This window comes from Arachis hypogaea, chromosome 7, assembly GCF_003086295.3.
Source record: "Arachis hypogaea cultivar Tifrunner chromosome 7, arahy.Tifrunner.gnm2.J5K5, whole genome shotgun sequence".
In the NCBI taxonomy this organism is placed as follows: domain Eukaryota; kingdom Viridiplantae; phylum Streptophyta; class Magnoliopsida; order Fabales; family Fabaceae; genus Arachis; species Arachis hypogaea.
This window is the reverse complement of record NC_092042.1, coordinates 73,050,959-73,123,047: the sequence shown is the minus strand read 5'-3', so window position 1 is coordinate 73,123,047 and position 72,089 is coordinate 73,050,959.

Below are 72,089 nucleotides of genomic sequence, written 5' to 3'. Positions count from 1 at the left end.
CCTTAACCTAATATGCCAAAATATTTTATCTTTTCTTCCCCAATCCTAATTTTTCCTCCCTCCTTTCTTACTTACTTCTTCTTCCCTTCTTTCCCTTCTCATTCTTCTTATCTTTCATTTTCTTTTACTTAATTGCATACTTTCATTCATTGCATTATTTTCATTAGTGTTGGAATTTTATTTGGGTCATTGTTTTTTCTATATTTTTGTGGATTATTTGACAATTATATATTACTTTTTAAAGGGTTGCTTGCATGTTCAATTTAATACTTTCAAATAGCGTATTTACCATGCATGCTGTGTGTTTGTGAAAATGCCTGTATGGCATTGTGCACTATTTTTAAGATTTCTTTTAATCTACTACTATAAATGCTTGCTTTTCACAAAACCCTTTTTATATTTTATTAATTAAATATAATTATTATTACAAACATGTTGTTAGTTTGAAAGACTTGGTAATCTAACTTGGACATTGAATGCTTGATCTATGCTACTCATGCCTTTGCCAGCATGCCAATAAACACCTTGCATTCACTTGTTATCATATGCACTAGCTATTTTCCATTGATGACTTTTCACATGTACTCATGAGCGTGTGTTAACGTCATTCTTCTTTATTGTGCATTGATTACCACCTTTCCCGCTCTCTTCCTTGCTCTAACCCTTAGCTCTAAAAGTTACTTTCTTTTTCCCTTTTCAGGATGGCCACCAAGAAGGGTAAAGAGAAAGCTACTCCCAAATCACCTACAAGGAAAGGAACAAAAAGAGCCCCAGTTGAAGCAACCCGTCCACTTGTATATCTTAGCATGCACCGAGGATGGTGCAATCTTTAAGTGTGGGGAGGTCGATACCGATCTCCATGGGTTAGCTATTTTCTTCTTTTCAACACCATTGTTTTATTTTCTTTGTTTGTTCATTATTGCATTTGCATGTTTAATTGCATGTTTGTTTAATTTTATGCATTTAGCTACTGTTTGGTTAAAATAATAAGTTTCTTTTTAAGATCCTATTTTTGAAAAATTTCACTAATTTAAATTGAAAATTTTTGTGTTAAATTTGTTTGAAGTTGTATTTGGAACATGGTTTTTGAGCCAAAGAACACACAACCTGTGAGATTTTGAGCTTATTTACATGGTTACATTATTTAACCATAAATTTTTATTCTTGTGTGTTTTCTTCTCTATAATTATAATCTTGCTTTGTTCCATTCTATATGTCCAATATTTAATATATTTACATGCTTGCATATGATTGAGGCCATTGTTTGATTCTAGCTCACTTATCCCAAAATTAGCCTACCTTTTACATCACCTTTGTTAGCCCCCTTGAGCCTTTAATTTCCTCTTATTCTATAAACTACAACACTAGCCTTAAGTAGAAAAACAAATTTAAAATTCCAAGTTGAATCCTTGGTTAGCTTAAGATAAAAATTGTGTAATTGTTTAAGTGTGGGAAACCTATTGGGAACATGGATGATAAAAACAAAGGGTGGGAAGTTGAAAAGAATGAAATAATTCAAAATAAAATTTTTGGAAAGCATGCTCATGTGAAATCAAAATAATTGAATTACCATGTGCATTAAAAAAATATAATTCAGTATTTGAATAAAGGGGATACAAAAGAATTCCCCAAATGCAAAATAAAGCAATGCACATGGGACAAAATTAAAACTAATGCATGAGCATGTAACATCAAAAGTGGGAAAAATATGGGAGAATAGGTAAAGAAGCTTTGGTTACAAAGTGTGTATGTTAGGTGAGATCTTAGACTAATCAAGGATTCACTTAATTAGCTCACTTAGCCTTATATATATCCCTACCTTTACCTCAGCCCCATTACAACCCTAAAAAGACCTCATGATGTTTGCATTAGTATACTAAATATTTGTTGATTGGTTAGATGAAGAACAAAGTTTTAGAAAGCATGATTAGAGAAGAGTAGAGAGATTGACCCTAGACACTTGAGAGATTTGAGCGCATATACACTACCAGTGAGGGTTCAATGCTTGATTCTATGTTCCCTGCTTTCATGAGCTATCTTCTTACAAGTTTACTTGTTTTCACTGTATGATTTGAATTAGTGAAATCTAATTTATGTTTGTCTTGGAGAACTTATTTATTTTTAACCAAGTAGGTAGAAACATTTTGCATTTAGTTGCATTCATAGGTTGCATCTCATACATTCTATCATTCTTCTTCATCTCTTTATAGTTTCTCTTGAGCTTAGCATGAGGACATGCTATTGTTTAAGTGTGGGGAGGTTGATAAACCACTATTTTATGGTTTATCTTATGCTCAATTGAGTGGTTTTTATCAACTCTTTACTCACTTATTCATACAATTCGCATGTTTTACATTTTCCTTCCTGATTTTGTGCTATGATTGAAAACATGCTTCTTTGATCTTATATTTGCTTATTATTAATCCTCTCTTATTACCATTAGATGCCTTGATATGTGTGTTAAGTGTTTTCAGATATTATAGGGCAGGAATGACTTGGAGGATGGAAAGGAAGCATGCAAAAGTGGAAGGAATACAAGAAGTTGAAGAAGTTGTTAAGCTGTCAAGCCTGACCTCTTCGCACTCAAACGGCTATAACTTGAGCTATAGAGGTTCAAATGAGATGGTTTTAGTTGCGTTGGAAAGCTAGCATCTGGGGCTTCACAACGATATATAATTTGCCATAGCTGCCCTGAAGTTAGGCAATGCGAATGCGTGAATGACGCGCCCGCGTCACATCTGCGAACTTCAATCCGCGCGGACACGTGGGCGACGCCTCCGCGTCACTTGCCCGCGACCTGAACGTACCAGAAAGCACTGGGGGTGATTTTTGAGCTATATTTGACCCAGTTTTTGGTGCGAAAAACACATATTAGAGGCTATAAAGTGTGGGAATGCATCCATTCATCATCAGGCTCTCATAATTCACAATTTTAGGTTTTAGATGTAGTTTTTAGAGAGAGAGGTTCTCTCCTCTCTCTTAGGATTAGGATTAGGATTTTTAGAACTTAGGAATATTTTTATCTCATATTTTTATCAGGTTCAATATCTTTTTATTTCGACTTCTCTTAATTGTTGATTATTGATGTTACTTATTTGGCTTATGACTCTTCATATTTGATTGATTTTATTTTATTAATGCAATTGAGGTATTTCATACTTATATGTTACTGATGCTTGGGCTCTATCCAAATTATTTTCATTCAAGTAGATTTTATTTCCTTTTGGCTTTGGTTGATTAATTGGTAACTCTTGAGTTATCAAACTCATTGTTGATTGAAAATTGGAATTCTTCAAGAATTAATTTGAGATCCAATAACTCTAACCTTTCCCAAGGAAAGACTGGGACTTGAGGATTCGAATTAATTCATTCACTTAACTTACCTTCATAGTTAGAGGTTAACAAAGTGGGAGAAAAATCCAATTCTCATCACAATTGATAAGGATAACTAGGATAGGACTTCTAGTTCTTATACCTTGCCAATAGTTTATTTTATTATTGCTATTTTATTCTTTTCTTATCATTCAACATATTTCTTCTCTACTTTCAAAACCCCCAATTTACAATACTCCTAACCAATAATAAGAACATACCTCCCTGCAATTCCTTGGAAAGACGACCCGAGGTTTAAATACTTCGGTTATCAATTTTTAAGGAGTTTGTTACTTGTGACAACCAAAACGTTTGTAAGAAAGGTTGATTGCTTGGTTTAGTAACTATACTTACAACGAGAGTTTACTATAACTTCTAAACCATCAATCTTCAGTTCTTCATAGTGTCCACTCGAAAAACAAATTTTGACGTTTTTGCTGACCATGAGGTAACTATTTTCATATACGGTTATTGTAGTTTCTATGTATGTAATTCAAAAGTTTGTTGCATAAATTGCGAGATTGTTATTGTTGCATATGTCCATAAATTGATAGGTATAACCCAACAGAGTAAGGATCAATTTGACCAGGGAGTCCTCCGATATTACTGTTACTGTCTTGTGTAACTCCAATTAGCAACTGTTCCGAGGGTTACCTGAAACTGGAGGTCGATCTCGGATGAGATCTTCTGTGCTGGTCGGTGCTAACGTGTCCGGCTGGTGGGAGACGGCCGGAGCTGTTGTGTCCGACTTGTTGGACTTGGTGGTGGTGCTGATTCCTTTGTCCCCGGAGGGTGAGGGTACCTGCAAAGGACTCCGATGCTTAAGTTAGCAAGGGTATTAAGCAGGTATTGAGTAGAATCAGAGTATGAGTTATAACTGGGTGCTCCAGTGTATTTATAGTGTTGAGACGTGACCTTTGTTGGATAAGATAAGTTAGTTATCTTATCTTATCTTTATCTTTAGGGTTGAGGTCAGCGTGTCTTCAGCGAAACCGCCCTTATCTCTATAGCCTTAGGCCGCCTTAGAATTTGGGTCGTGTTCCTCCATTTGGGCCCTTTACTGGGCTCTTTTGTCGATTTGGCCGAGCTCTCTGAGAAGAGGTCGGATAGTTTGACCTAAAGAGGTCGGTCGCTTTATCTTCAATCATCCTAGGTCGGATAGCTCGACCCTGGGTATGAACAGTGCCCCTGCTTGATCTCGGTCTTCTTTCCTGAGGTCGAGTCCTAGACTTCGGTCCTTCTTGAGGCCGTACTCAAGCATTTTTGTCGATTCCCCTTGTAGAAGTTTTTGAATGCAGAACATTTTTCTTCTAAAAGCGCACACTTTTATATCGGCGCTTTGGAAACGTGCGAGGGTTTAATGCCTTTATTTAACATTAATTGCCCCGTTTCTCCTAGACCCTTTTTGTTTTGATTTTGAAAACCCAGAAACGGTTTTTCTTCTTCACGCATTTCGTAACTTCTTCGCATTTCTCTCTTCTCCCGTTTTCTTTTTCTCTGTGTTTGCTCTGTTTTGCCTTACTCTTTCTCTGTGCCGTTTCATTTCGGTACTCCGTTGGTGCTTCCTTTGAGAGACGTTTTCCTGCCCCAGCTTTCCATCTTCTTTAGAACTTTCCAGGTTTGGTTTCTACTTTCCGTTTCCTTTACTTCTTTTACTTTTTGACCTGTGGTTTATGATAAAGTTTTGGTTTTGCTTGCATGCTTGTTTGGAAAACTTGAATCTTTTTGCATTTGTCGTGCCTGTTTATCGCCGTGTGTTCTGGAGCTTCTTCATTTTCTGCATGATCGCTTTTTGCTTAATGCCTTTAGGGCTTTCGCTTGTCATTGCCTTTCCTTTTTGTACTTTTGATGGTGTTTTTTGCCTAATTCTGGAAAAGGTTGTATCTTTGGTGTTGTTCTGTTTGGCATTGTTGACGTTGACAGTGCTTTTGCTGGTAGACTGCAGAAAGATAGTTGCTTTAATGACTTTTGCGTTTTTTATCTTGCTGGACGAAATGCTTGTTGCTTTAGGCCTTGTTTCCTTGTTTTCGAGAGACGTTGGGGTGTAGGTTTTTCCTAGGGACCTTGCTTTGTTGTTACTGCCTCCAAAGGATGCCCCAAGACTTTTGGTTTGAGTCTTGGGGTTTTCCTTTTCTGCATGCCTCGTCTGTATGATATTTAAGTTTGCTTTCTACTTTCTCCGAGATGTTTTTAGTAACCCCGTCTTCTTTTCTTCCTTGTAGAATTAGTTGGCCTTATGTCTTCTCGCAATAACATTATAGAGATATCTTCCAGAGTTCCCGAGGGGATGTCCGACTGGCTGGACTCCCTTGTCTTGTTGTGTGTTTCTGTTGTAGATGCCGAGTTCTGTGCTGAACTGAGGAAGCGCCATAGGATTTGTGGTAACCACGCACGTGAGGAGGATTATGAGCTTGTTGCCCCTGACTCTGACGAGAGAGTTTGCTTTCCGACTTCTGTCGAGGGAGAGCGTCCCTTCTTTTATGCTTACGAGTACTTTTTCAGTCAGTTGAACGTTTCTTTTTCTTTTTCCGCTTTTGAGACCGACCTTCTGTGGTCGTGTAATATTGCTCCTTCCCAGCTTCACCCCAATTCTTGGGGTTTTATTAAAATTTTTCAACTTCTCTGTCATGAACTAGATGTAACACCTTCCCAGAATTTGTTTCTTTACTTGTTTGTTTCTGCCAAGCCTGGCGGCTCTTCAAAAAAGAAAGCTTCTTGGGTTTCTTTCCGGTCCGCCCAGGGTCATAAAGTGTTTGCAATGTATGATGAATCCTTTAAGGACTTCAAAAACTACTTCTTTAAAGTTCGAGCTGTTGAGGGGGCCCGCCCCTTTTTTCTTGATGAAAATGACGAGCCTGCTTTTCCTCTAGAGTGGCAAAAGAATGTAAGAGTGCCACGTTACACATGGGAAATGCTTAGTGAGGTTGAGCGGGCTTTTGTAGTTGTTCTTGAAGATTTGTGGGGGAAGCCTCCCCATCTGGATACGAAGAGTTTTCTAAATGATCCGTCCTTGGTTCGGCCTGCTTTGGGTATTTGTTTGTCTGTTGGCCTGACTTGCCTCTATATTTATTTCCTTTTTGTTCCTCTTTTGTAACTTTTTATCGTGGTTGTTTTTGTGTTTGCAGAGATGTCTAAAAACAATGACTCCATGAAGGCCTTCAAGAAGGCGAAGAAGGCAACTGCTGCTCTGAACATCTCGGCCAAGGTGGCCAGTGAGGGATCTTCACAGGTCCCCCTGAAGCCCCTGTGCCGAGTTCCCTTGGGCCGAGGAAAGTAATTCCTACTCCCCAGTTTCATCAGGTCGATCCTCCTCAAACTTCTACTGCTGCTTCTGGTGCCCCCCTTTGAAAAAGCAAAAAACATCCGAACCCTTTAACTTGGATGCTCCGGACTTTGATGCCATTGAATTTGTTGACCAGCAAATTGCCCCCTATGGTGGGCTTTCCATGGACGATGTGTCTCTTTTAAAGCATTTGTACTTTATTACCCAAAATAGTGTGAAGATGGCCCACATGGGTGTGGCTATTTTTCGAACAATTCAGGGGATTCTGGTTCATGCTACCAAATCTTTTATGGAGGAGGCCAAGTCAGAGTTTGATCGAATCAAGGGTCTGAAGGAGGAGTTGGAGGTGAAGTTGACCAAGGTGGAGAAGGAACTGGAGGGTGAGAAGGCCAGCTCTATTGCTCTTGCCGCTTCTCTGAAGCTGGCCGAAGACATGGCTTTGAAACATAAGGACAGCTATGTCTCGGCTTATAGGGAATTGATGCGTCTTCAGGAGGAGGTGGAGACAGCTCGGGCTAATTATAGTGAGCTTCAGGGTCACCTTGTGGGTAGCGTAACTGCTGCCTCTGAGAACCTGATGGAGCAGTTCCGGGTTGTTGCTCATGATGCCGACTTGACTCTCATCAGCCTGGATAATGTTGTGAGAGATGGTAAGATTGTCCCTGATGACCAGGATGATGAAGAGATTGATCCTCCTCCAGTGCCTTCTCTTAAAGTGTCGATCTCCTCTGTTCCTCCCGTTACATCTGATCCGGATTGCCAAATTCTGAACCGAGATGATGGAACCGTAGATGCCGTGCCCCTTCAGACTCGTCCTCCTTCTCCTCATACTGATGCTGCCGGGAAAGCTCCCGATCTTTAGCTGATCTTTTTCTGGATTCTCATGTTTAGTTGGCCCGGCTTGTGGGCTCTTAAAACTTTTTATTTATTTGCTGACGTTTTCTGGTTGTTTTGTCTGGCAACCTTTTGAAAAACAAAAAGTAGCTCGTTATCCTTTTTTGATGGCCTCCGAGGCTTTAGCACTTTGTAGATTATATCAAGGTTTTTGATATTTTCTTCTGTTTTCTTGAGAATGTTGGTCCTTGCAATTTGATCTTTTTGGATTGCCTTTGTGCCTATCATTTGTAGCTTGGATCCTTTGTATTTGTGTGGATTTTTCTCGTTTTTGCAGGTATTTTTGATGTTTCTCCAACTGATTTCTTGCGTTGGTTCCCTTTATTTCTGTAATCCTCTTTCCTGGATCTTTATCAGATCTCTTTCAGGGGTTACTTTTTCAGTAGTAGGAGTCCGGTTTTGTTATGTCGGTCTCCTTTTAAGTTATTTCTGTAATCCTCTTTGTCAGGTCTCTTTCAGGGATTACTTTGATAACTTTTTAATGGTAGGAGTCCGACTTGGTTATATCGGTCTCCTTTAAGTTATTTTTCGTAGTCCTCTTTCTTGGATCTTTTGTCAGATCTCTTTCAGGGACTACTTGATAACTTTTTTGGTTTTTTAATGGTAGGAGTCCGACTTGGTTATATCGGTCTCCTTTAAGTTATTTTTCGTAGTCCTCTTTCTTGGATCTTTTGTCAGATCTCTTTCAGGGACTACTTGATAACTTTTTTGGTTTTTTTAATGGTAGGAGTCCGACTTGGTTATATCAATCTCCTTTAAGTTATTTTTTGTAGTCCTCTTTCTTGGATCTTTTGTCAGATCTCTTTCAGGGACTACTTGTATAACTTTTCGTTTTGGGCAGACTTTTACTATGTCGGGCCCTTCTAAGTTAAAGTAATCCTCTTTAATAGGGTTGGCCAGACCTCTTTCTAGGGTTTACTTATAACTTGGGTTGACTTGGTCCGACTTCCGCACGTCGGCCAATCTTTAAGTTATTTATTTTAGCTATCCGTAAGACCTCGTCAGGTTCTTTTTTTGGATTGCTTTCGATAACTTCTTACATTATTCTGTGTTTATCTTTTGCCGATTTGTAGAAAATGGTTGGCATCTTTAGATCGTCCTTTGGGTGAATCGCGTTTTCACCTTTATTGGGCGATTATATTTATCGTGGTCGGGCAGTGAATTTGTTTTTCACTTTCTGCCGACCTGTTGCTTTATAATCGGACGATGAAAACTTCAGATTAATGCGTCTTGGACTCTTGTAGAATATCTAAAACATATTTTATTTAAAGGAAAATGTGAATATATACATGTAGGATTTTTCTGGTCTAGGTCTCGACCTGGTGCCTCATTAAAAAACCTTTTCAGGAAAAAGAGTGCATCCATTTAGTGAGACCTTTATCTAAAACATATTTTATTTAAAGGAAAATGCGAATATATACATGTAGGATTTTTCTGGTCTAGGTCTCGACCTGGTGCCTCATTAAAAAACCTTTTCAGGAAAAAGAGTGCATCCATTTAGTGAGACCTTTTACCTTTTCTAACTGTAGTATCTTCATAGGTTGCAGGCGTACCATGATCGGTGAAGCTCTCGTCCATCCAGGTCGAACAGTCTGTAGTAGCCCTTCCCCAGTACTTCAATGACTCGGTAGGGTCCTTTCCAGTTTGCTGCCAGCTTTCCTTCTCCGGGTCGAGCTGTTCCAATGTTATTTCTGATTAGGATGAGATCATTCTCTGCGAAGCTTCTCGGCACTACCTTTAGATTATATCTGGAAGCCATTCGTCATTTTAGAGCTTCTTCCCTGATCCGAGCTCTTTCTTGGATTTCGGGTAACAAGTCGAGTTCTTCTCTCTGAAGTTGAGAGTTTGCTCGTTCATTGTAGTGGACTACTCGGGGAGATCCTTCTTCGATTTCTATTGGAATCATTGCCTCCGCTCCGTATGCCAGTCGGAATGGGGATTCGTTTGTAGTAGAATGGAGGGTTGTTCGATACGCCCATAGGACTTGTGGGAGTTCCTCGGCCCAGGCTCCTTTTGCTTCTTGTAGCCTTCGCTTTAGTCCGGCCAATATGACTTTGTTCGCCGCTTCGGCTTGTCCATTGGCTTGGGGATGTTCGACGGAGGTGAACTGGTGTTTTATGTTCAAGTCTGCCACCAGTTTTCTGAAGCCTGCCTCTGTAAATTGGGTACCGTTGTCCGTGGTGATGGAGTATGGTACCCCGAACCTCGTAATAATGTTCCTATATAGGAATTTTTGACTTCTTTGAGCGGTGGCTTTGGCTAAGGGTTCTGCCTCGATCCATTTTGTGAAATAGTCTACTCCTACTATGAGGAATTTTACTTGTCCCGATCCCTGTGGGAAGGGTCCGAGAAGGTCGAGTCCCCATTTTTCAAATGGCCAGGGCGAGGTCACGCTGATGAGTTTTTCTGGTGGGGCGATGTGAAAATTGGCATGCTTCTGGCATGGTGGGCATGTCCTCACAAATTCTGTAGCATCCTTTTGTAGAGTTGGCCAATAAAATCCCCCCCGGAGTATCTTTTTGGTGAGGGCTTGTGCTCCAAGATGATTACCACAAATGCCGCTGTGCACTTTCTCCAAGACTTCCTTTATGTTAGAAGTCGGTACGCATTTTAGTAAAGGTGTTGATATCCCTCTTTTGTATAGCGTGTTATTTATGATGGTGTAGTACTGCGCCTCCCTTTTTAGCCTTTTTGACTCCTTTTCATCTGTAGGGAGTGCTTCTGTTTTGAGGTAATTTATTATGGGGGTCATCCATCCTTGATCCTGACCTATTATGGCTAGAACTTCTTCTTCCGATATTGACGGGTTCTGTAGTATCTCCTGGATGAGACTTCTGTTGTTGCCCCCTGGTTTGGTGCTGGCTAATTTGAAAAGTGCATCAACTCGAGCATTTTGCTCTCGGGGAATGTGGTAGATCCTGTATTCTCCGAGTTGTCTGAGCTGTTCTTTGGTTCTATCCAAATAATTTTTCATGATCGGGTCTTTAGCTTGATAGCTTCCTGTTATTTGTGAGGTAATGACTTGTGAGTCACTGTAGATGTTGAGCTTCCGAGCTCCAACCTCCCTAGCCAGCTTCAAACCGGCTAGTAGTGCTTCGTATTCCGCTTGATTATTCGAGGCCGGGAATCCGAATTTAAGGGAGAGCTCAAGTTGAGTTCCTTGGTTGCTTTCGATTATCACACCCGCACCGCTTCTTGTTTTATTTGAGGATCCGTCGACGTATATGTTCCACTCTATGGGGATTTCTGGGATGTCTGTGAACTCTGCGATGAAATCGGCCAGGTGTTGTGATTTGATGGCTGTCCGTGCCTCATATTGGAGGTCGAACTCGGACAACTCGATTGCCCATTGTAGGATTCTTCCTGCCAGATCTGTTTTCTGTAATATCCCTTTTATGGGCTGGTTGGTCCGGACTTTGATGGTATGTGCTTGGAAGTATGGGCGAAGTCGCCGAGATGTGAGTATCAGAGCGTATGCAAATTTTTCTATTTTCTGGTAGTTTAGCTCTGACCCCTGTAGTGCTTTACTAATGAAGTAGACGGGTTGTTGTCCTCTTTCGTCTTCTCGAATCAGCGCTGAGGCTATTGCCTGACTTCCTTCTGCGAGGTATAGTATGAGCGATTCTCCCTCTTGTGGTCGAGATAGGATAGGTGGTTGCCCCAAGAATTCTTTGAAGTTTTTGAAGGCTTGTTCACATTCTGCTGTCCATTCGATGTTCTTTCCCTTCTTCAAGGTAGCGTAGAAAGGGAGGGATCTTATCGCTGATCCTACGAGGAATCTGGACAAGGCTGCCAACCTTCCATTGAGTTGTTGTACCTCTTTGACACAGGTTGGGCTCTTCATGTTGAATATGGCCTGGCATTTATCTGGATTTGCCTCGATTCCCCTTTGTGTGAGCATAAATCCTAAAAATTTACCTGCTTCAACTGCGAAGGTGCATTTAGCTGGGTTGAGGCGCATGCCGTGCTTCCTTATGGTATTGAATACTTGGACCAAATCGGTTAATAATGTCTCTTCGCTTTGTGTCTTTATCAACATGTCATCCACGTAGACCTCCATGATTTTTCCGATGTGATCTGAGAAGACTTTATTCATTAGCCTTTGATAAGTAGCTTCTGCGTTCTTGAGACCAAAAGGCATCACTATGTAACAGTAGTTTGCTTTCGGTGTTAGGAACGAGGTTTTTTCTTGATCTGGTGGATACATAGGGATTTGATTGTACCCTGAATATACGTCCATGAATGAGAGATACTTATATCCTGATGAAGCATCCACTAGAGCGTCGATGCTTGGGAGGGGGTAGGGGTCTTTTGGGCAGGCTTTGTTGAGGTCGGTGTAGTCGGTACACATTCGCCACTTCCCATTTGACTTTTTCACCAAGACGACATTTGCTAGCCATAGTGGATACTTGACTTCCCTTATGAACCCGGCCTCAAGTAGCGCTTGTACTTGCTCCTCTACGGCTTGAGCTCGTTCTGATCCAAGTTTTCTTCGTCTTTGTTGTACCGGCCGGTATCCCGGATAGACTGCCAACTTGTGGCTCATTAGTTCGGGATCAATACTTGGCATGTCGGCGGCTTTCCATGCAAAGAGATCAACATTATCTCGTAGGAACCGTATTAGTGATTCCTTTATGTCTCCTTTTAGGATCGTACCGATATTAGTTGTTTTATCCGAAAGGTGTCTCCGATCTGGACTCTTTCTACTTCTCCTTCGGGTTGTGGTCGGAGTTCTTCTCGCCTCTGAACTTCCACTGAGCTCGATTGTGTGGAACTCTCCTCCTTCACCTCGGAGGTTTAGGCTTTCGTTGTAACAGCGACGTGCCATCTTTTGATCTGCCTTTATTATAGCTATCCCTTCCGCAGTTAGGAATTTCATACATAGATGTGGAGTTTAAACTATTGCACCGAGTTGATTTAACGTTGTCCGACCTATTAAGGCATTGTAGGCTGAGCTTACGTCGACCACGATGTAGTCTATCTTGAGTGTTCTGGATTGGTTCCCCTTTCCGAAGGTTGTATGCAGCGATACGTATCCCAGTGGTTGAACTGGGATATCTCCCAGTCCGAACAGACTGTTTGGGTATGCTCTTAGCTCTTTTTCTTCTAGGCCGAGTTTGTCGAAGGCAGTTTTGAATAAGATGTCGGCCGAGCTTCCCTGGTCGATTAGTGTGCGGTGGAGGTTGGCGTTTGCCAATATGATCGTGATGACCATGGGGTCGTCATGTCCCGAGATGATTCCGGATGCATCTTCTTTAGTAAACGTGATTGCCGGGATGTCTGGCGTCTCCTTCTGTCCTTCGACATGGTATACCTCTTTGAGGTGTCATTTAGGGATGATTTATAGATTCCTCTCCCAGCAAATCCACCGTGTATCACGTGGACATGCCTCTCTGGTGTGCGAGGTGATCGTTCAGATCGTCCGACGTCCTGATCCCTCCTTCTTTTCCTTGGTTCTTCGTTCCGGTTGGCCAGAACCGATCTAACTTTCCTTCTCGAACTAATTTTTCTATGACGTTTTTCAAGTCGAAACATTCGTTGGTGGAATGCCCTCGAAGTCGATGATATTCACAGTACTCATTCCAATTTCCCCCTCCTCTTTTGCCTTTAAGTGGCCGAGCTGGGGGGATTTTTTCCGTTTGGCAGACTTCTTTGTAAACATCTACCAAGGATACCCTAAGAGGGGTGTAGTTGTGATATTTCTTGATTTTCTCTCCGGAGCGATCTTCCTTTTTCTTGGATTCTTTATCTCGGTAGCCAGAACCGGACCTTGAGGCTTCGCCAAGTCGAGAATTTTCCTCCATGTTAATGTACTTCTGCGCTTGTTCTTGTACTTCATCCAGGGATGTCGGGTATCTTTTTGATATAGATTGGCTGAATGGTCCTTCTCGCATGCCATTTATGAGGCCCATGATGGCAGCTTCTGTTGGCAGATTTTGTTTGTCCATGCATATTTTTTTGAATCTCTCCATGTAGTTGCGAAGACTTTCTCGATCTCCTTGCTTGATCCCTAGTAGGCTAGGTACGTGTTTGGCTTTATCCTTTTGTATGGAGAATCGGGCCAGGAACTTCTTGGCCAAGTCGTCGAAATTCGAGATGGATTTTGGAGGAAGGTTGTCGAACCATTTAATGGCTGTCTTGGTGAGAGTTGTTGGAAAGGCTTTGCAATGAACTGCATCTGAAGCATTGGTGAGGTACATTCTACTTCTGAAGTTGCTGAGATGATGGTTGGGGTCGGAGGTACCGTCATATGGAGTCATATCCGGAAGCTTGAAATCTTTTGGAATTTTGGTTTTCATGATTTCTCTGGTAAATGGATCTTGATCTTTCTGAGAACTATTCTCCGTGGATGATCGAGTGGTTTTAGTTTTGAGATCGGCTTCGAGTTTGATGAGCTTATCTTCTAATTCTCGGCGTCGCCTTATTTCCCGGTGTAGATCTTCTTCTTTTTCACGTTGATGTTGGGCTTCTTTCTCAAGTTGCTCCAATCGATTTTGAAGTGCTTCTATTACTCCTGGATTTGATGAATTTTTGTCTCCATTGGTTTCCGGAGTATTTTTGAGTATCGTGTCCGCGTTTTTATGCGGCGTTTTGTCTTCCAAACCTGAATCATGGTCGTTGTCATGGTCATCCGCCATGTTAATGGGATGACTTCCAGGTTCCCCGGCAATGGCGCCAATGTTCCGAGGGTTACCTGAAACTGGAAGTCGATCTCGGATGAGATCTTCTGTGCTGGTCGGTGCTAACGTGTCCGGCTGGTGGGAGACGGCCGGAGCTATTGTGTCCGACTTGTTGGACTTGGTGGTGGTGCTGATTCCTTTGTCCCCGGAGGGTGAGGGTACCTGCAAGAGACTCCGATGCTTAAGTTAGCAAGGGTATTAAGCAGGTATTGAGTAGAATCAGAGTATGAGTTATAACTGGGTGCTCCAGTATATTTATAGTGTTGAGATGTGACCTTTGTTGGATAAGATAAGTTAGTTATCTTATCTTATCTTTATCTTTAGGGTTGAGGTCAGCGTGTCTTCAGCGGAACCGCCCTTATCTCTATAGCCTTAGGCCGCCTTAGGATTTGGGTCGTGTTCCTCCATTTGGGCCCTTTACTGGGCTCTTTTGTCGATTTGGCCGAGCTCTCTGAGAAGAGGTCGGATAGTCTGACCTAAAGAGGTTGGTCGCTTTATCTTCAATCATCCCAGGTCGGATAGCTCGACCCTGGGTATGAACAGCAACACACCACCATATTTGCCATACAGATGCGTGCTATCGACGGAGACGAAGAGCTTGCAATGCTTGAAAGCCTCTACATAGGTAAAAAAAGCCCAGAATACCTTATCAAATTGGCTGTAACCGCATACCACTAAGTGCTCATCATAGTACAACACGGTCTTGAAATCACATATTATTCCGGGACAACAAATATGCAATGCTTTGAGCAACCTCAGCACCTTATTATATGACTTCTTATAATCACCATATTTTTGGGCAATTGCCTTTTGCTTTGCCATACAGACCTTTTTGTATGCGGGTTTGAAGTGATAGCTTTGCCTAACTGCACCTTGTAGAACAGGGACAGTGACTGATGGGCTAGACTGTATAAGGGGAAAGATGACACTACAAATAAGAATAAGGTTATTGTTCAATTGTCGATGGTCTTGGGATATGGTGGGGATAAACAGGTGTGCTGATGACGGGATTTCTTATACCCTTTTTTACAGTATCTTTAGCGTGATTTTAGTTATATTTTATTAAGTTTTATTAAGTTTTAATAGGTTTTAGTGCAAAAGTTCATTTGTGGATGCTACTTTGAGTTTTTGTATTTTTCTTATGGTTCAGGTGATTTTTGGGTGAAATTGGCATATTTTGGCAAAGTCTGATTCAGAGGCAAAGAAAGGATAGCAGATGCTGTCAGATCCTGACCTTCGTGAATTTCAACAAGCATATTTGGAGTTACAGAGGTCTAATTGATACGCTCTCAACAGCTTTGGAAAGCTAACTTCTAGAGCTTTCACGCAATATATAATAGTTTATACTTTTCTTTGGAAAGGACTGCCCAAAACAGTCGTTGAACGCCCAACTTACTCCCTTTTTGGCATTCAACGCCCAAGAAGGACCAACCTCCCAAGTTGAATGCCCAGAACTTGAGTTAGACGCCAGGCATCAGTCCAAACACTCACCAAGTGGGCCCCAAAGTAGATTTTAGCACTTCTTAGCTTATTTTATTTTCTTTTTGTAATTTTTAATTAAAAATAATATCTTTTAGGTTTAGTCTTAGAGTTTTTATTATAAATAAGAGACTTTCTTCCTCCTGAGAATGCCTCCCAATAGGGGAGAAGCACAGACACATTACATTACACCTTCTTAATCTGTCTTCTCTATAAAGCTTGAGCAACTAAACCTCCTAAGTTAAGGATAGGAGCTCTGCTCATTTCCATGGATTAATATTATTACTTTTCTAATTTAATATATGTTTGATTCCATTTTATGATGTATTATCATTCTTCATCTTTATGAATCTGGGGTGGAACGAGAGTATGATCCCTTATTCTACACAAGCTCTCGCGAAGCCTTAACCGGATAGTAATGAGCTACTGCTTGAGAATACATCACAGGTTCCAACAAGTTATTTGGGCTAATTGGGATGGTCTCTGTGGCGCTAAGGTTAGAATCATAAAGCTTCATTCTCCAATCTGGAAGATTCGACCTTGTCTATGACATTTTGAGTAGGATCATCAGAGATTGAATTGCGTGAGCTTCACCTTCGTCCAGATTGACTGACCAGTTCTGAGTTTGGTTTTGATCAGAGAAGATTAATGACCACTACCCCTGGCTTAATCACTTATAGCCTTGCCATTGGATGAATCACTCATCATTAAAGTAGTCAGTAAGAAGTATCAATCCGGAAGAACAAGCATATCCGAGGCCTTAACTAATTTCCTATCATTGTTTCTACGTCTTTTTGTTATTGTTTTGTTTATGCGCCTACAACAAATAACAACTATCTTTCTATTCGCCTGACTACGGTCTGCAGAATACCACTAATTGCTCAATCCAACAATCCTCGTAGAATCGACCCTCACTCACCTGAGGTATCACTTGGATGACCCGGTGCACTTGCTGGTTCAGTTGTGCGAGTTCTATTTTCGCGCACCATGTGCATACCTCCAAATTTACGCACCTCCCTAACGAAATAAAATATATACGGTAGGCATTTATAACCAAAATAGTCATGATAAATAAGAATATACACCACAAATAAATTTGACTAATATCCGAGATCCTGTCAGAGGACAACACGGAGACTCCAAGGACACCCTACTGCAAATTGCCTGTAATGTGTAACACCTTACCACACAGAGCTTTACGCTCAAGTCGTAAATCAAAGGTGGTGAGGTATTGATGCGTGAGCATCTTATCTATCTTTTCCTAGTGAATTTGCATCTAATTTGTTGAGTTTAGTTAAGAATTAATTATATTTAAGCCACTATGGATGCTATTTTGAGTTTTGTGCAATATTATTTATTTTAGGTAGCATTCGGAAGAATTTGATGAAGTTTCTGTAGAGAAGAAGAAGAAACCAAAGAGATGACCAGCGAAGATCGACGCGGATGCATGGCTCACGCGACCGCGTGGAATGGAGAAATCGCAATGACGCGATCGCATGCTTGACGCGATCGCGTGCTTGACACGAACGCGTGGACTGGAATATGCACAAATGACGCAAGCGTGTGGACGATGCGGACGCGTCACATGCGCGATCTGCAAAAATACAAATGACGCTGGGGGTGATTTCTGGGCTGTTTTGACCCACTTTCCAGTCCAGAAAACACAGATTAGAAGCTGCAGAATGGACAAAGCAAGTGGTCCCCACCCATCAACTGAAAATCTGTTAATTAATTCAAATTTAAATTCAAATCTTATCTTTTAGAAAAATATGTTATCTTAATTTAAAATATTAGATTTTAAATTAATTAGGATTAGTTATAAAAAGGGGAGACTTCTCTTCTATTAGGGAGATTACATTAGAGGGATTCCATTAGGGAATTCTATACAAATTTACATTCTACACTCCATGAGCAACTAAACCTCCACTGTTAAGGTTAAAAGCTCTGTCTATTTGTATGGATTGATTTTATTACTTTTTCTATTTTAAATTATGTTTTAGATTTATATTTAATAATTGTTTTTGTTCTTTATCTTATGAATTTGGGTGGAACGGAAGTTTGACACTCTTTCTATTTGAGTTATTGTATAACTTGGAAAAACTCTATACTTGAACAACAGCTTGAAAACATATTCTCCTAAATTCTAATTATCTGGATTTAACGGGAAACGTGACATATAATCCTTTTATTCTTTGGGTAATTAGAGTTTTTGTGGCATGCAAACTGGAATTTGATCATGTACCCTTCAATTAGAATTAATTGACCAAGGAATTGGCAGTTAATGAATTTTAGAGGAGACTAGGAAGGTCTAAGGAATTAGGGTCTAGTCACATATAGTTTGCCATAAATTAAATCCTACATAATTAAAATAGTTAATAAGAAAAGTTAATCCGGAAAAATAGATAACTCTGAAGCCTTAACTATTTATCCATATTTTCTTCCCAATTTATTTAATTGTCTATACTCTTGATATTTTGAATTCGAGCTTAAACCTTTTGAACATCTCAAAACCAATTTCTGCTTGCCTAATTAAGCTTATCACTCAATAACTGTTGCTTGATCCATCAATCCTCGTGGGATCGACCCTTACTCACGTAAGGTATTACTTGGTACGACCCGGTGCACTTACCGGTTAGTAAGTGTGGGTTATAAATTCCGCACCAAGTTTTGGCGCCGTTGCTGGGGATTGATAGTGATTAACAACTATTAGTTGTTTGATTGCTTAGATTAGGAATTTTATTTTTAATTTTATTAAAATCTATTTTTATAAAAAAATATTTCTGTTTTATCTTCTTTGCTTTCCTGTTTACCACATGGTGCGTTTAATCCTTTTTGGTGTTTTGTGCTAAGAAAAAATAATGGAGAGAGATCACATGGGTTACTACTCACATCTGAGTAGTGATTCATATTATGGTGGATGGAGGAACTATCAAAATTTTGGTTGGCAAAGCCAAAACCAAAGAAACTTCAGTGCTCCATGTTCCAACTACCAAGAACCATCATCTTTCTACCCATATCAAGAGCCACCATCAGATATTGAGACTTCTCAGAAGAAGAGTGTTATGGAAGTAGAAACTCTAAATGCTATTCTTGCCCAGAACAAGCTTATGACTCAGCAATTAAGTCTTCTTACTCAACAGATGAGTGGCATGCAAGTCCCAACTATCAACACCCAATACCAAACTTTTGAGTGGGAAGAGCAACCTCAGAGGCCACAAAATTTTAATCATGGTTCTCAGGGTGTTTTTCAACAGAATAATTCTAATAACCACCAGTTTCAGTCTTCTCAGTCCCAACAGAACAATGATTTAGAAGCAATCTTGAAAAGTTTTATGCAGGAAACCAGATCCTCAATAAGAAACTTAGAAGTGCAAATGAGCCAAATAAGCAAGGAATTAGAAGAAGAGGAAAATGCACAACCTCCAATGCCCTTGGCAAGTAATGAAGAAGAGATTGCATTAGAAGAAAGCTACCAAAAGGAAGAGGTTGAAATTGAGAAAGCTTGCAAAGAGGTAGAAGAATTCAAAGAAGAACACAAGGGAGTGGAGCTTGCAAAACCACCGTCACCATCCAATACAACATTCAAGTGGATAAATTTCTACCCTTAATCCTTACTTTCCCACTTGAATATGGGCTACTAGAGACGGATGGCCAACTTAGAGCTCTTTGTGGCATTAAGAGTAAGAGGAAGATGGTTAATGGTAAGAGTTATCAAGCAAGGTTCCATATGGTTGCATGCTCCAAATTGAAGTGCAAGAATTGGTGTAGAGCTAATTTGAATGGGTCTAGAAGGTTGTTTGGATGTCTCTGTGAGAATTCATATTGCTTACCACCAAGTGGAAATAATGGTGATCCACAAGAAGACGGACGTAAAAGCAAGATTTGGGACCCTGGAATTCATTCCCACAATCAACTCTCTTGGGGCCTTGTCACTTGCTTCAATTTGTTCAAAGGCGTTATACGCCTGGTTTGGGATCCCGGTAGCCATTGGAATTACAAACATTGGTGGAGATTCCTGGACCAGTACAAGCATAAGTCACCATGACAAGGAGCTCAACACATGTCTAACTTAAGGACTTTAACTAAAAGTGCTTGGTGGGAGACAACCCACCGTGGTATGATCGTTTCTTTTCATTCTTAGTTGTTTTTTGTAGTAGTAGTTTTCGCATTTATTTTATTTTTATTGAGTTCTTACTAATTTTCTGATCATGCAGCTATGTTCTCCCAGGAACCGAACACTTCAAGCTATATATAAAAAAATGCCACGCGACGCGACCGCATTAGCGACGCTTCCGCGTCGCAAGGAGAGGGGAGAAAATAAAAACGAACAGAGAGTCACGCTGGAGCGTGGCTGGAGGCATGCCAGTGGCACAAATCGCCCCATGTGACCGCATCGCCAACGCGTCCGCATCATATGGGAATATTAGCCTCCCACGCGACCGCGTGCCCTAATTTTCGACGTAAAAAGGGTGCACAACCAAATATTGTGATGGAGTGGTGCTGGCATGGTGCTAGACGCATAATCCCTATCACACAAACACGTCGCCGATGCGCCCGCGTCATTCCCTTCTGAAGCCACTCACGTGATCGCATGCCCACGCGATCGCGTCACCCCAAATTTGGCAAATATTTAAATTCGAATAGAGAGTTGTGCAGGCGCGAGGCTGCACTCGCGCCCGAAGCATAACATGGGTCACGCGACCGCATGATCGACGCGACCACATCAACTAACTAAAACGCAATCACGCGAACGCGTGCCCCACGCGGCCGCGTCGCTTGCGTCGCCCAGTTTTCTTTCTCTCTCTCCCAATCCTAATTCTCTCTTACTCTTTTCTCCTCTTATTTTTCTCTCCTCTTAATAATTGTTTCTTCTGTTTTTAGTACTTCTTTGCTTGAGGACAAGCAAACCTTTAAGTTTGGTGTTGACGCTGCGCGTATTAGTTTTCTGGCACCAAAAGGGAGGCGAATTATTTTCACGGAGGAGCACAACCTGAAAAATAAAGCGACCGCTAGGATAACTAAGGTGGTTGAGTTCCTTTCATTTTTTTTCCTCCTTTTTTTGTCTATGTTATGTTCCAGTTTTTTGCTATTTTATTTTGTCTGTTGCATGATCTTTTATTAGTTAGAATCCTAGGATTAGTTTTCTTTTAATTGCTTTAATTCTGAAAAGATGTTTCATGTACCACTCACTGAACGTGAATATAAAAAGAAAAAAAAGAAGTGATGTATTGCATGAGAAATTGAGTTTAATTATAAGAATAGTCTTATTTACTTAAATAAGGTGGTATTTTCTGTGATTTTTGAATGCATGATATGAACAATGCATATTTGAACTTGAATCAAGGGATGTTGATGTATAAGGAACAAGAATTTAGAGAATTATTATGACTTCTCTGAAATAAACAAAAATTTAATCCTTGAAGCAAAAGAAACAGCAAAAGAAAAAATCATTATATAAATAAATAAATAATAATAAAAGCAAGGTCCAAGGCTCTAAGCATCAATGACTAGGGAGGTCGGACATGATTAAAAGCTCAAAGAGTTGTTTCCCTAGTCATATGCTTGTGGTGTGATTGTGTCAAGTAATCCTTGAGACAGAACACTTAGAGTCGAGATCAATTACATTTAACAGAGTATGCCAAAGGCTTTGAGCACCACTATCTGGGAGTAATTAAAAGAAAAATCAGAACTCAAAGAGAGTTCCCCAGTAAGTGCTTGTGGTGTTTCTGTGTCAAGTAACTCTTGAGACAAAACATTTAAAGTCACGACTAGCCTCAAGGTGCAAAGCACCAAAGAAAAATAAATTAAAGTAAATGTTGCTGTGTTCAAGGATTAAACTGAAATGTAAGGATCAGAGAATTCATAATATCATCCGGATTCTAAATCCGAATGACATTAACATTCTTCTGATTCAAAGGAGAGTGAGATGCCAAAACTATTCAGGATTGCAGTTGTAAACCCCACTATGAGAAGAGACATGAGCTTAATCGAACTCTCATTCTCATGCAAATTCACATCCTAAGCTTATATTAGTTTTGGTTGCTTGAGGACAAGCAACAGTTTAAGTTTGGTGTTGTGATGCGTGAGCATCTTATCTATCTTTTCCTAGTGAATTTGCATCTAATTTGTTGAGTTTAATTAAGAATTAATTATATTTTAGCCACTATGGATGCTATTTTGAGTTTTGTGCAATATTATTTATTTTAAGTAGCATTCGAAGGAATTTGATGAAGTTTCTGCAGAGAAGAAGAAGAAACCAAAGAGATGACCAGCGAAGACTGACACAGACGCATGGCTCACGCGACCGCGCGGAATAGAGAAATCGCAATGACGCGATCGCGTGCTTGACGCGAACGCGTGGACTGGAATCTGCACAAATGACGCGAGCGCGTGAACGACGTGGAAGAAAACACAGATTAGAAGTTGCAGAATGGACAAAGCAAGTGGTCCCCACCCATCAACTGAAAATCTATTAATTAATTCGAATTTAAATTCAAATCTTATCTTTTAGGAAAATATGTTATCTTAATTTAAAATATTAGATTTTAAATTAATTAGGATTAGTTATAAAAATAGGAGACTTCTCTTCTATTAGGGAGATTACATTAGAGGGATTCCATTAGGGAATTCTATACAAATTTACATTCTACACTCCATGAGCAACTAAACCTCCACTGTTAAGGTTAAAAGCTCTGTCTATTTGTATGGATTGATTTTATTACTTTTTCTATTTTAAATTATGTTTTGGATTTATATTTAAGAATTGTTTTCGTTCTTTATCTTATGAATTTGGGTGGAACGGAAGTATGACCCTCTTTCTATTTGAGTTCTCGTATAACTTGGAAAAGCTCTATACTTGAACAACAGCTTGAAAACATATTCTCCTAAATTCTAATTATCTGGATTTAACGGGATACGTGACATATAATCATTTTATTCTTTGGGTAGTTAGAGTTTTTGTGGCATGCAAACTAGAATTTGATCATGTACCCTTTAATTGGAATTAATTGACCAAGGAATTGGCAGTTAATGAATTTTAGAGGAGACTAGGAAGGTCTAAGGAATTAGGGTCTAGTCACATATAGTTTGCCATAAATTAAATCCTACATAATTAAAATAGTTAGTAAGAAAAGTTAATCTGGAAAAATAGATAACTCTGAAGCCTTAACTGTTTATCCATATTTTCTTCCCAATTTATTTAATTGTCTATACTTTTGATATTTTGAATTCGAACTTAAACCTTTTGAACATCTCAAAACCAATTTCTACTTGCCTAACTAAGCTTATCACTCAATAACTGTTGCTTGATCCATCAATCCTCGTGGGATCGATCCTTACTCACGTAAGGTATTACTTGGTATGACCCGGTGCACTTGCCGGTTAGTAAGTGTGGGTTATAAATTCTGCACCAGTATTACGACCTCTAAACAAAAAAGTACATATGTATATATATTCGAAAGATAGTTTAACCAGGAGTCTTGAAAGAAAGAATAAGCGAAAACAAAATAGGAATTGCGTCACACACGAAACATTAAGAAATAAAAGCTCAATACAAAAAACCAAAAAGACAGATATAAATATAGATATAGAATTTCAAGAGAGTTATATAACAAGCTCTAGTCTAGTCTCGACCTGCGAAGTAAGGGCCGACTGGATATATATATATATATATAGCCCAAACACAACAAAAGCACAATCCTATTTTTTCCAAAGTCAACCTCTAATAGGGATATACAAGTTAATATAAAAAAGTGGAGAACATATATATATGCTAAGCACAAAATAAAATCCAAAAGAGTCTTCGCATTCCAGAGAGAATCTAGCACATTCAACGAGTTGCATCATGTCCTATATTTAAAAATAGAAAAAAAATTCTCGAAACGGGTGCCAAACGGTTTCCAGCAGAGTAACAGTTCTAAATAGAGACGATGTAACACTACACGAATCCACTAGATAATTCTAAACTCCAACAACCAAGATCCAAGCCTAGGGTTTTACTAGTCTAAAATTGAATAAACATACTACATATTTTTCTATTTCAATGGTCCAAAATCTCAAGTTCTCTTCAATGCTCCTATCAGCCTTTCTCTTTTCACTTTAATACCACAGAATTTCGGTATTAAATTCAGTAAATGTTTAGCAAAGGCAAACACAAGTAATAGGTTGCAAACACAAGCAAGAGCAACTACAACATATATTGCAAATAACAGATAAGCAGAGATATACACATAGTGGAAGATCCCAGATTTTCGAAAATTAAATAATAAGTCAATTATGATTTATTATATTTATTCAAAATAAATTTTTAGAGATTTTTATATTAAACTGTCTATTTTCTTATTTATAATTTAAAGTTTTAGTAATTGAAAAATAATGAGAATTTTATGTGTTTTAATTTGAATATTAAGCTTTTGAACCTTATTTTATAAATGAAGGAGAATTAATTTAATTATCTCTAATTTTCGTTAGATTAGTATTTATTTAAAAATAATTTGCAATTTAATAATAAAATGGTGTTCTAAAGATTATTTTATATTTAATTTGAATTTAAATTATCACTCTATCCTTTTATTTTTACTAAAATTACCACACTACCTTAACCCCAGAATTACCAAAAGAAACCCTAGTTTACACACTCTTCAAACCCGAATTCTAGCCACATCCACTCTCCCTCACCCATTCCCAACCGCGCACCCATTTTCTTTACACACCCCCACTGTGGAAAAGAAAAGAGAAAAGGAAAGAAAGAAGGAAGGGAGAACCAAGGGAGAAGGAGGAGAGAGAGAGGGAGTCGCTGCCAAAAGCCCCGCCGTTGCCAAGTTGTCATCGTCGTCAGTCTGAGGAGAGATAGGAGATGTTAAGAGAGGGACACCATTGGAGCCATTAAGATCGTCGTCATTGTTCAGTGACTGTCGAGGGGAGAAGGAGCCGTGCTTTTGCACCACTGTCAGGCAAGCTCCCTCGCCGCCATTGAAGCCCGGGTCGTCGCTGTCAAGCTGTCCCCATTACTGCTGGCTTGGTCTTGATAAACCCCATTTGTAGGGTTTATCTTGTATTGATTTTAGGAGATTTTATGACCTCATACCCATATTTATTCAATGAATTAGCATGATTTTGTGATTGTCTCCTTATTTGTACTTAGATGTGAAAACATGCTTGTTAGGCCTTTAACTTGATAATTTTAATCTCCCTTTGATTCCACTAGATGCCTTGATGTGTTTGTTAGTGATTTCAGATTGAAAAGGCTAGGAATGGATCAAAGGAGTGAAGAGAAAAGCATGCAAAGTAGAGAAATCATGAAAAGCCAAAGAGTTTAACTCGCCCATAGATGCGCGCGCGCACCAGGCGCTTACGCGCACCTTGCGAAATGGCCCATGGACGCGTACACGTGCTGTGCGTGTACGCGTCGATGCTGATACTTGATTTTTAAGTGAATTCGCACCCAATAAATTCTCAAGAGTTGTGGGGCCCAATCCCAACCAACTTTGGCGCCTAAACTGCTATTTAAAGCCAAGGATTGAAGAGCAAAGGGGGATACTAGACTTTCCATCATTCACACTCATTAGGATTAGTTTAGAGTTAGTTTTAGAGAGAGAAACTCTCACTTCTCTCTAGGATTAGGATTAGGTGTAGTTCTTAGATCTAGGTTTTAATTAATCTTCTTCTACTTCCATCTCTCAAATCTTTGTTGTTACATTCATCTTCTTCTATTCTTTTGTTGTAATTTCCTTTATGTTGTTCTTGTACTTTTTTGTAGATCTACTATTGTTCCTTCTATTTTCTTTCAATTCAATTCAAGGTAATTCATAATAATTGTGTTTCTTTTTATTGTTGTTGTTAATTCCTTTCAATAATTGTTGTTAGATTCTATTCTTGTTGTCAATTTGCTTTGCTTTTCTTTTGTATCTTCCAAGTGTTTGATGAAATTCTTGGTTGGGTTTTAGTGTAAGTTTTGTTCCTCTTGGCCTAGGATAGGACTTCTAATTCTCATATCTTACCAAGAGCTTTGTTAGTTGTTAGTTTATTTTCCTTGCCATTTATAATTCTTGTCTAAAATCTTAAAAACCCCAAATATAACTCACAACCAATAACAAGACCCTTTATTGCAATTCCTAGGGAGAACGACACGAGGTTTAAATACTTCAGTTTATAGATTTTAGGGGTTTGTACATGTGACAAACAAATTTTTGTATGAAAGGATTAATGTTGGTTTAGAAACTATATTGCAACAAGACTTTATTTGTGAAATTCTAAATCGTCAAAAACCCAATCATCAAAATGGCGCCGTTGCCGGGGAGTTGCAATGGTGTTATGTTATTGGTTATTATACATATGTGAATAGTGTGAATATCTTGCTTTTTTTGCTTTGTTTGCTAGTTGTAGAATTTTGTTTCTCTTGTTTTCTGTTAGCTTTTGATTTTTGTTTTCTCTTTTCATCATAAATTCTCACTTTGGCTATGAGTGTGATTACAACTATGTTGTAGAAAGTGGAGATTACAATGAAGCGATGTATCAAGGATGGGATATTCAAAGGTGGGAGGAGCCATATGCATATGATCAATCCTCATGGCAACAACCTCCACCAATGCACTATGAAGAAGAGCCATTCTATGATGCATACCAATCAAATGGCTATGGTGAATCTTCTTGTGACTTTCAAGAACCACCACCATATGCCTATGAACCCCCTCCTCAACATGATCCTCAACCATACTCACAAGCCTCTTTTCACCAAATACATCCATATGACCCTAATCTTTATCCAACATACCAACCACCATTTGAGCCATATGAGCCACACATAGAACCGTCACCATTCTAACCTCAATACTTCCAAGAACCACCTTCAATAAATGAACATTTTCAACCACAAGATGAATTCTACCTTCTACCACAACTTCACATGGAAGAATATTCAATTCCATCGATCCAAGAGCCATACGATCCCTATCATGATATCCAAGCAGAACAAGAGTCAAGGGATCATCTTAAGGAAGCATTGGATCAATTTCAAGCAACCATGGAGCATGTTGTGCAACAAGTGGAAAAAGTGGAGAATGTTGAACCACCACACCCTAATTATGATGAACCACCTTCCTATTATGAACCCTTTCCCCAATATGATGAACCCTCCCATCCACCCCAACCTCTAATGGATGAAACCCTCGGTGTTCTTCTTCAAGGACAAGAGAAGATGACAAGGGATGTGCAACAATTCATGACCACCTTAGATGAGGTGGTAAACCGGCTAGCATCCCAACTTTTGGACACTCAAGGAGCTCCCATGACTACATGTGGAGAATCAAAAGAAGAGCATAACATGAAGGAGAGATTGGAAACTCCAGTGGAAAAAGAGGAATGCTACTTTGTGTTAGAACAATTGGAGGAACCTATGACTATTGAAGAAGAGGAAGAAGTGGTTGAAGACTTAGGAAATGCGGAACCCCCATGAGAACCTAGAGTTGAAGAAAACCCCTCCAAGAAGATTGAAGTTGATGTTGAAGAGGAACGTGCACAACCTCTAAGGCATATCCCATATGAAGACTTGGAAGGAGTGGAGCAAGAATTGAGTTCCCTGGGTGATGAAGATCAAGCATCAAATCCTAGTGGTGAAGAATCCTTTGAAATTGAAGAACCTTCTCCCGATGAAGAAGAGAGCGATGTGGAGGTAGATTTCTCTCAACCTCCCATCTATGATTTGAGTGATGGAGAAGAGTTAGATGAAATTGATGAACAAATGATTGAATTTGAAAAATCTTGTGAAGAGGTGGAAGTCCTTAGAAAAAGAAGGACGGGAGTTGAGTATGCTTTATCAAAATCCTTGGAAGCTTCTTTGCCTAGGTTGTCATATATTTGTTTACTTAAGTGGGTAAAACTCATTTCTATTAGCTTTATTGTCCCACTTGAGTATGGTTTGCTTGAAACGGATGGTCAACTTAGGATGATTTGTGGGATAAAGCGTAAGAGAAGAATGTTTAGCGGTTGGCGTTGCAAATCAAGGATCATTTTGGTTGATACCTCAAAGCTTAATTAGATGCAAGGGTTAGGCTAGTGCTCACTTGATAGGGTCTAAAAGGAGAGTTTGGTATCACCTTGAGAATTCATCTTGCTTACCACCTGGATGGACTAATAATGATGATCAACTTCAAGACGGATGTGAAAATAAAGTGTGGGATCCCAGATTACAAGAAGAGGATCAACTTTGGGAGCCCCAAGCTTGTAAAGAACTCCATCAATACTTGGCTCAATCCATAAGAAATCTTGGGACATAATGGAGAACCAAGCATTGGTGGGAGTTCCAAAATAAATTCATGCACAAGCCACCTTGAGAGGAGCTCCCCATAAGTCCAACTTAAGGACAATAAACAAAAGTGCTAGGTGGGAGACACCCCACCATGGTAAAATCTTTTCATTTTTCTCTTTTGTAAATATTGTAAGAATAGGTTTGATTTCATATTTTGTTTAGTTTAATTGGCAGCTTAGTATGTTAAATAAGGTTTTAAGGTGTTTTGGTAGTTGTTTGGAGGTTTGGAATGCTTGGATTGGTGCAAAAACATAGAAGAATTTTGAAAAACAGAGCACCGTCCATGCGTACGCGTACATGGCGCGTACGCGCATTTCCAGCATTTTCGAGCATCCATGCGCACGCGTACATGGCGCGCACGCGTGGATGCAGAAGTTCCACCCTCAACCAATAACCCGAGAGTTATACGAACGTTGCGCGTGCATTGTGTCTGGGGCACAAACGACCTCACGTGTGCACGTACATGGCGCATACGCGTCACTCTCGAAAAAAAAGAGAAGAGAGGGAGCAGGGACGCGTACGCACGCTATGCGCATAAATAAATAGAATAGTATTGAATAGTATTCAATTTGAGAAGAGAATCTTTATAGAGGATTTCAAATAGATTCGAAATTTAATAGATTAATAAAATCTATAAATCTGAATATATTACTCCTATTGAATATTCAAATTCATTTTTCTATTACTATCTTTTTTATTTTGTGATTTTATTCTATAAATTTAATTATATTAAATTGATAAATTTTGAAAGTTGAATTCAATTTCTATTTTGAGATTTGTTTTTAAGTTTTACAATATACCATAACAATATACCCTCCCTATATATAAATATAAGATGATATAAATATTAAGTATTAGATTATATATAACATAATAGATAAAATAAATTTTATTGTATAAGTATACATAAAAAAACCCTTTTGTTAAGAAATAGAATTCTCGGGATAGGAATAAACAAATCATGGATAAATCTAAGCGACTCTTTCTTAAACCCAAATGATCTTTTCGTAGGCGTTTGCCCCCGATCCAATCGGGGGATCGAATTGATTATAAAAACATGAGTTTAATTAGTCGATTTATTAGTGAACAAGGAAAAATATTATCTAGATGCCCTTCACAGATGCGGCACCATACTTCAGGCCGAGAGTTGCGCTAACTCTGGGCTAACATTAAGCTCCTGGCATGGGCAACCACCCACACTGACGCGCACTGTATGCTTCCGCGCCCCTTCACTATTCACCCATACGCGCGCACGCGCCATGAATACGTACGCGCGGATGCCCGTATTTCAAACATTTCTTTTCTTCTCTTCCTCCATTTCTTTCCTTCTCCTTTCTTCTTCCCCCTTTCTGCTCTTCATCCAACACTTCCAAACACCACTTATAACCATTTAATTAGTTAGTTACTTAGTTTAGTTTTCATTTCATTTTCCCTTTCATTATAGGTGTTGGACTATTAATTTTGTTTACTATACATTGCTGCTTACCATTAACTACATGCCATTTTAGCATGCTTGTTTTTGGATGATCATTGTTGGACTCTTTAATTGAGGTTATATTTTGTTACTTGGTTTTGAGCTCTTCATGCTTCAATTGGTGAATACCAAGTACACTAGATTTGCTTTCAAGCATGTTTAATCCTTTTGATTTGCATGATTTGGCCACCATGTGATTTGAACCTTATTCTTTGATTAGGCAATCTCTTGATTGATGATGTTGAGCATTTATCTCAATGCATTGTGCTTCTTGATTATATGCATCCATATGTTTTTTACTTGAATGCTTTCACGCTTCTTCAATGCTTGTCTTACCTTACAAGTTCACTTAAAGCATCTCAAGTATACTAGAATGAGTAAAGTGCATGCTTCTTTTGTGACATAGCTTTTTATGCTAATGTGTGTTCTGAAAGGTGCAATTTAGAATTCACACACTTATTTGTCATTAATGTCACACTAATTCACTCACTCAATTCTAGTGATTAGTACCTCATACCAACAATGTTTGCTTCCTTGCTTCCGTTGGTGTTATATTTTTATTTTTCATGAATGATGCATCGCAAGCAAAAACAGAAGTGGAAGAAAGAACACGCAGCAATCCAGAGAGTCGCCGTACCCCCTTGCTCATCTTTGAGTGCACCAAGGACGGTGCAAACTTTTAAGTGTGGGGAGGTCGTCCGACCGATCGGCGATTTTGGGTGATAAATTTCTAATCCCAACACTTTTGCACTTCATTTTAGGTTTTTAGGATTTTTGTTGCATTTTCTTATTTTTGCATATGTATACACAATAAGCTTAGTCAAAATAATGAAATTTTTCAAGGATTTCTATCTATAGGGCACCAATTGATTTGAGTGAAAACTTTTCATAGAACTTGCTTGAATTATATATCTTGTGGATCATGTTTTTGAGCTAAGAGCACAAGCAAGTGAGATTTGAGCCTAATGGTGTGGTTACATCTTATAACCGCTTATTTTCCTTCTTGTGTGCATTATTCTCTTTCTATGATTGTAATCTTTGATTTGTTTGATTCTTTATGTCCATTATTTTGTGTATTCATACATTTATATGATTGAGGCCATCACTTCATTAGCTCACTTACCCAAATAGCCTTACCTTTTATCTTCCATTGTTAGCCAATTTGAGCCTATGATTAACCCACTTTGTTCTTAATTTAGCACATTACAAGCCTTAAAGCGGAAAACAATAAATGTCTTTATTTGGATCTTTGATTAGCTTAGGCTAGTGTGTGTGAGTATCATTCAAGTGTGGGAATCTTGGGACATTGGGAGAATAAAAGGGTAGTTTTGTATTTTTATTAAAATTATTGGGAATTGGATACATGCATATGTATTGATAAAATGTATAGACCTTATGCATTGGTGTTCTTGTATATAATTTGAAAGAAAGAAAAAAAATGGAAAAAAAACAAAAGAAAAAAAAAGAGAGAAAGAAAAGAAGAAAAGAAAAGTAATAAAAAGGGGACAAAATGCCCCAAGTGAAGCTCAATAATAATCAATGCATATGTGTTGTGATCAAGGAAAAGAAAATGCATGAGTATGTTAAAAAGTGAAAAATGGGTAGTTAGGTTAGCACTTAATTGTATAGGATGTCATAGGTTATGTGGAAAGTTTAAGCTTATCAAAGATTCAAATTTTAAGTCCACTTAACCAAATATGCATCCTACCTTGACCCTAGCCCCATTACAACCAATGAAAAGACCTCATGACACTTGTATGCATGCATGAAATGAATGTCGATTGTTAGAAGAAAAACAAATCTTAGAAAGCATGCATAGAGGAGAATTGAGTGAATCGACCCTAAACATTTGAGCGAATAGAGTGCAAACACATATCCGGTGAGGGTTCGATTGCTCAATTACATGTTTTCACCTATGATCATCATTCTTCATGCAAGATTGTAAAAATATTTAATAACTCAATCCAATTGTGGATTAGACTTGCTAGTCCTTAGCCCTTGTGCATATATGCTTCTTGGGAATTGATTTATTTTGACCAAGCAATTGCATTCATGTAGATAGTTGCATATAGGCAGATTGCATTTAGTTAGTTTCCATTGAATAAATGCCATACCCTTACTTCATTCTTAGTCTAAGCATGAAGACATGCTTGGTTTAAGTGTGGGGAGGTTGATAAACCCCATTTGTAGGGTTTATCTTGTATTGATTTTAGGAGATTTTATGACCTTCTACCCACATTTATTCAATGAATTAGCATGATTTGTGATTGTCTCCTTATTTGTGCTTAGATGTGAAAACATGCTTTTTAGGCCTTTAACTTGATGATTTTAATCTCCCTTTGATTCCACTAGATGCCTTGATGTGTTTGTTACTGATTTCAGATTGAAAAGGCTAGGAATGGATCAAAGGAGTGAAGAGGAAAGCATGCAAAGTGGAGAAATCATGAAAATCCAAAGAGTTTAACTCGCTTATGGACATGCGCGCGCACCAGGCGCTTACGCGCACCTTGCGAAATGGCCCATGGACGCGTACGCGTGCTGTGCGCGTACGCGTCGATACTGATACTTGATTTTTAAGTGAATTCGCACCCAACAAATTCTCAAGAGTTGTAGGGCCCAATCCTAACCAACTTTGGCGCCTAAACTGCTATTTAAAGCCAAGGATTGAAGAGCAAAGAGGGATACTAGACTTTCCATCATTCACACTCATTAGGATTAGTTTAGAGTTAGTTTTAGAGAGAGAAGCTCTCACTTCTCTCTAGAATTAGGATTAGGATTAGGTTTAGTTCTTAGATCTAGGTTTTAATTAACCTTCTTCTACTTCCATCTCTCAAATCTTTGTTGTTACATTCATCTTTTTCTATTCTTTTGTTGTAATTTCCTTTATGTTGTTCTTGTACTTTGTTGTAGATTTACTATTGTTCCTTCTATTTTCTTTCAATTCAATTCAAGGTAATTCATAATAATTGTGTTTCTTTTGATTGTTGTTGTTAATTCCTTTCAATAATTGTTGTTAGATTCTATTCTTGTTGTCAATTTGCTTTGCCTTTCTTTTGTACCTTCCAAGTGTTTGATGAAATGCTTGGTTGGGTTTTAGTGTAAGTTTTGTTCCTCTTGGCCTAGGATAATACTTCTAATTCTCATATCTTACCAAGAGCTTTGTTAGTTGTTAGTTTATTTTCCTTGCCATTTATAATTCTTGTCTAAAATCTTAAAAATCCCAAATATAACTCACAACCAATAACAAGACACTTTATTACAATTCCTAGGGAGAACGACCCGATGTTTAAATACTTCGATTTATAGATTTTAGGGGTTTGTACATGTGACAAACAAATTTTTGTATGAAAGGTTTAATGTTGGTTTAGAAACTATATTGCAACGAGACTTCATTTGTGAAATTCTAAACTGTCAAAAATCCAATCATCAGGTCTGTTACCACTGTGCATTGCCGTCGCAGAGTGGAGGAGTGTCGCCGCCATTTGTGCTTCGTCGTCGCTGTCATTGCTGCTGAAGCTATACCGCCATGGCTGTGGCCGCCGAAAACCGCTGCTGGAACCCCTATCTTCTTAGTAAGTGTTTTGTTTCTGAAACCCCTTGAAATCAATGTTTTGTTATAATCTGTTAAGGATTCTGAGGTTTTGTTAACGTAGGGTCGAGTTCTAGTTATTGCATGTCGCAATTAGAGTTGCTGTTGTTGCTGCGAAAGTAGTTTTGAGCTGAGGTTACGGCTGTTGATCGTTGCGGCCAAGAGAAAACAGTGTTTTATCATGTAGTTGAGTCGCAATTGAGGTAGGTAGGGTTGTACATGGTTTGGTTAATCCAAAAATCAAACCTATTTTTTGGTTAACCAAAAATTTAATCTTGGTTAATTAACCAATTTGGTTTTATATGATAAAACTGGTTAGTAACCGGTTATAAAATTTGAAAACCAATTTTTATTCAGTTATAAAAATAAAAATCGATTTTGAAAAAATAACTATTTTTTGGAAAAATAAAGTCGGTTTTTGGAGGAAAAGAAAAACAGTTTTTAGACAAAAAGCTGGTTTTGGACCAAAAAAACCGGTTTTCTAAAAAAAACCATTTTTAAAAAAATTTAATTTTTACTCTAAAAAATTAAAATTAAAATTTTTTAAATTTAGTTTTGGTTTTGGTTAACCAATTAAAAACCGATTTTTTTGAATTTATTTTTTGTTAACCAATTTTGAAAAATATGGATATGGTTTTAAAATTGTTTTATTAAATTGGTTAACCAAAATGTGGTTATAGTTTTTTAACCGGTTAACCACGTTTTAGTTTTTTAATATACACTCTTAGAGGTAGGGGCACTTTCCTGAAACTCATTTTATTGTCAAGAATTGTTATAAATCGATATTGATATAAAAATATATTTTTGGTGTGAATCTTATGAATTGACTGAGTTATTTTGAAAGAATGTGATTAGTTTACTTGATTAAATTTTTGATTGATTGAGTTGGCATTGTGATAGTTAATGAAATCTTGATTTGGAAATCTGATTAGTATATTTATATTGAGAAATGAGTTGCGTTGAAAATATGGTTTATCTATATTTATATTGAGAAATGATTTGGTTTTGAAACAGTTTGAGAAGGCTGGGAATTCTAAGTTATTGATTAATTTTGTTGAAGTTGGTTCAAATTGTGATTGATTAGATTGGTTACTTGAGTTTTGGACTTTGTTGATTTTTCTTGTGTCGAGTTGGTGTGGTTATGATTATGATTTATTGAAAATGATTTTAGATTCGAAAATATTTTGATATTGGAAATAGATTTGAGATATGGGAATGATTTAGTTTTGAAATAGTTTGACATCGAAAATGATTTAATATTTGGAAATCTGAATTGTGTTTTATTGAAAAATGAGTTGGTCTTGAACTCGTTGGAGATTGTTGAGAAATCATTTGGTTGGGACCCTTGAAGAGTGGCAAAGTCCGAATTTTAGATGGGATGCTGTCGAAATTTTTATAAAAGTTGGAGACTTCGTTTGAAGTGATTATTTAGAATGATTTGGATTTAAGAATTATATTATTTGATTTTGATTTATTAAGAAAAAGATTACGTTTTGAGTTTGATTTATTAAAAAAAGAATGAATTATGATTTGAGTTTGAATTATTGAGAAAAAAATTGTGTTTTGAGTTTTATTTATTTAAGAAAGGAATTATACTATTTTGAGTTTGATTTATTAAGAAAAGAAATTATGTTTTGAGTTCGATTTAATATGAAAAGACTTATATTTTGAGTTTGATTAAAGAATAACCTTTTGAGGAGTTTTGGTGAATTTATAGTATTTGAATTTGATTGGTGAAGAAAGGTGATTTTTGGGCCACTTGAAAAATTATTGAACTTGAGAATGAAATTGAAAGTGAGCTTTATGCAATTATTTCAAATATGAGAGTTATGCTTTTAGGAATTTCAAACAAAATTGAAGAATGGATTATTGAGGTTAATTTGAGACATTTGATTTGGTGAAAATGAGTTTTATGAAAGAGAAATGGATTTGAATTGTTCTTTTAAAAGAGATTTTGGTATTTGAGATGTAACTGGCTGGGTAGCTGCAATGGCGTGGTTCCACTTGCTTCGGGTTTAGCGAGGACGGTGGTTTCATCTTACTCGCGGAAATTATGAGTTTTCACCTGGCAAGGATCGTGGTAGTGTACCGCTTGCCCAATGTCGCTATGAATGTGGGGACCGTGGTGGTTTACTACTCACGAGTTTTCCAATTAAAAATCTTGTGAGGATCATGGTGGTATACCACTCACAATAGTGGGAATCGTGGTGGTGTACCACTCACCAGGTGGGAATCGTGGTGGTTTACCACCCACCGGTTTTCAAGAGGACAATATCCGGGTTAGCTACTGGATGTGTCGAGTTCTGGTAAAGTAACTGACACGTGAGCTCACGGCCAGTAGAACAGTGATGCACCACTATTTCGTGGTACATCTTGTGCTTAATTAAGTGGATTTAATCTGCTAATCTCACACTTATTCATTGAATTCACACGTTTTACATTTTCCTTCTTGATTTTGTGCTATGATTGAAAACATGTTTCTTTGGCCATTAATTCACTATTTTTAATCCTCTCTTATTACCATTCGATGCCTTGATATGTGTGTTAAGTGATTTCAGGCTGTATAGGACAGGGATGGCTTAGAGAATAGAAAGAAAACATGCAAAAGTAGGAAGGAACGTGCGAAAATGAAGTTTTGAGAAGCTGGCAGCGACGCACATGCGTGGACGATGCGTACGCATGCCTAGCGCAGAAGACAAGCGACGCGTACGCATGACTGACACGTACACGTGACAAGGGATTTTTTCAAATGATGCGTACGCATGACCTACGCGTACGCGTGACATGCGCCACGTGCAGAAAGTGTAGAAATCGCTGGGAGCGATTTCTGGGCTGTTTTTGACCCAATTCTCGGCCCAGAAAACACAGATTAGAGGCTGCAGAGTGGAGGAATCATTTATGAACTGCTAATTATTCACAATTTAGGTTTTAAATATAGTTTCTAGAGAGAGAGGCTCTCTCCTCTCTCTAGGTTCTAGGATTTAGAATTTCTCTTAGTTTTAGGTTTATTTCTTCCCAATTCTAATTCTAGGTTCAATGTTCCTTTAATTTAATTCTCTTATACTCTTATTTATTCTAGTACTTTGGTTTATCATTCCTCTTGTTGATTCTCTTCTTTTCTAATTAGTTTTATGAACTTTATGTTAGATTTGATTTCCTATTTAATGCAATTTGAGGTATTTCATATTTATGATTGCTTTTCTATGCTTTTGTGTTGTTCCCTCCAAGTGTTTGATAAAATACTTGGGAGGGCTTTAAGTTATATTTTTCTCCTTTTGTCTTTAGTTGAGTAATTGGTGACATTTGAGTTATCAAACTCCTTTGTTGATTGATAATTGAAATTTGTTGGTTGGTTTGGATTCCACTAAAGCTAGCCTTTCCTTAGGAGTTTGCTAGGACTTGAGGAATCAAATTGATTAGTCCACTTGACTTTCCTTCATAATTAGAGGGTTAACTAAGTGGGAGCAATAAACAATTCTCATCACAATTGATAAGGATAACAAGGATAGAACTTCCAATTCTCATACCTTGCCAAGAGCTTTTCTAGTTATTAGTTTATTCCTTTTGCCATTTACTATTCTTGCTTCTTATCTTAAAAAACCCCAAAAAGATACTTTTCCATAACCAATTATAAGCACACCTCCCTGCAATTCCTTGAAAGATGACCCGAGGTTTAAATACTTCGGTTATTATTTATTAGGGGTTTGTACTTGTGACAACCAAATTTTTGTATGAATGGATTGTTGTTGGTTTAGAAGCTATACTTTCAACGAGAAATTATTTGTGAAATTCTAGACCACAAAAAAATCTGTTCGTCAAAATGGCGCCGTTGCCGGGGAATTGCAAATGGGTGCCTTATTATTGGTTATTGTAAATATTTGGTTTTTGCTTTTTTGTTAGTTTTTGTTAGTTTAGGACTTAGTTGCTTATTTTTACTAGTTTCTGTTTTTATTTTCTTTAACTACTATGAATTCTCACTCCTCTGGCTATGAGTTTAGTTCAAATTATATTGTAGGGAATGGAGGTTACAATGAGAATATGCATCAAGGATGGGAGAATCAAAGATGGGAGGAGGCACAAGGATTTGATCAACCCTCTTGGCAACAACCTCCACCAACATACTATAACCAAGAAGCATATCAAGATGACGGCTATGGTAAGCACTCTTTTGATTATCAACAACCACCACCATACACCTATGAATCCCCTCCTCAACATAATTTTGAACCACCATACTCACAAGCACCTTACCACCAAACACCCTCATATGATCCTAACCCATATCCACCATACTAATCACCACATGAACCATACATAGAACCACCCCGATTTTAACCCAATTACTCCCAAGAACCACCACCTCCATATACACCATGCCCATATCCATCAATCAAAGAGCCTTATGATCCCAATTAAGTTATCCAAGAGGAACAAGAGTCACGTGATCGTCTCAAGGACCCACTGGATCAATTTCAAGCAGCCATTCATCAATTGGAGCAAGTGGTAAGCCGAAAAGCACACGTAGCTTCCATAGCTAAAGAATCTCAATTGGAGAACAAGGAATTGAAGTGTATTGCGCAATAAATGGACAAGATGGAGAGTGTTGAACTGCCACATCCTTATTATGATTGACCACCCTCATATCATGAACCTTCCCTCCCAAATAATGAACCCTTCCAATTACCACAATCTCTAATGAATGAAACCCTTGGTGTACTTCTTCAAGGGCAAGATAGGATGGAGAAGAAGGTACTAGAACTCACGGCTGCCTTAACCGAGGTAGTAAATCGATTAGCCTCCCAACAGTTAGACACTCAAGGAACTCCCATAGCTACATGTAGAGAATCTAATGAAGAGCGTAGCATGAAGGAGACACTAGAAACTCCAGTGGACAATGGGGAACATGACTTTGTATTAGAACAAGTGGAGGAAGCCGTAATAGCTAAAGAGGAAGAAGTAGTTGAAGACTTAGGAGATACTGATCCTCCATGGGAACCTCAAGTCATAGAGCATCCTTCCAAGGTGTTTGATGTTGATGTTGAGGAGGGTGTACAACCTCCAAGGCATATCATGGTTGAAGACTTTGCAGAGGTTGATCAAGTGACGGAGATTAAAGAAGAAGAAGCACAGCCTCTCATGCCCTTGGTAGGCAATGAAGAAGAGATTGAATTGGAAGGAAGCTACCAAAAGGAAGCAGTTGAAGTTGAAGAGGCTTGCAAAGAGGTGGAAGAATTCAAAGAAGAGCACAAGGGAGTGGAGCTTGCAAGATCATTAGAAACACCTCCCCCAAAGCCATTACCATCCAATACAACATTCAAGTGGGTAAAATTCTTATCCTTAACTTTTACTTTCCCACTTGAATATGGGCTACTGGAGATGGATGATCAACTTAGAGCTCTTTGTGGCATTAAGAGTAAGAGGGAGATGGTCAGCGGTAGGAGTTGTCAAGCAAGGTTCAACATGGTTGCATGCTCCAAATTGAAGTGCAAGGATTGGTGGCGAGCTCAATTGACTGGGTCTAGAAGGTTGTTTGGATGTCTCTGTGAGAATTCAAATCGCGAGCCACCCGGTTGGAACAATGGTGATCAATACAAAGACGGGTGCAAAAGCAAAGTTTGGGATCTCGGAATTCATTCTAGCAATCAACACTCTTGGGGCCTTGTCACTTGCTTCAACTTGCTTGAAGGTGTTATGCGCCTAGTTTGGGACCCCGGAGGTCACTAGAAGTACAAACATTGGTGGAGATTCTTAGAAGAGTTCAAGCATAAGCCGCTCTAACAAGGAGCTCACCAAAACGTCCAACTTAAGGACTTTAACTAAAAGTGCTGGGTAGGAGACAACCTACCATGGTATGATCGTCCATTTTCCTTCTTAGCTTTATTCTATTTTATTTTTATCAGTGTTAATTCATAAATTCTACATCATCCCCTACATTCTCCATAAAAAAATAAAAAAATAAAAATAAAAAAATAAAATAAAAAGCGCATTCGACGCGCAAGCGTCCTAGACGCGCACGCGTCATATGTGAATGCGCAATATATTGGATTGAATAGAAAGTTCTGCGGGAGGGGTGCTAGAACCATGCTTTACGCACAAGCAGGTTCACGCGTACGCGTACGTCACACGTGCGCGTCCCTTGCAGTTTTGGCTACCCACGCGTACGCGTCCAGGACGCGCACGCATGACCATGGAAATCGGCATAAATGCGTATTTGAACAGAAAGTCATGGTGGTCTGGTGCTGGAACTGTGCTAGAGGCACACAATCATCCATGTGTCGATTTCATTTCATGGTCACTCACGCATACGCGTGCGGTATGCGCGCGCGTCGCGTGCGCCGCATAACCTAATCAGCGCTTAATTTCACATCATCCACCCCTCCAACCCTAATTCTTTTCAATCCTAATTATTTCTTCTTTCTTCTTTCTTCTTTCTTTCTTCTTCCTTATTCTTTCTTCATATCTATTACTTTCTTCTTCCCTTTTTCATCTTCTACATCAGGTTTCTTTTCTTCCTCCCCTACATTCTTTCTTTCATTCATCTTTTAATTAATGCATTTAATTATTTTTTCTTTCTTCTAAATTTTCTTTTAGCTTAATTATTTATGGTTTCTTCTTCTTTTCTTTTTATTTTCATGCCTTTTTATGTTGGTGTTGGAGCTTTATTTAGGTTATACCTTATTGTAATTGAGCTTGTGAATATTATGAGGAGTGATTTGACAATTGATATTTTAATTTGGCTCTCAAATACATTTGAATTATATTATTTTCATTCCTACTTTAACTTGCTCACCAAGTGTTTGTGAAAAAGCCTATGGCATCTTGAACTCTATTTTGTTTTACTCCTCTTTTACTTGAAATGCCTCTTGTTCAAAACACTTGCATTCCACATGTAATTGGGATTATCATTCACAATTGTCATCATTAAAAATGCTCTTTTATTTGGCACATTTATTACTTGATGCTTGAGTTATGATTCTCATGCCTTCGCTTGCATGCTTTTAAACCTCTTGCATCTAGTTGCTCTAATATGCCTTCATTGACTTCAATTGATGTCCTATTTGCATGTAGTCGTGACCATGTCTTTAAGACATTATCCTTTACCTTGGCAGTGATTATCACTTGAACCTTCCTCATCCCGGTTCTAGCTATTTGAATTATATTTCCCTTTTCTTTCCCCCTCTTTCAAGCTGGCCACCAAGAAGGGTAAAGAAAAAGCCTCTACAAAGACCAGCCAAGAGAAGAACAAAAAAGAGCACCAGCTGAGGAACCACAACCCCCGCCCACTTGCACAGCCTTGCATGCACCGAGGACGGTGCAATCTTTAAGTGTGGGGAGGTTGATATCGACTTTCGGTGGTTAGTACTTTCTGACTCAACACCATTGTTTAAATTTTCTTTGTTAAATTAGTTGTTGCATTTGCATGTCTTATTGCAAGTTGTTTGATTTTGTGCATATTTTACCAACTACTTGGTTGAAGTAATATTTTCTTTTTCAAGAAACTTTTTATAGTATTTCACTAATTTCAATTAAACTTTTTGCTAAACTTGTTTGAAGAAATTTTATTTTAGAACATGGTTTAGAGCTCGAATACACAAAACTAGTGAGATTTTGAGCCTATTTGATTGGTTGTATTTTATCAACCAATATTTTGTTTTGGTGTATGTTGTTCTCTCTAAAATTGTGATCTATATCTTACTTGATTCTATATTTCCATGGTTTAATGTATGCATATACTTATATGATTGAGGCCTTATTTCACTATAGCTCACATACCCATATGGCCTTACCCTTTTCACTATCCTTTGCAAACCAATTTGAGCCTATTTTATCCCATTTGTTCTTTATTTTATCACATCACTAACTCTAAGCGAAAAATAATAATGTCCTTAATTTGAATCCTTGGTTAGCTTAGACTAGTGAAAGTGCTCATGATTTAAGTGTGGGAAAGTTGGGTTTGAAAATATTTGGTTTGAGAATTGGGTGTTGTGTAGTCTTGAGAAAATGCGAAAAAGAATGTTAAGGACTTGTTTATGCATTTAATACTTTAATCATATGCATTGAGAAAAACAAAAGAAAAGAAAAGAAAAAAATATAAAAAAATTAATAGAAAAAAAGAGAGAGAAAAAGAAAAGTAAAAGAGCAAACAATAAAAAGGGGACAAAATGCCCCAAGGTAAATGGTGAGAGTAATGCATATGTGTTGTACTCAAAATTTTGGATGCATGAATATGTGGAAAGCATAGTTGATGGGCAGTTAGATTTTGCATTTTAATTACATAGATTGTCCTAAATTAGATGGGAAGTTTAGGTTAATTAAGGATTCAGATTTTAGTCCACTTGACCAAATACAATCCTATCTTGACCCTAAACCCATTACAACCCTTAAAAGACCTCTTGATATGTGTATCTGTGTATTAATTCTTTGTTGATTGGTAGAAGAAGAGTAAGCCTTAGAAAGCAAGATTAGTAAAGAATTGATAGAACCGAACCTTAAACACTTGAGCGATTAGAGTGTATACACTTCCTGTGAGGGTTCGATGCTCGATTCCTTGTCCCCGGCTTTCATGAGCTATTTTCTTCTGCAAGTCTATTTGTACTTTATTTTTATGATTTGAATGAGTGAAATCCGGTTCATATTTGTTCTTGAAAAGTTTATCTATTTTTAACCAAGTAGGTAGAAACATTTTGCATGTAGTTGCATTCATATAGATAGGTTGCATTTCATACTTTCTACCATTCCTCTTCACTCTTATAGTTTCTCTTAAGCTTAGCATGAGAACATGCTAATGTTTAAGTGTGGGGAGATTTGATGCACCACTATTTCGTGGTACATCTTGTGCTTAATTGAGTGGATTTTATCCACTAATCTCACACTTATTCATTGAATCCGCATGTTTTACATTTTCCTTCCTGATTTTGTGCTATGATTGAAAACATGTTTTTTGGCCTTTAATTCACTATTTTTAATCCTTTTTTATTACCATTCGATGCCTTGATATGTGTGTTAAGTGATTTCAGGCTGTATAGTGCAGGGATAGCTTAGAGAATGGAAAGGAAACATGCAAAAGAAGGAAGGAACGTGCAAAAATGAAGTTTTGAGAAGCTGGCAGCGACCCACACGTGTGGACGACACGTAGGCATGCCAAGCGTAGAATACAAGCGACGCGTAACAAGGGATTTCGTCAAACGAGGCATACGCGTACGCGTGACATGCGCCACGTGCAGAAATGCTGGGAGCAATTTCTGGGCTATTTTTGACCCAGTTCTCGGCCCAGAAAATACATATTAGAGGTTGTAGAGTAGTGGAATCATTTATGAACTTCTCATTATTCACAATTTAGCTTTTAGATGTAGTTTCTAGAGAGAGAGGCTCTCTCCTCTCTCTAGATTCTAGAATTTAGGATTTCTCTTAGTTTTAGGTTTATTTCTTCCCAATTTCAATTCCAGGTTCAATGTTCCTTTAATTTAGTTCTCTTATACTCTTATTTATTCTAGTACTTTGGTTTATCTATTCCTCTTGTTGATTCTCTTCTTTTCTAATTTGGTTTATGAACTCCATGTTAGATTTGATTTCCTATTTAATGCAATTTGAGGTATTTCATACTTATGATTGCTTTTCTATGCTTTTGTGTTGTGCCTTCCAAGTGTTTGATAAAATGCTTGGGAGGGTTTTAAGTTAGATTTTTCTCTTTTTGGCTTTAGTTGAGTAATTGGTGACATTTGAGTTATCAAACTCCTTTGTTGATTGATAATTGAAAGTTGCTGGTTGGTTTGGATTCCACTAAAGCTAGCCTTTCCTTAGGAGTTGGCTAGGACTTGAGGAATCAAATTGATTAGTCCACTTGACTTTCCTTCATAATTAGAGGGTTAACTAAGTAGGAGAAATGAACAATTCTCATTACAATTGATAAGGATAACAAAGATAGAACTTCCAATTCTTATACCTTGCCAAGAGCTTTTCTAGTTATTAGTTTATTCCTTTTGCCATTTACTATTCTTGCTTCTTATCTTAAAAAACCCCAAAAAGATACTTTTTCATAACCAATTATAAGCACACCTCCCTGCAATTCCTTGAAAGACGACTTGAGGTTTAAATACTTCGGTTATTATTTATTAAGGGTTTGTACTTGTGACAACCAAATTTTTGTATGAAGGGATTATTTTTGGTTTAGAAGCTATACTTTCGACGGGAACTTATTTGTGAAATTCTAGACCACACAAAAATCCGTTCGTCAAAGAGACATGCATCATACTGCATTTATTTGATATTATTTGGGTGTACTTAAATGTTTTGGTTTGCTCATCTGATGAATCCTGTTTAACTGTTAATCGTGGTGCTTGCTGTAACTATTCTCTTATTGTGTTTGCCTTGTATTGTTTGTGTTTGTGATTGATTCTATTTTGAGACTGAATGGAGATTTGTTTGTATGTTAGGCCGAAGGCCGAGATTTGTTTATATGTTGGGCCAGAGGCTGAGATTTGTTTATATGTTGGGCGGAGGCCGAGAGTTGTTTATATGTGGGGTCGAAGGCCATGACTTGATTTTGTATTGGGATATTATTTGACCTTTAAAATTCTTATATTAAAGAAGAGAACTTTGAATTTTGGATAATTAATTGTTGTGGTCTTGTAATGGTTCATAAGACGAACGAAGATCTTTGTTTTTGAAATTCATTCTTCTTTTATACATATTCTCTTATGACAATTCCTAAAAACCCTCTACTGAGAAAATGCGAGGATGATGTTCTCACCCTCTATAGATTTCCCTTTTTAGGATGGACGAAGAGTTTAAGGAGTTTCTTCTGGGCATCTGGTTATTTTGTATATTTTTTATATATTATAGTTTTTCCTCGTCTTTATTATTATATTTCTGTAAGAGGGATAGGAGTTATAATGATATGTATCCTTATACTATTTATAAGTTACTTGTATACGAGGTCTGGTATGTTGATATATATATATATATATATATATAAGGATTGTGATTGAATTTGGTTATATATGCATGTTTGATTAAGAAAAAGTATTTTTTGATTTTTCAAAGAAAATAGCTATACGGTTTTGAGTCAAAGGTTCCTATTCTATTATTAAGTATATAGAAGTCGTCGTAATATTCTCGCTATCAGAGTAGCACAGCCAGAAGTGTGACACTCTGATAGTAAGGGTGTTACATTATGGTATCAGAGCAGTCTTTCCTGTAAAGCCTGAGGAATGAATTAACTATACTTTAATTGCATACTCTGAGCTTCTGTCATGTAGTAAGTCTTGTTTGGATGACAAGAGTTAGAACTTAATGTAGATGACATTCTATTAATTCATGCCACTAGTCTATCATTACATACCACATAGTATTATGTTTGGCCAATTTAACACTAATGATTTGTGTATCTAAAAATGCTAAAGGGTTATCATAGACGAGATAGGAGTAATAGGTAACAAATATCACAGGGTTTAGGAAACGTTAGGAGTTGCGTCTCGAGATTACTCAGCTACGTATCTTGTTCTTTCATGATTTGTCTTGAGGTTATTGTTTGAAATTTCTTTCTTGGAAAGTTATCTGATTATTCTCCAATCCTATTCCTTGTTATATGCATTCTCTTTCGATTTTAACTACATATGTCTGCTTAAATTCCTTGGATATCTGCCTTGTGTCATTTAGACTCCTCTTCCTGACTCATGTACTCTTTGATGTGCTTTGAAACTTATTTGATGCATTAAAATAATCGTTGAAATTTTTGTGAACTTGCCATTGATTGAGTTGTCTTTCTTTATGAGTTTTATATTCCTTTGGATCAGTTGAAAACTTGTTTGATTTGACGTACTTCATAAATCCAATTTGAATCCCCTTGATTTAAGTTTATTTCTCAAGATGTAAATTGATTTCCTTTTTAGCATGTCTCAATACTCTTGAATATCTTTATAGTGTTGTGATTTCAAGTATCATCTCTGAGTTCTATTTAAACCTTTTTAAAGAAGTTTTGGTTTATTCTTATGCAAGGTTATCCTTGACTTTGCATTATTTTATTTGAGCTGTATGACTCATTGTCGTGTTTTAGATTCGTTTTGGTGCAACACATCATCCCTTGTAATTTTCTTCTAAAGTTCTTGTATCTGATTCCCTTTGAAAAAATTTCAACTTAATCTTTTTCCAACCATATTGCAGTTTTAATACATGTTTTTATTTGATTATACACATAAATATCTTTCAAGGTATTTGCGAAAATATTTTTGCTTTTAGCCAAACTAATTTTTATTTTTCAAACTTTTCATGATCTATTTCAATTTGAATTTGTATTAAAGTAATGCCATATTTATGCTTTATTCTTTTACAAAATATTTGTTGCACACTTTTCGAGGCATGAAATAATTTTTACTTAAGTTTTTCATTCTTTATATATAATGTATTAGAAGGTGTTTCTAATCATACTTTTACACTTTGTAAGCGTCACCATTGAATCTAGTTATTCTTTATGTATAAATTTCATACTCCTCAACCCAGCTTGAAATTGTTTCAAACTAATGCACTATTTTCTTCTTATTGTTCATGTTGAAATTCTTTGATTCGAGATCCTTTCTTAACTTGTGATTTTATTTTTCTTCTATTACTCTTCATTGCTTGTGAATCCTCGTTTACCTATAGTTTCCTTCAATCTTCCAAACTCTTGTAAACACTATCCTTGTCGCTTGTTCGTCTATTCTGAGGTCTTATGTCCTTCTGAGTAAACTCGAGATCTGTTTTAGTGTCACATACGACCTTTAGGTATAGCAAGAGATATGTTAGTTCTCTGGGACATGGTTCAAGGATGCAGAAGATAAAGTTTGTAAGTTTGTAACATTACAAGAAGTAGTGAAGCTTTGATTCTCGCAAAAGAGATTGCGGATGTTAGGCTTGTGGCCAATAGTGGGGTTACGAAGTGATTGATGAGATTGGAAATGGTGAAGATACGTCATGATGGAGTTGGGAAGTCACAACTCTGAAGTTGGTACGAGATCAGTGTACAAATGTTATACCTGTCGTTTTAATACTAGCCTGCTTTTTAACCTTTTTCCACATTAATTACCGCTTTGCTTTTGCGAATGCTTATCTTGAAAAACTTGCACCCTATTGTGTTTTACCAAGTTTTGGTAAAGTCATGGAACCATGTAACTTTTTTGCATTGAGCCTATCTTGTATTTTCTGCTTTGTACCACATTTTTTCCCTTATATGTATATTCAAGTCAGAAGGCTTATTCGGTATTTGAGAATATATATATATATATATATATATATATATATGCCAAAACTTCTTGCCAGCACAAATATGCAAACAGGAATAACCCTGGCCCTTGCCAGCGCAAATATACAAGCAAGAATAACCTCTGCCCTTGTCAACACAAGTATAATCAAACTACCATTAGTTTTATCATTCATGTCTTTAATCACTTTTGAATTCATTAGGTTCAGTAACCAAAATCTTTCATCAATTTTCATTAATTTAGGTTTTTCAATTTCCATCCCACTCCAAACATGTCAGTTTGATCCACTCAATACACTTCTCATTCGTTCCAGAGCCTAAAAACTAGTTAGCGAACCTTAAACAGGGGTTATAGAGGTGAAAAAGAAGATTGGATAAGAAAAATAATTAAAAATAAAAAATTTTCAAAAAATAGGATAGTCGTACGTACACATACCTCGTGCGTACACACGCGTCCCCTTTTGCCGCGTACGCACAAAACGCGCATGAAAATTAATCAGTTCTGTAATTCTAGTTGTGCGTACACATGGGTCATGCATATGAAATGTTATGCGCACGAAACCCTTTCAATTCTGTAACACCTCTCATGCGTACGCATGGGTCAGGCGTAGCATGGATCATGCGTATGCAAGACCTCAATTTTTGGTAACTTCTACATAATTTAGTTTTTAACTACACACTTCAAACATGCATACCTTTTTTGTTAAAAATTATTTTTCGTCTGTTCTTCGAACTTCATAAACTAAATAGACCCAATTTTCATTTAAGACAAGTTTCACAAAATTTAAAGGTTCGAGAACCAAGTTATGACATGTCGAAGTTGGTTAAAAATTGATTTTTTACCAAAATTACACCATTATGCATTTCTACCAATTCCTCAACCAAATTTAGTTTTCAAACCATCCCAAACGGTTACTACTCATGCTTAATACTCTTTCACCATATCTTAATCATTCAACACCTAATTACCCCACTTCCCAATCAATATCCCTTTTCCAAAGATTTCCATCAAAAATCAATATGAAAAAATCCAATTATCATGCTATATCCAATTACAATATAACACTTATCCACTTACCATATAGAGAATTCTTCACCATATCCCAGCCTTCGGCCCAAATTTCACATCAAACATCATCATAATCAATAATACCATCAATTCACAATATCATATCCAATTGAATCATGCATACACATACATACATCCATTCAACTAGTTACAACAACATCTAATTTCAATCTAATCCTATCCTAGGGGCAACTAACCTAGAAATTCATATAATTTTATATAATGCCTACTTAAAATTAAAACCAGTATGTCTTAGATGGCGGTCCCAAATTCTTGAATCCTTTCTGTCGAAACCCAAGCCTCAACTGAAACCCTCACCACTTTGATCTTTGCAATTACTTCCACAGTGAAACCACGCTAAGCAAGTTTCGCTTCACGCCAAATTCATTTCAATCAAGCTCTGTTCTATCTAATCACATAATTTTCACATAATTCAACCTAGGTTTTCACATAAAACAGGAGAAATTGGGGGATTAAGATTCCGTACCTTGTCTTACACGACCTTGGTGAAAACTCTATTAAAATTCAAGATTGAACCTTCCCTAAACATCAAAAATTGAAACTTTTCAACAACTCAACTCCAAAAATGAAAAATTGAAGAGAATACAAAATTGGGAAAGAAATTCAAAATTTCTTACCACAATACTTAGAATTGAAAAGGAATCCGAGATGAATACGTGGCCACAAATTGCTCTTCAATCGGAGCACTGGATTGAAAGTTATGAGCAATTGAAGATGATGATGAATAGTAAAAACAAGGGTTTGCTCTCACCCCTCTCTTCTCTATTTCAGCTTCTCTCTGTATGAAATAGGGGATATTGGTGCTGAATTGGCTAAGTGTGAGGGTTATATGACTTGGGGTTGGGCCCAACATGGGCCTGGTTTAATTGTTTTAGCCCGTTGGCCCAACTTTGGACTAAAACCTTTAGGATAAGTATCTGGGTTTTTATTATAAATATCTTTCTCCTCATTTCTACAGTTTTAATTCCCTCACACACAGTACCGGAAAACTTAAGCCAATACAACAAAGTTTAATGTCGGTACACATTTTTCTATAATTTATCATATTTTTGTGCTCAACTTTATTTTCTAAGTTAAATCCTCATTGGCAATTCCCCGAATTATAAATCTTAAATTTTTAACCCCCTTTTGGTTCATAATTAACTATCAATTAATTATTTAAAATTTATCTGGGATTTACATTTTACTCAATTTAATAAAAATTTCGTCCCCAAAATTTTTATCTTGAAAAGAAAATAGGTGAGAGCAGCTCTAAAGCCATCAAAATCACCGTGCTTTCGCTGTGTCATTCTAATTGTTTGCCATCAAGATCTTGACCATGCATCCCTAATTTTAACTCAAGATCTCATAAAAATTCTTGACCTTCATGGTTTTGTTGTAACTAGAACCTCAGTTGAATTCACGACCCTCAAGAAAAATCACATAATCAAGACCTTCAGAGAGAATGTTTAATACTAACTAAAATCAGACATAATCATCATTAAAGAGTTGATGCACGGAAACTTGTCTTTCAACAAATTTTCCTTCGGAAAGTATATCAAATTGTCGTCAAGTAAAAACTCACAATAGAGTGAGGTCGAATCCCACAGGGATTGATTGGTCAAGAAACTTTAATTGGAGGAATGTTCTAGTTGAGCTAAGCAGAAGTTGAGTTGATAATTACAGAAAATTAAATGGCGGGAAAGCAAATGACAAAAAATGTAAATGCTGGAAATAAATGGCGGAAAGTAAATTGCAAAAAGTAAATTGCAGAATCTTAAATTGGGATTTGAGGAGATGAACATAAAAGTAAATGGTAGAAGGTAAAGAGAATGGGTAAGATCATAAATAGGGGATTCATTGGGCTTAGGAGATGTTGTATTCTCCGGATCAAGTTCATTCTCATCTCTTCTTCAATCAATACATTCATTGATCTCCTTGGAAATCTTAAGTGATTGGATCCCAATTCCTTGGCAATCCAATCTCTCTAAGCTTGAAAAATTGCCCAATTCCTTGATTTAATTGCTCATGGGAAGAGATGAAGTATGGTCATTGATTATACCACATGTATTTCCAAATCAAAATGTTGGTAGGATTATATGTCACTATATCCATCCAAACCCCAATTTGGTCCAACATGAGAAAGCAATTCTAGCATAATCTCCTCATCCATTTTCCAAGGCTCAGAGGAGATCCAATTATTGAGAGTTTCTTTTCCAAGACAACTAACCAATTGATTTAAGATCGAAAGCTTTCTAGTAAATCAAGAGAAAAGAAAGAAGAAGAAGAATGAAAACTACAATTGATCCATCAAATTACAACAGAGCTCCCTAACCCAATGAAAAGAGGTTTAGTTGTTCATAGCTCTGAAAATGGAAGATGATAGAGAACAGTGCATTCTAAAAGTAAACTAGAATTTGCAGGAAAAGTAAATATACAGAATGTAGTTCCCAATAATGCCAAGCCTCTTTCTAGTTCAAAACTTCTCCTATATATACTACTTTTCTTGATCTTCTAGTCAGCTCTTCAAGTCTTGGATATGGGACTTTGATCTTGAGTTGAAGCAGTTACAATCTTCAGTGGGCTCAGCTTTGCTTGCAGAAAAAGTGTGAGTCAGGCATGGGTGGACGTTAGTTAGGACGTTAGTGGTGTTAACGTTAAGTGTAAATTTGGGTTCGAAAACGTTAGTGATGATAACCTTTTTCACTAACGCTCCAAACCAAATTGATCCACGTTAACTTCAATGTTAGTGGCACTAACGTGACCACTAACGTTGCCTCTTAGTCCTTCATAAACATTATTGGCATTCACCTTTACCAATAATGTTGCTTCTTAGGCTTTCACAAACGTTATTGGCATTCACTTTTACCAATAACGTTGCTCCTTGCTTCTCTTCCCCACGTTAGTGATCCACGTTAGTGTAACTAACGTGGCCCTTAACGTGGGCATGCCCAAGCTTCAAGGGTGTTAGTGACACTCACCTTTGTCACTAAGCTTCAAAACACCCCTTCTTCCCACGTTAGTGCCTCACGTTAATGGCATTAACGTGACCACTAACGTGGTGGTAATTGCCATCTCCAACGTTAGTGACAAAGGTGAGTGTCACTAATGTTGGCCTATCATTCCTTGCTCCACGTTACCCTTCACGTTAGTGGTCTTAACGTGACCACTAACGTAGGCAATATTGGCTTAGTCCAACGTTAGTGACAAATGTGAGTGTCACTAACGTTGGAGATTTCTTTCTCCTTCCATGTTAAAGTTCATGTTAATTGGATTACGTGACTCTTAATGTGGTTATTAACGTGACTCTTAACGTGGTTAAGTGTGGCCTTTTGGAACGTTAATGGTGTTCATCTTTACCACTAACGTTGTAGCTCCCCTTTCCTTTCCACGTTAGCTCCCACGTTAATGTAACTAACGTGGCAACTGACGTGTGGGATATGACGGCTTTCGAAGGTGTTATTGGCTATCACTTTTTCCATTAACGCTGCAAACTTACTCCCATTCCACGTTAGTGGTCACATTAGTTAAACTAACGTGGCTGCTAACGTGGCTCTTCCTTGCTTTCTTTGTCCTGAAATCAAGCAAATAAACTGCATCAAAGCTTGGTTCTTAATCAGGAGACCATGCATCATCCATTTTATCATTCACTTTATGCAAAATTCTCATGAAATCATGTAAAGTTTACAATGTTTGCTTGAATCAAGGTGTAAGTGTATATTTACCCAAAACTTGCTTATTTACTAAGAAAATGCATGAAACTACCCTAAAACAGTAAAGAAAAGGTCAGTGAAACTGGCCAAGATGCCCTGGCATCAAGAGTCCCTCAAACCCAGCCAATATATCTTACCAAATATTCCTCCATGAAGGGTTGTAGGTGTTTCCATAAGATTCTCCCATGTAATTCACCTCCTCCATGGTGGGTTGATCAGGATTATAGGCTTCTACTTTAGAAGAACCTTCCTGAGTACTGCCAGCTGCAGTTTGTATTCCAGTTAAATGCTGAGAGATCATGTTGACCTGCTGGGTCAAGATCTTGTTCTGAGCCAATATGGCATTCACAGTGTCTACTTCAAGAACTCCTTTCTTTTGAGGGATCCCATAGTTTACAGGATTTCTCTCAGAGGTGTACATGAATTGGTTATTTGCAACCATCTCAATGAGTTCTCTTGCTTCTGCAGGTGTTTTTTCAAGTGGAGTGATCCACCTGCAGAGCTGTCCAATGATATTTTTGACATCTCAGACAAACCATCATAGAACACTCCTATGATAAACCATTCTGAGAGCATGTTTGGAGGACATTTCCTGATCAGTTGCTTGTATCTTTCTCAAGCTTTATAGAGGGATTCACCTTCTCTTTGCCTGAAGGTTTGAACATCCACTCTAATTTTGCTCATCCTTTGAGGGGGAAAAATTTAGCCAGGAAAGCATTAACCAGCTTTTTCCAAGAGTCTAGGCTCTCTTTTGGTTGAGAATCCAACCATATCTTAGCTCTATCTCTTAGAGCAAAGGAAAAGAGCATAAGCTTGTAGACCTTAGGATTTACTCTATTGGTCTTAACAGTATCACAGATTTGCAAGAATTTAGCTAAGAACTGATGTGGATCTTCCAGTGGAAGTCCATCGAACTTGCAATTCTATTACAGAAGAGAGATTAACTGAAGCTTAAGCTCAAAATTGTTAGCTCCAATGGCAGGTACAAAGATACTTCTGCCATAAAAGTCAGAGGTAGGCATGGTGAAGTCACCAAGAACCTTTCTTGCCTCTCCTTCAGGTTCGGCCTTGTCTTCAACTTCTTGTTCAAAATTTTCTGAAATGTTTCTTCCGGAGTGTTGTGCTTTAGCTTGTTGTAAGCTCCTCCTTAAAGTCCTTTCAAATTCAGGATCAAGATTAAAGAGAGGTTCTTTATCCCTGTTCATGGTCATAAACAAGAAAAGGAGAAAAGAAATAAAGAAAGGAAGCTTCTATGTCTGATTTGAGTATAGAAAGCTCCCAGTGAGATGTGAAGAAAGAAGAGGAAGATAGAAAAGTGAAGATAGAAGAAGAGAGTGGAGAAGAATTCGAAGAATATAAATAGAGATGAGAAGAACTAGAAATAGAAAAGATAAACAATAATTAAATTTTTTTTGTTTTTTATTTATTTATTAAATTCAAAAATTAAGGTTAATTAATTAAAAAGAATTGAAAATTAGTTAATGAATTTTCAAAAATAGAAGAGAGTGAAGAAGAGGAGAATTTTCAAAAATTAGAATAGAGAAGAAGTAGTTAAGAAGTTTTGAAAAAGAAGAGAGAGAAGATAAATAACTAATTAAGAAAAGATTTGAAAATAAGATAAAATAGAAGATTAGAAAAGATTTAAAATTAAAATTTGAAATTAGAAAAGCCAAGAAAAGATAAGATGAAAAATTAAAAGTATTTGAAAAAGATTTGGTTTTAAAATTTGAGATTAGAAAAGATTTGAAAATATTTAAAAGAAAGATAAGATTTGAAATTTGATTTTGAAAAAGATTTGACTCTAAAATTTGAAATTTGAATTTTAAATTTTGAAGTTTGATATTTGGATTTGGATAAACCCATTTTTAGGGTTTATCTTGTGTTGAATTTAGAGGGTTTTTGTCAACTTTTCTGCCATTTATTCACTAAAATAGCATGGTTTTTTAGTTCTCCTTTAATTCTCCTTAATATGTTTGTTAAGTGATTTCAAGTTTAGGAGGCAAAGATTGGATTGGGGGAATGAAGAAAAAGCATGTAGAAATGGAGAACTCATGAAGAAAAGAAGGAATCACAAAGTTGTCAATCCCGACTTCTTTGCACTTAATCGATCATAACTTGAGATAAAGAGGTCCAAATGAGGCAGTTCTAGTTGCGTTAGAAAGCTAACATCTGGGGCTTCAAAATGATATAAATATTGTCATAGTTGCCTGGCGTTTAGGGATGCGTACACGTGATGAATGCGTACGCATGGGAAGTTGCACATGACTCACTAAAGGCAACTCATGGCCAGCGATTTCTGAAGCATTTTGGGCCCAATTCAACTCATTTATGATGCTATGTAACTCAAGGATTGAAGATGGATGAACCAATTAGTTAGTTAGTGATTTTTAGTTTAGTTTTCATTATGCTTTAGTTAGTTTCTAGAGAGAGAAGCTCTCTCCTCTCTCTAGATTAGGGTTCTCAGTTTTAGATCTAGATCTACTACTTCTTCCCTTTCAATTTTCCTTTTCCATCTTTAATTGTTCTATTGTAGTTGTATCATTCTACATCTCTTGTAGTTTTTTTCTATTATTAGTTGTAGTTTATGAATTATCTTGTATATCTACATTTCTTTTCAATGCAATTTGTGATTTCTTTGTTGTTTCATACTTGGTTTGATTTTCTATTATTGATCTCTTGCTTTTGTAGTTGTAGATTTCTTTAATTCTTGCAATTTATGTGTTGCTTGTTTGTATTTCCCACTAAGTGTTTGTTAAAATGTCTTTCTAGTTATGAGGTAGATTCTGTTCATCTTGGCCTAGGTTGAGTAATTGGAGACACTTGAATTATCAAACTCTCTTGTTGATTGATAATTGGAAGTTGCTAGTTGACTTAAATTATCACTAAAGCTAGTCTTTCATCATGATTAGACTAGGACTTGTGGTCTCAAGTTGATATCCACTTAACTTTCCTTCATAGTTAGAGGTTAACTAAGTAGAGCAATGGACAATTCTTCTTGTCACACTTGAAGATGATAATTAAGATAGGATTTATGATTCTCATACCTTGCCAAGAGCTTTCTTAATTGTTAGTTCATTTCCTTTGCCATTTACATTTCTTGTCTCTTACTACAAAAACCCCAAAATATACTTCATAGCCAATAACAAGAACACTTTATTGCAATTCCTAGGGAGAACGACCCGAGGTTTAAATACTTCGGTTATTATTTTTGGGGTTTGTACTTGTGACAAACAATTTTTGTATGAAAGGATTGTTTGTTGGTTTAGAAACTATACTTGCAACGAAATTTTATTGTGAAATTCTAAACCATCAATTTTCCGATCATCAGATTTTAAATTTTGAAATAAGATAAGATAAGATTTTGAAAAATATAAGATTTTTTATTTTGAAAATATTTAAATTTTGAAAACTAAGTGAAGATAAGATAAAAATTTAAAAACTAAAATATGAATTTTTATTGTGAATTTTGAAAATTAGAATAAAGATAAGAAAAGAAATTTTATTTTTTTACTTTTTTTTTTAATTTAATGAAGAAAGGGAAAAACAAGTAAAGGACACAAAACTTAAAATTTTTAGATCTAATGACACCAACTTTTCAAAAATTTAAAGAAAAATACCAAAAAGACACCAAACTTAAAATTTTTAAGATCAAAACAAAAAGAAAACACAAGAACACTTTGAAGATTAAAAAGAACACCAAGAACAAAACTCAAAAAATTCAAAGAACACAAGAACATGCAAAGGACACCAAACTTAAAATTTTTGAAAACAAAAACACAGAATTTTCAAAAATTTAAGGAAAACACACAAGAGGACACCAAACTTAAAGGTTGATGATGCGTGAGCATATTTTCTATCTTTTCCTAGTGAATTTGCATCTAATTTGTTGAGTTTAATCAAGAATTAATTATATTTTAGCCACTATGGATGCTACTTTGAGTCTTTTGTAATTTTGTTTATTTTAGGTAGCATTTGGCGGAATTCGATGGAGTTTCTGCAGCACGAGAATCAAAGGAGATGGCTGCGAGGAGCGACGTGCACGCGTGCCTGACGCGTGCGTGTGAATTGGAGGTATCCATAGCGACGCGTGCGCGTGACTGACACGCACGCGTGAATTGAAGATTTGCTTAGCGATGCATCCGCGTGACCGACGCGTCCGTGTGACTTGCGAAGAAGACCAGCGACGCGTACGCGTGACTAACGCGTACGCGTGACCTGCGCCACGGGCAGAAAAACGCCAGAGCAATTTATGGGTTGTTTTAACTCAGTTTTTAGCCCAAAAAACACAGATTAGAAGCTACAGAATAGACAAATCAAGTGGTCCCCACCCATCAGCTGAAGACTTGTTAATTAATTCAAATTTAAATTTAAATCTTATTTTTTAGGAAAAGATATTATTTTTAATTTAGATAATTAGATTTTAAATTTATTAGGATTAGTTATAAAAAGGGATCTGATGCCATCAGATTAAAAGACAGTACATTTTTACCAGAACCCTTATTTTTCTTCTCTAAACCATGAGCAACTAATCCTCCATTGTTAAGGTTAGGAGCTCTGTCTATTTATATGGATTGATTTGTTTGATCTTTCCAATTTAATCCATGTTTTGATTTATATTTCAATAATTGTTTTCGTTCTTTATTTTATGAATATTGGGTGGAACGGAAGTATGACCCATATTCTAATTGAGTTCTTGTAAAACTTGAAAAAGCTCTTTACTTGAACAATAGCTTGAAAACATATTATACTGAATTTCTAATTATTTGTATTTAACGCGATACGTGACATATAATCCCCTTATTTTTGGATAATTAGGATTCTTTTGGCATATAAACTAGAAATTGATAATCACCCTCTAATTGGAATTAATTGACCAAGAAATTGGCAGTTAATGAATTTTAAAGGAGACTAGGAAGGTCTAAGGAATTAGGGTCTAGTCACATATAGTTTGCCATGAATTAAATCTTGCATGATTAAATTAGTTAGTAAGAAAAGTTAATCCGGAAAAATAGATAACTCTGAAACCTTAACTGTTTTCTCTATATTTTATTCTCAACTTATTTATCTGCCTGTCTTTAATATTATTAATTTACTATTTAATGCTGTTTGAACTTCCAAACACTATTTTCTGCTTGTCTAACTAATCCTATCAAACGCTATTGTTGCTTAATCCATCAATCCTCGTGGGATCGACCCTTACTAACGTAAGGTATTACTTGGTACGATCCGGTGCACTTGTCGGTAAGTTAGTGGATTACAAATACCGCACCAAATTTTTGGTGCCGTTGCCGGGGATTGATAGTGATTAACAACTATTAGTTGTTTGATTGCTTAGATTAGGCGTTTTAGTTTTAATTTTATTTAACTTTTGTTTTATTATTTTCAAAAAAAAATATAAATAAATAAATAAAAATATTTTTCTCTTATTTTCCGTGAACCCCCTCCCCCTGTTTCGTTTTAATTTTTTTCTTTTATTACTTGATTTTTGAAAAAAAAATATTTTAATTAAATTTTAATTTTTCAAAAAAAAATTTCGAAAAAAAAATATTTTAAATAAATAAATAGCACTAATATCTTTCTTAATTTCTGAAATTAAGTTTGGTGTTACCTAGTTATTTTTATTTTAACTTTTTTCTTTTTATTTATTTATTTTATTTAGTATTTTTTATTTCTTTACAGGGGTTACCTCACTGAGAATTCTTTGCACTCTGACGTAGAGATTCCCATTTTTTCTTGTTTTCTGTTTGTTTATGCGCAGGAACAGAGACAAAGAACATATCTTAGACTTTGATCCTGAACCTGAAAGGACTTTCAGGCGGCGTTTACAACAAGCAAGACTTTACAAGGCTGCGGAATCCACTATGGATCCGAATAATACTGATAATGTCAATGTGGCAAACCCGAATGGGAATGAACAACAAAGGAGAGTACTTGGTTCTTTCTCTGCTCCTACTGCAGATCTATATGGAAAAAGCATCGTGGTGCCTCTTATTACTGTGAACAACTTTGAGTTGAAGCCTCAACTGGTCACCCTGGTGCAACAAAACTGCCAGTATCACGGTCTTCCCCACGAATACCCAAATCAATTTATTTCTAGTTTGCTGCAGATTTGTAATATTGTGAAGACAAATGGAGTAAACCCAGATGTGTACAAGCTCATGCTCTTCCCGTTTACTCTGAGGGATGGAGCAAAGCTATGGCTAGATTCCCAACCCAAGGAGAGTTTGGATACTTAGAACAAGGTGGTTACTGAGTTTTTTACTAAATTTTTCCCACCAAAGAAGCTGACTAAGCTTAGGGTGGAGGTTCAGACCTTCAGGTAGAAGGATGGTGAGACTCTGTATGAAGCTTGGGAGAGATACAAGCTACTGATTAAGCAATGCCCTCCAGACATGTTCTCCAAATGGAGCCAACTAGTTATATTTTATGAAGACTTGGGTGAAATGTCCAAGATGTGCTTAGACAATTCTGCAAGAGGTTCATTGCACAAGAAGAAGACATCAGAGGAGACTATTGAGCTTATTGAATTGGTTGCTAGCAATCAATATTTATACTCATCTAACAGGAATCCTGTGAATTCTGAGGCTCCTCAAAAGAAGGGTGTCATGAAAGTGGAAGCTCTTAATGCTATTCTTGCTCAGAACAGGCTTATATCTCAGCAAATAAGTCTATTTACTCAACACATGGGTGGCATGCAAGTCTCAGCTATCAACACCCAAAATCCACCTCAAGAGGTCTCTTATGACATGACAGGTAACTTTGTGCAAAATGATAATTATGATTATGCTCAACCCTCTTTTGAACAGGTCAATTACATGGGGAGTGTTCCTAGAAATCCCAATAATGATCCCTATTCTTAGACCTACAACCAAGGGTGGAGAAATCACCCAATATTTGGGTGGAGAAACCAACCTCAGAGATCTCAGAACTTCAAAAATAATTCTCAAGGCGGCTTCCAACAGAATAATTACAATAACTGCCAATTTCAATCTCATCAACAACAACCACCTCCACAAGCAAATTCTAAATCCCAAGAAGATTCTAATTGGGAAATGATGAAGAGTTTTGTGCAGGAAACCAGAGCATCGATCAAGAATTTGGAGATTCAGATGGGTCAAATAGCCACCAGAGTTAATGAAATTGATCAGAGGACCCCTAATAGCCTTCCTGGTAATACAGTGGTGAATCCAAGAGAGGAATGCAAGGCTATCACCTTAATAAGCGGACAAGTGGCAAGTATGGAAGCACAAGTTGCTGAAGAGCCAATTGAAAAAGATTGTAATGTTATTCAACTGAGAAGTGGTAAAGTAGCTGGCTCTGAGGCCAAGGTCAATGAAGAGTCAGTTGAAAGAGAAGCTCCAGAGGAGAAGAAGGAAGAAGAAGAGCATGCCTCTCCAAAGCGGGCAGATAATCCATTCCCAAACTCTCTTGACACTTATCCTACACTGCCAAAGGCTCCTGAGTACAAGCCTAAGATGCCATATCCTCAGAGACTTCAAAAGGAGACCAAGGACAAGCAGTTTTCAAAGTTCTTGGAAGTCTTCAGAAAGTTGCAAATCAATATTCCTTTTGCTGAGGTTTTGGAGCAAATGCCTATCTATGTCAAGTTCATGAAGGAGCTGTTGTCAAAGAAAAAGCGTTTAAAGGGAGATGAGACAGTAGCCCTGACTAAGGAATGTAGTGCTGTAATTCAGAATAACTTACCAAGAAAGATGCCAGATCCAGGGAGCTTTCAAATTCCATGCACCATTGGGAGCATAACCTTTGAAAAAGCCTATGTGATCTGGGGGCAAGCAAAAATCTAATGCCCTTATCTGTGATGAAGAAGCTGCAAATCCAAAAGGCACAACCCACAAAGATAGCATTGCAGATGGAAGATAAATCTATGAAGCCTGTATATGAATTAGTGGAGAATATTTTGGTCAAAGTGGGTAAGTTCTTCCTCCCAGCAGACTTTGTGATTCTTGACATAGGGGAGGATGAGAATACCTCTATAATTCTAGGAAGACCATTCCTAGCCACTGGAAGAGCTCTGATTGATGTAGAAGTTGGTGAATTAGTGCTTAGAGTGCATAATGAGCAACTAGTCTTTCATGTCTTCAAAGATATACATCCAACAGGTGAAGAAGAGAGTTGCATGCAGGCTGAGCTTATTGATCCAACCCTTCAAAAACCCCCTGATGATACACAGCAGAATCTGCAACTCAAACCTCCTTTGGTAACAAGCAATAAAATTCCTCCTGACATCAAACCTAAGTTTGGTGTTGGGAATGCATCATCTACCAAGGAGGAAGTTCCCAAAAAGAAGAATGTACCCAGAGGATGGAGAAACAAAAAGATCTCCACTGAAGGTTTCTCCCCAGGAATGAATGTGGTGTTGACTAGCAATCCAAAGTGGATTTATATAGTAATCAGAATCCTCTCTCTGGAGCATATTAAGCTATGTTATGGAGACACAGGAAAGAAGTTCAAAGTAAGGGGTGAAGAGCTGAACCCCTATGATCCTCCTCCTTAGAGGAGCTGACCGTCAAGCTAGTGACAATAAAGAAGCGCTTGTCGGGAGGCAACCCGATAATTTCGTATCCTTAGCTATTTTTATTTTTCGTAGTAGTAGTTTTCTTATTTATTTAATTTTTATTAAGTTCTTACTAATTTTCTGATCATGCAGCTATTTTATCACAGGAACCGAACACCTCATGCTATAAAAAAAAAGAGAGAGAGCACACGACGCGCAAGCGTCACTGACGCGAACGCGTCAATCATGTGTGTGTGAAAAACAAAATTGACAGAGAGTTGCGCGAGAGTGGCGCTGGATCCATGCTTGGTGCTCAAACATGACCGCGCGTACACGTACCCCACACGTGTGCGTCGTTTGCAATTATCGCCATCCATGCGTGCGCGTCATTGACACGAACGCGTGACCTGCAAAACCGATGTAAAAGAGTGTTTGCATAGAGAGTTGTGCTGGCTTGGGGCTGGAAGCGTGCTAGAGGCACAAATTTACTCACGCGTACGCGTCCCCAACGCGTGCGCGTCATTTGCAAAAATGGTTCTCCACGTGTGCGCATGCGTGATGCGAACGCGTCGTATGAAATTCTTGGTCCCCAAGCCACACGAACAGAGAGTTATGCGTGCGCGCGGCTGGCTTCACACGAATCGCACAAAATCCATGGCACGCGGACGCAGGCTTGACGCTAACGCGTCATTAAGAAAATTTGCGACCTACGCGTACGCGTGATTGACGTGTACGCGTCGCCTTCGCGCACAACTACACTTGTTCGCCGCACAGTTTTCACTATTCTTTCTCTCTCTCTCCCAATCCTAATTCTCTCTTGTTCTTTTATCTTTATATTCTTCTTTCCTCTCACTATTTGTTTTTATTTTCAGTTCTTCTTTGCTTGAGGACAAGCAAACCTTTAAGTTTAGTGTTGACGCTGCGCTTATTGGTTTTCTGGCACAAAAAGGGGGCGAATCATCTTCACGGAGGAGCACAACCTGAAGAATAAAGCAACCGCTAGGATAACTAAGGTGATTGAGTTCCTTTCATTCTTTTTCCTCCCCTCTTTTTCTATGTTATGTTCCGATTTTCTACTATTTTGTTTTGTTTGTTGCATGATCCTTTATTAGTTAGAATACTAGGACTAGTTTAGTTTTCTCTTACTTGCTTTAATTTTGAAAAGATTTCTCATGTATTACCCACTGAGCTTGAATTCAAAAAAATAATAATAATAATAATACAGAAGTGATGTATTGCATGAGAAATTGAGTTAATTTTAAGAGTAGTCTTATTTACCTAAATGGGGTGATATTAATTGTAATTCTGAATGCATGATATGAACAGTGCATATTTGAATTTGAATCAAGGGATGTTGATGTATAAGGAACAGGATTTTAGAGAATTATTATGACTTCTTTGAAATTTAGAAAAATTAAATCCTTGAAGCAAAAGAAACAGCAAAAGAAAAAAAAATATAATAATAATAATTAATAAATAAAAGCAAGGTCCAAGGCTCTAAGCATCAATGACTAGGGAGGTCAGACATGATTAAAAGCTCAAAGAGTTGTTTCCCTAGTCATATGCTTGTGGTGTGATTGTGTCAAGTAATTCTTGAGACAGAACACTTAGAGTCGAGACCAAGTGCATTTAACAGAGTATGCCAAAGGCTTTGAGCACCACTGTCTGGGAGTAACTGAAAGAAAAATCAGAACTCAAAGAGAGTTCCCCAGTTAAGTGCTTGTGGTATTTTTGTGTCAAGTAACCCTTGAGACAAAACATTTAAAGTCATGGCTAGGCTCAAGGTTCAAAGCACCAAAGAAAAAAATAAATTAAAGTCAATTTTGCTGTGTTCAAGGATTAAACTGAAATGTAAAGATCAGAGAATTCATAATATTATCCGGATTCTAATTCCGAATGATAATGACATCCTCCTAATTCAAAGGAGAGTGAGATGCCAAACCTATCCAGGATTACAGTTATAAACCCCACTATAAAAAGAGACATGAGCTTAATCGAACTCTCATTCTCATGCAAATTCACATCCTAAGCCTATGTTAGTTTTGGTTGCTTGAGGAAAGCAACAGTTCAAGTTTAGTGTTGTGATGCGTGAGCATCTTTTCTATCTTTTCCTAGTGAATTTGCATCTAATTTATTAAGTTTAATCAAGAATTAATTATATTTTAGCCACTATGGATGCTACTTTGAGTCTTTTGCAATTTTGTTTATTTTAGGTAGCATTTGGCAGAATTTGATGGAGTTTTTGCAGCATGAGAATCAAAGGAGATGGCTGCGAGGAGCGACGCGCACGCGTGCCTTACGCGCACGCATGTCTGACGCGTGCGCGTGAATTGGAGGTATCCATGGCGACGCGTGCGCGTGACTGACGCGCACGCGTGAATTGAAGATTTGCTCAGTGACGCGTCCGCGTGACCGACACGTCCACGTGACTTGCGAAGAAGACCAGCGACACGTACGCGTGACTAATGCGTACGCGTGACCTGCGCCACGTGCAAAAAAATGCCAAAGCAATTTCTGGGCTGTTTTAACTCAGTTTTCAGCCCAAAAAACACAGATTAGAAGCTGTAGAATGGACAAATCAAGTGGTCCCAACCCATTAGCTGAAGACTTGTTAATTAATTCAAATTTAAATTCAAATCTTATTTTTTAGGAAAAGATATTATTTTTAATTTTAGATAATTAGATTTTAAATTTATTAGGATTAGTTATAAAAAGGGATCTGATGCCATTAGATTAAAAGACAATACATTTTTACCAGAACCCTTATTTTTCTTCTTTGAACCATGAGCAACTAATCCTCCATTGTTAAGGTTAGGAGCTCTGTCTATTTATATGGATTGATTTGTTTGATCTTTCTAATTTAATCCATGTTTTGATTTATATTTCAATAATTGTTTTCGTTCTTTATTTTATGAATATTGGGTGGAACGGAAGTATGACCCATATTCTAATTGAGTTCTTATAAAACTTGGAAAATCTCTTTACTTGAACAACAGCTTGAAAACATATTATACTGACATATAATCCCCTTATTTTTGGATAATTATGATTCTTTTGGCATATAAACTAGAAATTGATCATCACCCTCTAATTGGAATTAATTGACCAAGAAATTGGCAGTTAATGAATTTTAGAGGAGACTAGGAAGGTCTAAGGAATTAGGGTCTAGTCACATATAGTTTTGCATGAATAAATCTTGCATGATTAAATTAGTTAGTAAGAAAAGTTAATCCGGAAAAATAGATAACTCTGAAACCTTAACTGTTTTCTCTATATTTTTTTCCCAACTTATTTATCTGCCTGTCTTTAATATTATTAATTTACTATTTAATTCTCTTTGAACTTCCAAACACTATTTTCTGCTTGTCTAACTAATCCTATCAAACGCTATTGTTGCTTAATCCATCAATCCTCGTGGGATCGACCCTTACTCACGTAAGGTATTACTTGGTACGATCCGGTGCACTTGCCGATAAGTTAGTGGGTTACAAATACCGCACCAGTTGACACAAGATTTAAACAAAAGAAACTACTTTTGAAAATTTTGAGAAAAAAGACAAGAATTTAAAAATTACCAGGAACAAAAACAAAAAGACTCAAACCAAGAACAAAGATTAAACAAAGAAAATAAAAAAAATTTTGAAAAGGAATTTTTTATTTTTTCGAAAATAGGGAGAAGAAAAGAAAATAAATGAAAAGCTAACAAAATTAAAGATAATACCTGATCTATGGAACAAGATAATCCATCAGTTGTCCAAACCCGAACAGTTCCCGGCAATGGTGCCAAAAACTTGGTGCACGAATCCCCACACTTCATACAACTATACCAGCAAGTGCACTGGGTCGTCCAAGTAATACCTGAGTGAGTCAGGGTCGATCCCACAGGGATTGTGGTTTGAAGCAAGCTATGGTTATCTTGCAAGTCTTAGTCAGGCGGATAGAAGAGTTGTTGGATTTGTGAGATGTGAACTAGATTGATATGTTTACAATGATAATCTTAAAACTTAGATGGTTAAGGCTTGGACATGCATTGTCCTTCTGGATTAACTATTGTATTACTGTCTTTTTCAATTGTGAATGATTTCTTCTATGGCACACTGATGTTATTTACGCTAGTTTGAGTAGCCGCCAATGCTCCTCCAGATCTGAACCCCAGGGTTAGTGTGGATCCATTCTGATTGAGGGTGAAGCTCCTGCAGTCCACTCTCCTTAATGATCCTACTCAAAATGCCACAGACAAGGTCAAATCTTCCGGATCAGAGAATGATGCGCCTTTAGGTTCTAGCCTCTACCACAGAGACCGTAATCTCCCCATAAATCAGCTGAACTGGTTTCTCGAGAAGTTTCCAATGAAATTGTGGATTAGCCATCTGAGAAATGTATAATCAAGCTGGTGGTTCAATGCTTTCCACTGAAGTATTCACACGAACCCAAGTAGTCATAGGTGGTTGTCAGGCACGCGGTGCTAGTATGATGAACGGAGCTGGTTTTCATGGACCATCCCATTCACTATGTTGAAGAATGAATATACATCTTAGAAATAAATCAAACACGGATTGAAAAGAAACAGTAACACTTTTATTAATTCATAGAACTCAGTAGGGCTCCTCCCCTCAACCTAGGAGGTTTAGAAACTCATACTGATAGAAAATACAATGATAACCGCAAATATGGTGTAAAAGTGGTCGAAGATCCTTAACAAAGAGTGATCTTCTACTTTAAATACTAAATTATTGACTAGTAAGGGTAAAATAGTCTTTTAGTGCTAAAATCCACTTCTGGGATCCACTTGGTGAGTGTTTGGACTGAGCTTTGATGAAATCTACGTGCTATGAGGCCTCTAAGGCATTGAACGCTGGCTAGGGGGTCCTCTTTGGGTGTTTGGACGCTGCTCTTCTCCTTGGGCGCTAGACACCTGAAAGGGGGCAGGAGGCTGGCGTTGGACGCCTGTTTTGGGCCTTATGTTCAGAAGCAAATTATAAAGTATTATACATTGCTAGAAAGCTCTGAAAGTCAAATTTCCATAGCCGTTAAGAACGCTCCATTGGGACTTCTGTAGCTCTAGAAAAGCTCTTCTGAGTGCAAGGAGGTCAGATCCAGATAGCATCTACAGTGCTTTCTCTGTCTTTGAATCAGACTTTTGCTCCAGCTCCTCAATTTCAACCAGAAAATACCTGAAATTGTACAAAAATACACAATCTCATAGTAGAATCCAAAAATGTAAATTTAATACTAAAATCTATGAAAACTTAATAAAAACTAAACAAAATATATTAAAAACTATATAAAAATAATGCCATACATGAAAACTACTTGTGCATTAATTGTATCAAATTACTTGTGTTTTCTTCTGAGATTGAGGAGGCTCGATAGGCGGTGGCAATGGAATCGTATGGAGGTTAGGCTGGTCAAAGCTGTGTGACAGCGATGAACTGATAGTTTAGAAATCCCTTAAGTTAGATTACCTATTTTAAGATTTATTTAATTGTTTTATAAGTTTGAATCTATGCTTGATGTGAAGCTCTAGGATTTCCTTTGGCATCCTGGAACCTTATGTCTTATATTACTGGGCACTGTTACCATACTAAGAAACTCCGGTTCTCATAGCATATTTGATGAGCGGATAATTTATACGCTTTTTGGCATTGTTTTTAGTATGTTTTTAGTATATTTTAGTTAGTTTTTAGTATATTTTTAGTAGTTTTTAGTTAAAATTCACTTTTCTGGACTTTACTATGAGTTTGTGTGTTTTTCTGTGATTTCAGGTATTTTCTGGCTGAAATTGAGGGTCCTGAGCAAAAATCTGATTTAGAGGCTGAAAAGGACTGCAGATGCTGTTGGATTCTGACCTCCCTGCACTCGAAGTGGATTTTCTGGAGCTACAGAAGCCCAATTGGCACGCTCTCAACGGCTTTGGAAAGTAGACATCCTGGGCTTTCTAGCAATGTATAATAGTCCATACTTTGCCCGAGATTTGATGGCCCAAACCGGCGTTGCAAATCAGCTTCAGAATTCCCAGCGTTTAACGCTGGAACTGGCATAAAAATTGGAGTTAAACGCCCAAACTGGCATAAAAGCTGGCGTTTAACTCCAGAAAAAGTCTCTACACATGAAAGCTTCAATGCTCAGCCCAAGCACACACTAAGTGGACCCAGAAGTGGATTTTTACGTCATTTACTCATTTCTGTATACCCTAGGTTACTAGTTCACTATTAATAGGATCTTTTGACATTGTATCTGTACCTCATGACACATTACACGTTTCTCATTGTATTTTCTACGGCATGAGTCTCTAAACCCCATGGTTGGGGGTGAGGAGCTCTGCTGTGTCTTGATGGATTAATGCAATTACTACTGTTTTTCATTCAATCACGCGTGTTTCTATTCCAAGATATCACTTGTTCTTAAACCTGACGAATGTGATGATCCGTGACACTCATCATCATTCTCACCAATGAACATGTGCCTGACAACCACCTCTGTTCTATCTTAGATTGAGTAGATATCTCTTGGATTCCTTAATCAGAATCCTCGTGGTATAAGCTAGAATTGATGGCGGCATTCAAGAGAATCCGGAAGGTCTAAACCTTGTCTGTGGTATTCTGAGTAGGATTCAATGATTGAATGACTGTGACGAGCTTCAAACTCCTGAAGGCTGGGCGTTAGTGACAGACGCAAAAGAATCACTGGATTCTATTCCAACCTGATTGAGAACCGACAGATGAATAGCCGTGCCGTGACAGGGTGCGTTGAACATTTTCACTGAGAGGATGGGAGGTAGCCATTGACAATGGTGAAACCCTACATGCAACTTGCCATGGAAGGAGCCTTGCGTGCTTGAAGAAGAAGATAGTAGGAAAGCAGAGATTCAGAAGATGGAGCATCTCCAAAACCTCAACCTGTTCTCCACTACTGCAAAACAAGTACTTATTTCATGTTCTTTTGCTTTTTACAATCAATCCTGATAATTATTGATATCCTGACTAAGAGTTACAAGATAACCATAGCTTGCTTCAAGCCGACAATCTCCGTGGGATCGACCCTTACTCACGTAAGGTATTACTTGGACGACCCAGTGCACTTGCTGGTTAGTTGTGCGGAGCTGCAAAAGTGTGATTGCAATTTCGTGCACCAAGTTTTTGGCGCCGTTGCCGGGGATTGTTCGAGTTTGGACAACTGACGGCTTATCTTGTTGCTTAGATTAGGACTATTTTATTTTTGTTGGTTTAGAGTCTTTTAGTTGAGTCTAGTCTCATATTTTAAGTTTGGTGTCAATTGCATGCTTTTGTTTTCATTTAATTTTTCGAATTTGCATGTCCTTAATCCCTTTTTAATCTTTAAAAATTCTAAGTTTGGTGTCTTCTTTTTTTTTCCCTTGAGTTTTCGAAAATTTATGTCTGATTTTCTAAAAATTTTAAGTTTGGTGTCATTTTGTTGTTTTTCTCTTTCCTCATTTCAAAAAAAAAATTCAAATCTTTTTCAAAATAATTTTCAATCATATCTTTTCTATTGCTAATTCCAAAATCTTTTTAACTAATAAATTGATTTAGTTTTCAATTTGCTTTGATCTTATTTTCTTTTAGTTTTCGAAAATTTATTTTGTTTTCCTTTTGTTTTATTTTTTTTCGGTCAATTCAAAAAAAATATATATTTTACTTGTGAATTCATATCACATTCCCTTATCCATCATGGGCTCAAGTGGAATTGAGCAGTCCAGAAGGACTCTGGGGTCATATGCTAACCCCATTACAGCTGCATATGGGAGTAGCATCTGTATACCTCCCATCAAAGCAAGCAGCTTTGAGCTAAATCCTCAACTCATTATCATGGTGCAGCAAAATTGCCAGTATTCCGGTCTTCTACAGGAAGAACCTACTGAGTTTCTAGCACAGTTCTTACAAATTGCTGACACAGTACGTGATAAAGAGGTAGATCAGGATGTCTACAGATTATTACTGTTTTCATTTGCTGTAAAAGATCAAGCTAAGAGGTGGTTAAACAACCAACCTACAGCAAGCATAAAGACATGGAAACAGTTATCAGACAAATTCCTGAATCAATTCTACCCTCCAAAGAGGATGACATAGCTAAGGCTGGACATCCAAGGCTTTAAACAAGAGGATAATGAATCCCTTTACAATGCCTGGGAGAGGTATAGAGGTATGCTAAGAAAATGCCCCTCTGAAATGTTTTCAGAGTGGGTACAGTTAGACATCTTCTACTATGGGCTTACAGAAAAAGCTCAGATGTCTTTAGATCACTCAGCTGGTGGATCTATACATATGAGGAAGACGATTGAAGAGGCTCAAGAGCTTATAGATACTGTTGCTAGAAATCAATATTTGTACTCTAGCAATGAGTCCTCTACAAAAGAAGAAGTTATGGCAGTAGCCACTGATCCTAATCCTCAAGAACAAATGGTTGAGCTTAATCAGCAATTACAACTGATGACAAAACAGTTAGCAGAATTTAAAGAGATGCTCCAAGAAACTAAAATTGCTAACAAGAACATAGAACTGCAGTTGAATCAGGCAAAACAGCAGATATCTAAACAGATAACAGAAGAATGTCAAGCAGTTCAACTAAGGAGTGGGAAGACATTGAATAACACTGCTCAAAGTAGCAAAAAGCCAAATAAGGAACAATTGACAAAGGATAACCAAACCACTGTTCAAAATCCCTCTGAGGACAGTAAGAGCCTAGAGAGGAGCACTTTTGGCGTTCAAACACCAAAAAAGGGGGGAAAGCTGGCGTTAAACGCCCATTCCCTGCCCAGTTCTGGCGTTCAAACGCCAAAGAAGGGAGAGAAGTTGGCGTTAAACGCCCAATCTTCACCCAATCCTGGCGTTCAGACGCCAAGGGAGGATCAGACACCTGAGAGTGCTGACAGTAATCCCTCTAAAAAGGCTTCTTCAACCACTTCTGTAAGGAATAAACCTGCAGCAACTAAGGTTGAAGAATATAAAGCCAAGATGCCTTATCCTCAGAAACTCCGCCAAGCGGAACAGGATAAGCAATTTGCCCGCTTTGCAGACTATCTAAGGACTCTTGAAATAAAGATTCCGTTTGCAGAGGCACTTGAGCAAATACCTTCTTATGCTAAGCTCATGAAAGAGATCTTAAGCCATAAGAAGGATTGGAGAGAGACTGAAAAGGTATTTCTCACTGAAGAATGCAGTGCAGTCATTCTAAAAAGCTTACCAGAAAAGCTTCAAGATCCAGGAAGCTTTATGATACCATGCACACTAGAAGGTGCTTGCACCAAGACAGCCCTGTGTGATCTTGGAGCAAGCATCAATCTAATACCTGCATCCACTATCAGAAAGCTTGGGTTGACTGAAGAGGTCAAACCAACCCGGATATGCCTCCAACTTGCTGATGGCTCCATTAAATATCCATCAGGCATAATAGAGGACATGATTGTCAAGGTTGGGCCATTCGCCTTTCCAACTGACTTTGTGGTGCTGGAAATGGAGGAGCACAAGAGTGCAACTCTCATTCTAGGAAGACCTTTCCTAGCAACTGGACGAACCCTCATTGATGTACAAAAAGGGGAAGTAACCCTGAGAGTCAATGAGGATGAGTTCAAGTTGAATGCTGTAAAAGCTATGCAGCATCCAGACACACCAAATGACTGCATGGGTGCTGACATTATTGACTCTTTGGTGGAAAAGATCAATATGACTAAAAGTCTAGAATCAGAGCTTGAGGACATCTTCAAGGATGCTCAGCCTGATCAAGAAGAACCAGAGGAAACAAAGGAATTTTCGAAAATTCCTCAGGAGGAGGATAAGCCTCCCAAACCTGAACTCAAACCACTACCACCATCCCTTAAGTATGCATTTCTGGGAGAGGATGACACTTTTCCAGTGATTATAAGCTCTGCTTTAAATCCACAGGAAGAGGAAGCACTGATCCAAGTGCTAAGGACACACAAGACAGCTCTTGGGTGGTCCATAAGTGATCTTAAGGGCATTAGCCCAGCTAGATGCATGCACAAGATCCTGTTGAAGGATAATGCCAAACCAGTGGTCCAACCACAGAGGAGGCTAAATCCAGCCATGAAGGAGGTGGTGCAGAAAGAGGTCACTAAATTACTAGAGGCTGGGATTATTTATCCTATTTCTGATAGCCCCTGGGTGAGCCCTGTCCAAGTTGTCCCCAAAAAGGGAGGCATAACAGTGGTTCATAATGAAAAAAATGAACTGGTTCCTACAAGAACAGTCACAGGGTGGCGTATGTGTATTGACTACAGAAGGCTCAATACAGCCACCAGAAAGGATCATTTTCCTTTACCATTCATAGACCAAATGCTAGAAAGACTAGCTGGTCATGATTATTACTGCTTTTTGGATGGCTATTCAGGCTACAACCAAATTGCAGTAGATCCTTAAGACCAAGAGAAAACAGCATTTACTTGCCCTTCTGGCGTGTTTGCCTACAGGAGGATGCCTTTTGGTCTGTGTAATGCTCCTGCAACCTTTCAGAGATGCATGCTATCCATCTTCTCTGATATGGTGGAGAAATTCCTGGAAGTCTTCATGGATGACTTCTCAGTATATGGAGACTCATTCAGCTTCTGTCTTAATCACCTAGCACTTGTCCTGAAAAGGTGCCAATAGACTAACCTGGTTTTAAACTGGGAGAAATGTCACTTTATGGTGACTGAAGGAATTGTCCTTGGGCACAAAATTTCAAGCAGGGGAATAGAGGTGGATAAAGCAAAGGTGGAAGTAATTGAAAAATTGCCACCACCAGCCAATGTTAAGGCAATCAGAAGCTTTCTAGGGCATGCAGGATTCTACAGAAGGTTTATAAAGGATTTTTCAAAAATTGCTAAACCCCTGAGTAATCTGCTAGCTGCCGACACACCATTTGTGTTTGACACACAGTGTCTGCAGACATTTGAGACCCTAAAAGCTAAGCTGGTCACAGCACCAGTTATCTCTGCACCAGACTGGCCATTCGAACTAATGTGTGATGCCAGTGACCATGCCATTGGTGCAGTGTTGGGACAGAGGCATAACAAGCTTCTGCACGTCATTTATTATGCCAGCCGTGTTCTAAATGATGCACAGAAGAATTACACAACCACAGAAAAAGAATTACTTGCAGTGGTCTATGCCATTGACAAGTTTAGATCCTATCTAGTGGGATCAAAGGTGATTGTGTACACTGACCATGCTGCTCTTAAGAACTTACTCACAAAGCAGGATTCAAAACCCAGGCTTATAAGATGGGTGTTGCTTTTGCAAGAGTTTGACATAGAAATAAGAGACAGAAAAGGGACAGAGAACCAAGTAGCTGATCATCTGTCCCGAATAGAACCAGCAGCTGGGGTGTCCCTCCCTTCTACTGAGATCTCTGAGACTTTTCCAGATGAGCAACTCTTTGCCATTCAGGAAGCTCCATGGTTTGCAGATATTACAAATTATAAAGCTGTGAGGTTCATACCCCAGGAGTACAGCAGAGTGCAAAGAAATAAATTAATTTCAGATGCCAAGTACTACCTATGGGATGAGCCATATCTCTTTAAGAGATGTGCAGACGGAATGATCCGCAGATGTGTACCCAGAGAAGAAGCACAAAGGATCCTATGGCACTGCCATGGATCACAGTATGGAGGACATTTTGGAAGTGAGCGAACAGCCACTAAAGTCCTCCAATGTGGCTTCTACTGGCCTACTCTCTATAGAGATGCCCGAGAGTTTGTGCCTAACTGTGACAGTTGCCAAAGAGCTGGTAACTTGCCTCACGGATATGCCATGCCTCAACAAGGGATATTAGAGATTGAATTGTTTGATGTATGGGGGATTGACTTCATGGGTCCATTCCCACCATCATACTCAAACACTTACATTCTGGTGGCAGTGGACTATGTATCTAAATGGGTAGAAGCAATTGCTATACCCACTAATGATACCAAGACCGTGCTGAAATTCCTCCAGAAACACATCTTCAGCAGGTTTGGTGTTCCCAGAGTACTAATCAGTGATGGGGGCACTCATTTCTGCAATAAACAGCTATACTCTGCTATGGTCCGATATGGAATTAGCCACAAAGTGGCAACTCCGTATCATCCACAGACAAATGGGCAAGCTGAAGTCTCTAATAGAGAGCTAAAAAGAATCCTAGAACGGACTGTGATAGCCCGAAGAAAGGATTGGGCAAAGAGTTTGGATGATGCTCTGTGGGCATACAGAACAGCATTCAAGACTCCTATAGGAACCTCTCCATACCAACTGGTGTATGGGAAGGCCTGTCATCTGCCCATGGAACTGGAACATAAAGCCTACTGGGCAACCAGGTTCCTAAACATGGATGCTCAGTTAGCTGGTGAAAAAAGATTGCTCCAGCTAAATGAGCTAGAGGAGTTCAGACTCAATGCCTTTGAAAATGCAAAAATTTATAAGGAAAAGGCAAAGAAGTGGCATGACAAGAAGTTGTCATCCAGAGTCTTTGAGTCAGGACAAAAAGTTCTGC